At 46.7% G+C, this 72,089-nt stretch overlaps 1 protein-coding gene, 1 long non-coding RNA gene and 1 pseudogene across 2 annotated transcripts; all 3 read right to left on the reverse strand.

The window, feature by feature from the left end:
* Positions 1–13,374: 13,374 nt before the first annotated feature.
* LOC146754622 (olfactory receptor 14C36-like) lies at positions 13,375–14,340 on the reverse strand (annotated as a pseudogene).
* A 6,394-nt stretch (positions 14,341–20,734) lies between these two features.
* LOC146754623 (uncharacterized) lies at positions 20,735–29,085 on the reverse strand. Its single transcript, XR_014938857.1, has 2 exons — positions 28,765–29,085; positions 20,735–23,188 (listed from the first exon to the last, which is right to left on the reverse strand). It is a non-coding gene; the product is annotated as an uncharacterized LOC146754623 (long non-coding RNA).
* LOC146754624 (uncharacterized) lies at positions 24,255–27,859 on the reverse strand. Its single transcript, XM_085527551.1, has one exon. It carries the CDS (start codon positions 27,857–27,859, stop codon positions 26,354–26,356), a length of 1,506 nt encoding a protein of 501 aa, XP_085383677.1. The 3' UTR covers positions 24,255–26,353.
* Positions 29,086–72,089: the final 43,004 nt, after the last annotated feature.

The raw sequence follows: 72,089 nt of genomic DNA on the forward strand, positions 1-72,089 counted from the left end.
CGCAAATGGAAAGCTGCTGTATGGAGCCCCACGCGACAGATTGCAGAGGCCACTGAAGGTAAAGGAGAATCAAGTCAGTTTGCAGAGTTAAATGCTGTCCAGCTGGCCTTAGATGTTGCTGAACGGGAGGGGTGGCCAATGCTGTATCTTTATACTGACTCATGGATGGTGGCAAATGCCTTATGGGGGTGGCTACAGCAGTGGGAACAAAATAACTGGCTACAGAGGAGTAAGCCTGTTTGGGCCGCTGAACTATGGAAGAACATTGCTGCCTGTACAAAGAATATGGTTGTAAAGGTGTGTCACGTAGATGCACATGTACCCAAAAGTCGGGCTACTGAAGAACAGCAAAACAACCATCAGGTAGATAAAGCTGCCAGAATTGAGGTGGCTCAAATCGACTTGGACTGGCAGAATAAGGGCGAATTATTCCTAGCTCGATGGGCTCATGAGACCTCAGGTCATCAAGGAAGAGACGCGACATATAAGTGGGCCAGAGACCGAGGGGTTGTGAAAGACAGACTGTTTTTCTTTTATTGTCTCAAAGTTTGCTTTCTTGAGGCCTTTCTGATTATAAGACTCTGACAGGCAACTGCTAACTATCCAGGAGGGTGAATGGTGGGTGTTATCGTGCCATCCCTGCTTAGGACTGCAAAGATAAGCAGGAACAAGACAAGCAGTCTTTTCCAGGAGTGCTGCCGGGAGGAGCAGACCCCTGCAGAAGGTGGTAAATCTTGTGTCTGGCAACAGAGACCTCCAACCCTTGCTGGCTTATCTGTGGGACAGGAATGTCAGAAAAGTTAGTTTAAAATCTTTTTACAAAGAAGCGTTTGTTAAGAAGAAGAAGAACCCCCACCGAAATGGGGGATAATAGACCCTCGCTAAACTTTGACTTTGGAGACAAACTTCCAAAGACACCTTTGACGGAGAATTCCCTGAGGGGAAAACTTTGTCGGAAGAACCCCGGGACCAGCTTGCTGCAGAGCTCCCTGGCTGTCTCCCATCCTCTGCGGTGATCAGACGAGTTCCTGAGATCAACGGACCTACTGTGTACCTCGCTGGATCCACGGTGGTGACTATATCTCTTTTGCTATCTGCAAAGACTCCTTGCTTATATTTCCTACTTTCCCTATCGCTTACCTTCCCTTCCCCATCTCCCTAAAAACGCCTAGGACTTTAATAAACTGGTTGGACCAACATTTGAACCGTTGCTTCTTAATCTCACGCCGGGTATACACATATCAAAGAACCTTGCCTCCCTCCTACAAATTGGAGCGAGACAGGGGTGGACTTAACCATGGACGCTATTGCGCAGATTATTCATGATTGTGAAACATGCGCCATAATTAAACAAGCCAAAAGGATGAAACCTTTTTGGGGGGAAGTGCGATGGCAAAAGTAAAAATATGGGGAGGCGTAGCAGGTTGATTATATCACCTTGCCACGATCTCGCAGTGGTAAGTGTTATGTACTCACCATGGTAGAGGCAACCACTGGGTGGCTTAAAACATACGCAGTACCCCATGCTACTGCTCGAAACATCATATTGGGTCTTGAGAGACAAGTTCTATGGTGACATGGCACTCCGGAAAGAACTGAATCTGATAATGGGACTCATTTCAAAAATTCTCTTGTAACCACTTGGGCCAAAGATCATGGCATTGAGTGGATTTACCATATTCCTTACCATGCACCAGCTTCTGGTAAAATTGAACGATATAATGGGTTGTTGAAAACTATGTTGAAAGCAATGTGTGGTGGAACATTTAAGCACTGGGAGAAGAATCTGGCAGAAGACACTTGGTTGGTCAATACTAGAGGATCTGTCAATCGTGATGGTCCTAGCCAATCTAGCCCCCTACACACTATAGAACGAGATAAGGTCCCTGTTGTACATGTAAAGAACATGTTGGGAAAAGCTGTTTGGGTCCTTCCAGCTTCTGGAATGGGCAAACCTGTCCGTGGAACTGTCTTTGCCCAGGGAACTGGGTGCACTTGGTGGGTAATGCAGAAGGATGGGGATGTTCAATGTGTACCACAAGGGAATTTGATTCTGGGGGAGTGCAGACAATAATTTTATGTATATATACATATATGTTTGCATGTGTAGTGTATTTTAGTTATTATAGTTATACATTTAGTTATGTTACATGCAATTTAGCTATCAGAGTTTTACATACGTGTATATATATGTATATATATATTAACCATGATGTAATAATGTAGAATAAGGGGTGGAATGTCATGGTTTTGTAATTTTGTAATTTTGCTATCAGCATTCCACATCATAACATCATGTAAAGCATGGATACTTATATTGAATGTGCAGTCCACAGAAGAAGACTACATATCCTAGAGAACAACACGGCCAGTGATAAGTCACGGGACCAGGACGCTATATAATCTTGTTCCCAGGCTGGAGTGTTCTTCTTCTTTTCTCGAACTTCTCGGAGAGTGGGAACCGTTCCAGCCGTGTCGCCTAGAGTTCACAGTAGGCCTCTCAGTTTTCGGGGAATCTCTCTCTCTGTTTCGTTCGATTTGTTAGCCTCAATTATATTATATTGTGTTATCTTGTATTTCGATATCATATTTATTAAAAGAATTTTTTCCTGCTTAGATTGCCGCTGTTTTTATCCCATTCCCCTTTTCCCCCTCCTTTCCGGGCCCCGGGGGGCCCTACGGGGTGGCTTCCCCTGTCACGGGCATAGGTAAATCTAAGTAACCCGTGACAATGCTCGACTCCAAAATCCCAGGGGTCGGCCTCTGATCTCTCCTGAGGCTCTTTGCCACAAACTCTAGGTGTGACCTTTCTCTCCAGCCACAGTGTAGATGATGTTCTTCACATCCTGTCCCGTCCGTACTGGCCCCAAGGCCACGGCACGGTCTATCACTTGTTTTATCTGCTCAAAAGCCTGCTGCTGCTCTGGACCCCATGAGAAATTATTCTTCTTCCGTGTTACCTGATAGAGGGGTCTCACTATGTGGCTGTAGTTTGGGACGTACATTCTCCAAAAGCCCACTACTCCCAGAAAAGATTGGGTCTCTGTCTTGTTGGTGGGCGGAGACATAGCAGTGATTTTGTCAGTCACATCTGCTGGGATGTGACGATGTCCATCTTGCCATTTTATACCTCAGAACTGGATTTCTTGGGCAGGCCCCTTCACCTTGCTGCTCTTAATGGCAAAACTGGCTTGCAAGAGAATTTGGATTATCTGTTTACCTTTCTTGAAAACCTCTGCTGCTGTATGTCCCCACACTACAATATCATCAATATACTGCAAGTGCTCAGGAGCATTGCCCATGGCAAATTGTTGGGCTGTGCTTCCACCCTTGAAGTAAACGGTTCCATGTATACTGAATACCACTCCAGGTAAAAGCAAAATGTGGCCTACATTTTGCAGCCAATGGGATGGAAATGAAGGCATTGGCAATGTCAATGGTGGCATACCACCTAGCTTCTTTTGACTCCAACTCATACTGGAGTTCTAGCATGTCTGGTACAGCAGCACTCAATGGAGGTGTGACTTCATTCAGGCCACGGTAATCCACTGCCAGCCTCCATTCTCCACTGGTGTTACCCACTGGCCATATGGGGATGTTAAAAGGCAAGTGAGTTTTGCTAATCACTCCCTGATTCTCTAATTGGCGAATTAGCTTGTGAATGGGGAGCAATGAGTCCCGTGGATTCATCTACATTAGGCACGTTAGCCAATTTTCAATAATGTCACTTTGTGTTCCCTCCATTTTGTTTAATCTTTGCACTATTTTGACAATGGCTGAAGTATACAGATTAACTTCTGTAGCGCTTATAAATAATTCAAGTTCCTGAAGTCTGCTAATTAGTTCATTCACAAGGGGTTTCCTTTCCCCTTTGCCATATACTAATGCAAGTGCACTGGCATGCTTTTCTGGAGCTGCCTTTGTAAAGTCACGCCACATTTGTCGTGGAACGCGGACTGCTTCAGGATCATGTAATTGGTTTGGATCGTTACGATTGAATTGGGGGCTGTATAGCATTTCCACCAAAGCACTTTCTCTCAAGAATTGGATTCCTTTCTCTATATCAGTCCATTTCTTTTTCTCAGGCTCCAAGTCCCGTTTAAAGGGGAATCTATCTCTTACTGCTATCAACATCCGCTTTCAGAGGGTGTAGGACCGATTTTGGCATGTGCCAATACCTCTGTTCACACGTGAGTCCTTGGAAATGCCCGGCAGCTCTCAGGGAGCAGCTGACGCAGCCGCTGACGCAGCGTGTGGGCGTTCCCTGCCTACGGAGGGAGATTTAAACGGGCACAAGGAGGGCAGTGACTAGTCGCTGCCCACCCCAACAGAAACGGTCAGGAGGAGGCGGGGCTCGTGCACCTCTTGACTTCCTGTTTCAGCTCTGGTAAGTATTCTGCTCCTACATGGGTGCTCCCCGGCGAAAGGCTGCTGCCAGAAATACTGAGGAGGCCAAGACAAGGGTCCCGATCTCACAGAAACAGGAGACAGCAACCAAGAAGACTGCAGAGACCCAGACTGAGGTCCTGTACATGCCTTATAGGAAGGCTGCGGCCAAAATGTCTGAGGAAACTCAGACTGAGCCCCCAACCCAAGATGCTGGTGTGCAGGTCTCTGGCTGTACTGAGTGCCAGAGCATGGCCCTTGCAGTGCTGGGTGAGGGAGGCAGTGATTGTGTTCACTGCGACCAGGTGAACTACTTGCTCAGCCTCGTAGTTGACCTGAAGGAGGAAGTGGAGAGGCTGAGGACTATAAAAGAGTGTGAGAGGGAGATTGACTGGTGGTGTCAGTCCCTCTCAGCCTCAAGTTCTCAGCACACAGTCGAGGCTCCTAATGGAGCATGTCAGCCCCTGCCACCTCACAAACAGGTGGTAAAGGGGAACCAGCCAGCTGGCAACACTGCAGCCGGCCCCCTGTCCTCTCTTCCCCCCAGCAGTAACTTGAGAAGGGAGGAGGAGTGGAAACGGGTACCTGCTCGACGGAAGGGGCATCCTCCATCACGACCATCCCCAGCTCCCCAGGTGCCTCTGCGAAACCGGTTTGAGGCCCTGGAACTTGAGGGGGGGACTAGTGAGAGTATGGAAACAGGTGCACCCATGAGGTTGCCACAGGTGAAGCGGTCACCCCGAAGCCTCAAGACTGCTTCTACACGTAAGGACAGAAGGGTGATTGTTGTAGGTGACTCCCTTCTGCAAGGAACAGAAGGCCCGATATGCCGGCCTGACCCTACCCGCAGAGAAGTGTGCTGCCTTCCTGGGGCACGGGTCAGGGACATTTCAAAGAAAATTTCTAGATTGATTCATCCTTCAGACTACTACCCACTTTTAATAATTCAGGCTGGCAGTGAGGAAGTTGGCAAGGAAAGCCTGAGGTCCATCAAGACTTCAGGGGAATGGGGCGAATACTTGAAGGAGCTGGGGTGCAGGTGATCTTTTCTTCTATGCCCGTGGTGTCAGGAAAAGGTACAGGGAGGATCCAAAAAACCCATCTCTTAAACAGATGGCTTAAGAGCTGGTGCAGACACAAGAATTTCGGCTATTTTGACCATGGGGCAATCTACACTGCACCTGGAATGATGGCTGCTGATGCAAGCAGCCTGTCCCTGAGGGGTAAGAGGGTATTAGCTGAAGAATTAGCGGGACTCATTGATAGGTCTTTAAACTAGGAACGAAGGGGGAAGGGGGCAAAATAAGGGCTACTGGGGTTGAACGGTGCATTCAAGGGATTGTACCAAACTCCGTGGGCAATGATTGCAGAGTGCAAAAGGAGGGAGTAGGGCAGGGGGATGCTGGGGATGCCGCTGTTCTAGTGGATCCTGGATCGCTCATGAAGGTGGTGAGACGGACAGCCCGGCTGAAGTGCCTTTATACTAATGCACGGAGCCTGAGTAACAAGCAGGAGGAACTGGAAACTGTGATGCACTCTGAAAATTATGACATTGTTGCTATCACAGAAACATGGTGGGATGACTCCCACAATTGGGATACTACCATCGATGGCTATAGGCTCTTTAGGAGAGATAGGCGAGGTAGGAAGGATGGGGGAGTTGCTCTTTATGTCAGAGATTGGATAAACTGTGAGGAGCTCCCCATGAGAAACAGTCAAGAACAGGTTGAGAGCCTGTGGGTTAGGATTAGAGATGGGACTAATAAAGGACAGCTGGTATTAGGGGTATACTACAGACCACCTGATCAAGGGGAGGCTGCTGATGAGGCTTTCTTGCTCCAGATGCGTGAGGCATCTAGCTCACAGGCTCTTGTCCTGGTGGGGGACTTCAACCATCCGGACATCTGTTGGGAAAACCACACGGCGAGCTGCAAGAGCTCCAGAAGGCTCTTGGAATCCATTGATGTTAGCTTTCTGGTTCAGGTATTGGACAGACCGACCAGAGGTCAAGCGTTGCTGGACCTGCTGCTCACCAACGCTGAGGAGATCATCAAAGGCGTCAAGGTTGGAGGATGCCTGGGCTCCAGCGACCATGCCCTGGTTGAGTTTGTGATCTCAAGCGATGTGGGCCTGGCAAAGAGCAGGACCAGGATGCTCAACTTTAGAAGAGCTGACTTCAAGCTTCTCAATGGAATGCTGGCCAAGATCCCCTGGCGCGCTGCCCTCAAAGATAAGGACGTTGAGGAGAGCTGGCTACTGTTCAAGGATGCCCTCCTGGCAGCACAAGAGGTCTCCATTCCCCTGATTAAGAAAGTGGGCAGGAGAGGTAGAAAACCGGCATGGCTCAGCAAGGACCTGCTAAGAGAACTGAGGGTGAAGAAAGGGGTGTACAAGCTCTGGAAACAAGGCTGTGTCACCTGGGAAGAATACAGGGATGCCGTCCGAACTTGCAGACGTGGGATCAGGAACGCCAAGGCGCAGGCAGAACTGAACTTGGCGAGGGACGTGAAAAACAATAAGAAAACCTTCTACAGGTACATTGGCCAGAAGAGACAGGCCAAAATGGGCGTACCTACTCTGGTAAATTTAAAAGGAGAAATGGCTTCAACAGATGAAGAGAAAGCTGAGGTGCTGAATGAGTTCTTCACCTCGGTCTTCACTGGTGGCCAGGATTCTAGTCTTTTTCACGTCCCTAAGTCTTGCACCCCCATACCTCTATGTGGGGACCAAGGAGGTAAATCCCTCCCCACTGTAAGGGTAGAGCAAGTCCGAGAGTGCCTCCTTAGACTGAATGAGTATAAGTCTATGGGGCCAGATGGCGTGCATCCCAGGGTCCTGAAGGAGCTGGCTGAGGTGGTTGCTGAGCCGCTCTCCATCATATTTGAGAAGTCATGGCTGTCAGGTGAGGTCCCGGATGATTGGAGGAAGGGTCACGTCACTCCCATTTACAAGAAGGGGAGCAGGGAGGACCCGGGGAACTACAGGCCGGTGAGTCTCACCTCTGTGCCTGGGAAGATTATGGAACAGATCCTCCTGGACAACATGCTTGATCACATAAAGAACGAGCATGTGATCCGAGACAGCCAGCATGGCTTCACCAGGGGAAGGTCATGCTTAACTAATCTTGTGGCCTTCTATGATGGAGTGACGGCGTTGGTGGATGAAGGGAAGGCGACCGATGTCATTTACCTGGACCTGAGCAAGGCCTTTGACATGGTCCCCCACCACATCCTCATCTCCAAATTGGAGGGAAGTGGATTTGATGGGTGGACAACTAGATGGATAAGCAATTGGTTGAAAGACCGCAGACAGAGGGTGGTGGTCAATGGCTCTATGTCCAGGTGGAGGCCGGTAACGAGTGGTGTCCCTCAAGGGTCTGTCTTGGGACCGGTGCTCTTTAACATCTTTATTAATGACATCGATGAGGGAATGGAGAGCACCCTCAGCAAGTTTGCTGATGACACCAAGCTGAGTGGTGCAGTCGATACGGTGGAGGGAACGGATGCCATTCAGAGGGACCTTGACAGGCTGGAAAGCTGGGCTCGGGTGAACCTAATGAGGTTCAACACGGCAAAGTGCAAGGTTTTGCACTTGGGCCGGAAGAACCCCAGGCACCTGTACAGGCTGGGAGGAGTTGTCCTTGAGAGCAGCTCGGCTGAAAAAGACCTAGGGGTCCTGATAGATGAGAAACTTAACATGAGCCAGCAGTGCGCTCTGGCAGCCCGGAAAGCAAATGGGATCCTGGGCTCCATCAGGAGAGGGGTGGTCAGCAGGGATAGGGAGGTGATCGTCCCTCTCTACTCTGCTCTTGTGAGGCCCCATCTGGAGTACTGTGTCCAGGTGTGGAGCCCTCAGTACAAAAAAGATATGGAGATTTTGGAAAGGGTCCAGAGGAGGGCCACAAAGATGATCAGGGGGCTGGAGCACCTCCCCTATGAGGACAGGCTGAGGGAGTTGGGTTTGTTCAGCCTGGAGAAGAGAAGGTTGCGGGGTGACCTCATTGCAGCCTTTCAGTACCTGAAGGGAACTTACTCCCAGGAAGGGAGTAAACTCTTCGAAAGGGCTGATAATAGCAGGACTAGGGTAAATGGTTTTAAGTTGAAGGAGGGAAGATTTAGGTTGGATGTTAGGGGAAAGTTCTTTACTAGAAGAGTGGTCAGGTCCTGGAACAGGCTGCCCAGTGAGGTTGTGGATGCCCCGTCCTTGGAGGTGTTCAAGGCCAGGTTGGACGGGGCCCTGGGCAACCTGATCTAGTAAAGGTGTATGTTTGGTGGCCCTGCTAGGCAGGGGGGTTGGAACTACATGATCCTTGAGGTCCCTTCCAACCCGGGTAATTCTGTGATTCTGTGTGATTCTGTGGAGAGCATTGTGCTCGGAGTGGAGAGCGTTGTGTGCAGACTGGAGGGTGTCGAGTTTGGATTGCATACTCTCATTCTCGGCCCTGAGACTCTCTCTCTCAACCTCTCAGGAATGGTACTGAATAAGGCCTGATAAGCATTAGCTAGGCCCCAAGTCATTTGTGCCTCCTTAGATCTGCCTGAGCCACAACATTCCTGTCTCAAATATGCGGTCAAACTCTCAGGATTCTTGAAGTGTTCAGGAGTAGAGCTCCATGACACTAAAGATGTCTGTCTTCTAAAAGTCTCTCCAAAGTCTCTCCACACTCCCTGCCACTCAGTATTCTCTGGTTCTAGGGAAGACTTCCTCCTGAGGTTATAATTCCAGATACTGAGTGAGATTATTACAATAACCAACAGTAAGTTCAGGGAGATTGATACGATCGACAGTGTGGTCCACTGGGCCAACCGGTCATTCAAAGACTGCTTAAAGGATGCAAAGAAAATAGGAGGAGCACGCTCAAAAACCACCATTCCTGAACTATTAGTTGCATTAGTTGCTCCCTCTGGAGCTGCATGCAGATACCAAGTAAGCGTTGCTAACCATGCTTTCAATCCGTTATACATTCCTATGGCTTCATAGGAAAAAATGGCTAGCTTAAGAATGGTCCAATATGTTTGGAGCATCACAAAAGAGGAACTAATGACATGCAGTCCCTTGTAAAACAAATTTACTAGAGAAAACTTTTTTTTTTTTTTCTTCAATAGAGAGGGAAAAAAAAAGTGAAAAAAGCAAAGCTCAGCAGTGTTTACAAAATATCCCGGATTATTGGCAGTCCGCCTGGACTTTCAAGATCAAGGGCCTCAGTAGCATAAAAGCATTCCCTAATGTAGAGAGCCACACCACCACCTCTCTTTCCTTGCCTATCCCTCCTGAAGTGTTTGTAGCCATCCATTGCAGCGCTCCAGTCATGGGAGCAATCCCACCACATTTCTGTTATGGCAACTAGGTCATAGTTTGCCTGCCGCACAATGGCTTCCAACTCTTCTTGCTTGTTGCCCATGCTGTGTGCATTAGTGTAGACGCACCTCAGCTGAGCCCCTCGCCTCTCTCCTAATACCTAATACTATCTAGTTTAAAACTCTCTCTACAAGTCCTACCAGCTCCTGGGCAAGTATCCATTTCCCTTTTGGAGACAGGCAATTCCCATCAGCCAACCTCAGGCCAGGTACCAAGTAGACTGCCCCATGATCAAAGAATCCAAAATTTTTGCATTTGCACCAGCCTCTCAGCCATGCATTTATAAGATGACTTTTCCTGATCATCTCAGTGTTTGTCCCAGCCACCAAAGGAATACTGGCAAACACTACTTGTATGCCCGCTCCATCAACTAACTTCCCCAGTCTCCTAAAATCATTTTTTATAATCCTCAGGCTCCTGTCAGCAATCCCATTGCTGCCGGCCTGAACTATCAATGAAGGGTAATAATCAGAGTGGCGGATAAGGCTGGGGAGTTTTCTAGAAATATCCCTGACCCAGGGATCAGACTAATCTACAGACTAAGACGGAGAAAAAGAAAAGGATAACAATTTTGCCAAATATATATATACACAGAACAGAACCTTCCACTCTCCTCTCTGAGCCCTTTCCATCAGTTCTCAGCTGGCTTCTCTTCCATCCCCAGGCAGACCTCAGTGCACTCTCACAAAAAGCAGACTTTCCTCATCTTCCTTGCCCATTCGTCATAAAGAGTCCATATCCAGGTTGGTACAGTTCAGAGGTGGGAACCACCCCAACATGTCTCTGTGAGCCAAACGAGACCCTAGGTCTGGAAAGCCACAGAGATTTCGAGCTCACTGAGTGATTGTTTGTGGTCCTCTCATTAATGTAAAGACTCATCAAGAGCATCCCCTTCCAGAAGCATGATTTGATTTAGCCTGGCTGGGCCTTGCATCTACATCGTGGTACTGGTGTTCAGAAAGTGGCACACAGGTACGAGACCCATTGTGGGGCTCACAGTTGTTCATCAAGCACTGAGACTACCAGGGCATGTCTTTCCTGAAGGTCCTCAGCTGCATTTTCCAGCTGGCTGGGAGTGTGCTGGACACCCCAGGGAACTGCCATTCAGATGAGAGCCCAGATCAAATGAAGGTGTCATCAGTGAGAGAATGTAGGTGTGTCACAGTTGTGGAATGCCTTAAGCTCTGGAATTTTCAGTAGATGGGGAACAGAGAAAGATCCGTCTCTTCTCCTGGTGAGCTCATCTATTTGGTCAGCTAAATAACTCTGCGGTCTCAAGTGCCCATTACGCACAGGATCACAGAATCATAAGGGTTGGAAGGGACGTCCATAGATCATGGAGTTCAAGCCCCCTTCCAAATCAGGTTCCCTACACCAGGTAGGTGTCCAGGATGGTCTTGAGTATCTCCAGAGAAGGACACTCCGCAGTACCCTTGGACAGCCTGTTCCAGTGCTCCATCGCCCTCACCGTAAAGAAGTTCTTCCACACATTCGTGCAGAACTTCCTATGCTCCAGCTTAGTCCATTTCCCCTTGCCCTGTCTCCATGTACCACTGTAAAGAGTCTGGCCTTGTCACTATGGCCCCCACACCTCAGATATTTATAAATCTGGATTAGATCCCCTCTCTGTCAGCTTTTCTCAGGGCTAAACAGACCCAGCTTACTTAGTCATTCTTCATAGGGGAGATGCTCCAGGCTCTTCACCATCTTTGTGGCCCTTTGCTGGACTCTTTCCAAGAGATCCCTGTCTTTTTTGTACTGGGGAGCCCAGAACTGGACACAATATTCCAGATGAGGCCTCACCAGGGCAGAGTAGAGGGGGAGGATCACCTCCCTCGACCTGCTGGACACGCTCTTTTTAATGCACCCCAGAATGCCATTGGCCTTTTTAACCACGAGGGCACACTGCTGCCTCAGGGCCAACCTGTCATCCATCAGGTGTCCACCCAGGTCCCTCTCAGCAGAGCTCCTCTCCAGATACTCATCCCCCAGCCTGTCCTGGTGTATGCAATTATTCCTCCCTAGGTGCAAGACTCTACACTTGCTTTTGTTAAACCTCATCTGGTTTCTTTCTGCTCAGCTCTCCAGCCTGTCCAGGTCTTGCTGAATGGCAGCACAGCCTTCAGGCGTGTCATCCAATCCTCCCAACTTTTTTTTATCAGCAGACATGCTGAGGGTGACCAATATCCCCTTGTGAAGGTCACTGATGAAGATGTTGAACAAGACTGGATGCAGCACCAACCCCTGGGGGACACCACTGGTTACAGGTCTCCAGCCAGATTCTGCACCACCACCGATGACCCTGTGCGCTCTGCCAGTCAGCCAATTCTCGACCCACTTCACTGTCCACTAGTCTATTCCACATTTCCTCAGCTTTGTTATAAGGATGTCGTGGGAGACAGTATCAAATGCCTTACTGAAATCAAGGTAGACTACATTCACCACTCTCTCCCCATCCACCCAGGATGTGAAAACATCATAGAAGGCCACAAGGTTGGTCGAGCACGACCTCCCCTTGGTGAACCCATGCTGGGTACTCCTGATAACCTCCTTTTCTCCCAGTTGTCTAGAGATGGCATCCAGCACAAGCTGTTCCATCATCTTTCCAGGGACAGAGGTGAGGCTGACTGGCCTGTAACTACCTGTATTTTCCTTCTTGCCTTTTTGAAGACTGGAGTGACATTGGCTATCCTCCAGTCTTCAGGCACCTCCACCGTTCTCCAAGATGTCTGAAATATGATAGAGAGCGATTCAGCAATCACCTCTGCCAGCTCCCTCACCACCCATGGATGCACCCCATCGGGTACCATGAATTTATGAACATTGGTGTGGCAAAACTCTTTCCTGACTAAAGGGAAGTCCCTCAGTCCCCAGACCCTCTCAGTAAGCTCTAGGTTCTGGGATTCCTGATGGAGAGCTTTTTCACACAAGACAGAAGCAAAGAAGGCCATCAGTATCTCCATCTTCTCAGAATCCCTTGTTACCAGAACACCCCCCTCACTTAGTAGGGGACCCACAGTCTCCCTAGTCTTCCTTTGACTGCTAACGTACTTTAAAAAGCATTTTTCATTATCCTTTTGTCACATTCAATCCCAGGTGGTCTTCAGACTTCCTTGTTCCATCCCTGCAGGCCCTGACTACATGTGGTCAGACACTTTTTCCACATTTCAAGGACCTTCTTCTTCCCTTTCAGTTTCTGCATGAGCTCCTTGCTCATCCACAAACAAACCACAAAAAAACAAAACAAAAAAAAACAAACAAACAAAAAAAAACAACCAAGAAAACAAATGCAGCGACTCGGCACGGACTCAGATGTGAACGATCCAAATCGTTTATTACAAGTTCTCACATCCCTTATATACCTTCACAAGTTGTTATTTTCTAGCTTTCCCATCCGCCCTTACAACTTTCCCAAACACCTTATATGTCAACAAAGCATTCTACAAAACACTTTTCAACTGTCCATGCAGGCACATATCCAATCAGAGCTGTGAGACTCTTCTTCTCCTTGCAGAGGTGTCCTTGGTTCCCATGCTGTTTATCTTGCTCCACAGCTGCTGCTCTGAACAGCTTTTCTTGTATCCCCACGAACAAACAATAAAGGAGAGCTTGATTCAGTAGAAAGCTGCATTACAAGTCATGAATTCCAAAAGATGGGCAGTTCACTGCAGTTGAAACACATCTGGTCATCACTTTCTTTACCACATCCCTGACCTCCCTGTTCCTCATTCTGTAGATGAGGGGGTTAACTGCTGGTGGCACCACTGAGTACAGAACTGCCACCATCAGGTCCATGGATGGGGAGGAGACAGAATAGGGATTCAGATAGGCATAAAAGCCTGTGATGATAAATAGGGAGACCACGGTCAGGTGCGGGAGACACGTGGCGAAGGCTTTGTGCCATCACTGCTCAGAGGGCACCTGCAGCACAGCTATTAAGATCTGCACATAGGACAACACTATGAAAACAAAGCAGCCATAGAATAAACTGGCACTAAAAATGATAAATACAACTTCCCTGAGATTTGATTCTGAGCAGGAGAGCTTGAGGATCTGGGGGATTCCACAGAAAAACTGGTTCACAACATTGCCTTGGCAGAGAGGCAGTGAAAACGTACTGGCAGTGTGCAGAAGAGAGAGGAGAACCCCAGTGCCCCAGGCAGCTGCTGCCATGGTGGCACAAGCTCTGCTGTCCATCAAGGTCCCGTAGTACAAGGGCTTGCAGATGGCAACGTAGCGGTCATAGGACATGATGGTGAGAAGGAAATACTCTGCTGAGGCAAAGAAGATAAAGAAAAAGAGCTGTGCAGCACATCCTGTATAGGAGATGGCCCTGGTGTCCCAGAGGGCATTGGCCATGGCTTTGGGGAGAGTGGTGGAGATGCATCCCAGGTCGAGGAGGGCCAGGTTGAGGAGGAAGAAGTACATGGGGGTGTGCAGGGGCTGGTCGCAGTCTACGGCTGTGCTGATGAGGCTGTTGCCCAAGAGGGCAGCCAGGTAGATGCCCAGAAAGAGCCAGAAGTGCAGGAGCTGCAACTGCCGCGTGTCTGCCAACGGCAGCAGGAGGAACTCACTGATGGAGCTGCTGTTGTGCATCTGCTGTTCCTGGGCTTGGAGTCCTGCTCAGAGTGCAGAAGATAATGACAATTCCAGACCATTCTCAGAGACACTCCTCCTGGTATACTATAAAAGTTTTCCTTTCCCTTTGGAAATCCCATACCCGGCACACAGCCCCTGGGGCACAGCAGGGACCCTGCTCTGCAGGACAGCCCTGGGCACCCGCCTGCAGCCCCGGCTGCACAGCCTGCAGCCGTTCTGGGTCACGCAGCCCTCAGGGCTGTGTTCTGACGCTGCATCACAGAAGCCCTCAGCTGGAGCAGAAGGCTTTTTCCACAGTAAAGAAACATGAAGTGCCTGCAGCCAGATCTGCTATGGGATGTCCCCAGTCTAGTGATCCCTCCTGAAAAAGAAGCTGTGTTGCCTACTGTAAGAGACTTACCATGTCGTGGTCTGTGTGCAATGCTCCTGCAGTGAGCTCACAGCCTGCTCACACCATACACACTTTGTGAGCTCTCTCTCCCTTCTCTTCTATCCTCATGTCACCTGCAGCTCATGCCCCAGCCCTGCTGTGCTGTGCACAAGAGCTTCTCCTTGGCACAGAGTTCTCTCTGCAGCGCTGCCCACTTGTATGATCTCTCTGTGTCCCAGGAGCCTGGCCCAGCTCAGCAGCAGAGGATGTTATTTTTGTCTTTCCCACTCGTCTTCCCTGAGATGTCCCTGGGTCTTCTTGGCCAACAACTCCTGAAAAACAACAGCATCCTGACCGTACTTTGAAATCTGTTGAATTAAACACCGGATTTCAAGTGGTTGGTGATTAATTCCAGACATGTGGTGAGTCCTCCCGTAGAGTGCTGAAACAAATATGGTACACAGACAAGGACAGGGAATCATAGAATCATAGAATGACCAAGGTTGGAAAAGTCCTAAAAGATCATCCAGTCCAGCTGTTCACCTATCACCAACAGCTGCCACTATACCATGTCCCTCAACACAACATCTAGTTGTTCCTTGAACACTTCCAGGAGACTTGCAGAATCGAACTCCATAACCACAAAGTAGTTCTAAAGCAGGTATGTTTAATGAGTGATGAGCATACACCCTGGTGTAAGGGGGATAGCTCCACCTCACTTGCACACCATTATGAGAAAGTGTGCTGCAAATATAGGCTGAACTAATACATCATCAATAGCTGTCAGGAATTGGAATACATATTCATTACATTCCTGAGACCCCATTAGCATGCAGTCCCTCCCCCCTTGTGCGCATGGTGAGTCGTGGGGATGGTGGGGGATGAAGGCTCATCGTCTTCCTCGCTGTAAACTTTCAACTCTGTAGGAGGGGCAGCCCCCAAACTGGTTCCAGTTTGCCCTATGGACATCTAATCACCTCACTGTTCTCAGGCTGTTGCATCCTTATGGCCTTTATCCCCCTTGTTATTGCACTCAGTGTCTGCACTCCCCATTCTTCTAACAGCTTTGACATAAACGATCTTTTCACTCTTCCTGTCCCAGTTTCTGTGACAGTTTCTTTCTCTCCCTTACTGTGGGGCCCTTTTCTCATCCTTCAGTTGGTTTGGTGATTCCCCTGTTTACTGTCATAAAGATACTGGGTTTTTGAAGGCGAGTTTTGCACATGCGCACACAACACACAGAAACCCCCACTTTGTCCATCTTAGCATAGCATCCACGTAATTTCAACACCTGCACAAAAGTAGGACAAAAATATCCTTTTTATGCATGTCTGTGGGTGTATTTGTAATTCTGGCATAAGCAAACAGTTTCACTGATGAAAGTCTTAGACTTAAATCTGGTGTCAAATTTACAAAGTATTAGGTTGTGCATTTCTGAAATGCACTGTTCTGGGGAACAAAATAATAATTAAAAAAAAAAACACAACCGAAAGACAGTCAAAGAGACAATAGATGGCCACACATATTGCCATGCCTAGACAGGATTTCCTGTTCGCTCTAGGTCCAGGGTTCTTGACTGCATGTCTGTCGGTGCTCAGTCGAGTTAGAGAGCTCTCTTAGTTTCTTGTAGCATCAGTGTAGTCTCTATTGTGTTCAGCGTACATCTTATATAGCATTCACTTACAAGCAAGACATTCCTGTTCCTCAAACAGTTCTTCTAATCAGTTAATTGATCCCAGCTTCTCCCAAACAACAGTGATAAAGGATGAAAGGTTTCTTAAGAATAACAGGATTAACAATGCATATCAGTGGAACCTCCTGTCCATCCTTAGAAGCAAACAGACACTGCTTGCTCTTCTCTCACACTCTGGTCTTCGAGGGTTTCACAGTGATAAGGTCTACCAAAGACTCTGATAAGCTCTTTGGTGACTTGCTCGCAGTAAAATCCACCCCCACGCATGTCATTCCAGCCTGTCTCCCCAAATGCACCAAATCATGGCCAAAATCAGTTTCTGGTGTTTGCTAAGGGTGGCATGGTATGTTGATACTGAGGAGGGAGATGATTCTTGCCTGCCAAAGGATGTGTCAATTGCCAGCTCTCTGACATGCCCATGCCTTACACCCACACCACACTCATTGGCCACGGAAATAAATGAGTTGGAAGTAAATTTTCCTTCAGAAGACTTTTCCATCCAAAAATGCTGATTAGACTGAATTGAAATGTTCCACGGAAACGTTTCGATTCCGCCAAAGCTTTCAGTGGAAATAATCAGGCCTTGGCTAGGCTGTCTGACAGGCAAGCTTGCCTTGCCTGCTGCCAGCTCACCCACCTGCCTACGTATCATTGGCCTTAGGCACTCTGGCTGCAAGTTTTCCCAGCCAACAGGCTTCTGTAGGGCAAGGCACCAGCTTGGTGTTGGCTCTTGCCATGCTCCCTGCATGGGGCAGCACCATAACCATGTGCTCCCTCACCTCTGGAGATGGAATTCTGATTCTGAAAGTTTATTTTGATTCCTTACTTGTGATTTATTTATTTATTTTCTTGTATATTTTTATCCCACTGAAAATAGTTGTGTCTTATTTTGCCTTTCAGTTCAGATGTGTTGTCAGGTGTTACGCACCACAAAGTGGTGTCCATTCATTTATGTAGGTAAGATGGTTTCTAGCACCAGGAACAAGTTCTGAAAAGACATTAGTGGGTTTTCTTCCCCATTTTACCCTTCCTGCTCACAATCTTGGCAGTCACACCTGTGACATTACATTAAAGTCCCTCTGCAGTGCTGTGCCTGCTCCTACAGATATTAGGAAGAGCACAAGCATGGTCTGAACGATGGGAGTGTTTGGGAGGAGTCTTGGGTTAGTTTGCCGGAACAACGCATTGTTAATACCTAATGCAGACAACCTGAATTCCTCTTGTATATGAAGAACGTGTTTTTTTCATGTAGTTTTTCAGCTTCCCCCCTTTTTTCTTCACGTGCAGTGGGGTTGATAGTAAAAGACCACAATAACACGTGTCTACTTCTGGTCTGCTGTAAATAGATGTGTGTGATGGCACTCTATGCTGGGGCATCATGGCTTGTTCAGCTTCTCTGTTGGCTGTGTTAGTCACATAGTTGTCATGATGCTGAACAAAACAAAAATGCCTAGATAGCCAAAAGAGATAAAGAGATAGAAAGGGGAGAGGACACTGGTGATCTCAGTGCAATCAATAAATATTCATGGACTGGTGATATGTTGGAATGCAATAGATCTGCACTGGCGGTGTGATAGATTGTTAGATAATGTTGATCAGATGTGAGTACCAATGGTTTATCATGTCCTCTGTTAACACTGTGGCTGCTGAAGGTACATGTTCCACCCCTCCCTTGTAAGATGGATAATGTGAGAATTAGAAAGAGTTTTAAAGAATAATACAAAGTAAAAAAAAAACAACAAGGGGAATAAGGGTAGTTGAGATAAGGAGTGAGGGAATGGTCAGCAAGAGAAGAGAATCTGAGGAAACTGATGGAGAATAGAATCAACCGTAGTGTACTGAACTCACTCTGTGCTAACTTCAACCTGACTTTATCTCATCAGTGACTCAGCCCTTGCTCAAACACTCTGAGATCAGCAGGTTTCAGTATTTGGGGTGTTGGCAGTGGGTGAGGAGAGATGGCAGAGCTGGATGCATCTGCGCTGGGGATGGGGAAGGAGAGAGGCTGTCCTGGTTTGCAGGGCCAGTGCACTGTGGGACCTACATGTGTACTGGTATGTAAACAGAAAGAACATCAAGCCTTTCTTTCTACTTTCTCTGGGAGGAACGTGTGACACAGAAGATAATTTTTGTCCTATCTCTGCAACTCACTGAGCCAACGTGAACATCCACTTTATCTTCTGATGTTGGCAAAGGTAAGTTGCCCTTAGCTCTCGAGTATATGGGACAACCTAACGGGCTTGAGAGAGAAAATACTGTAGTGTATGAGTAGTTCTTGTCACTGGAGGCTGTAGACTAGGAAAAGAGAGAGGAACATTTTGGTTTTCATCAGACTGAGGTTCTGAGGTTGTACCAAGGAGGTAATTCAGGTCTCATACCTGAATGGTTGCATTCAGATCAAATCCACCTCCCCTTCAGGTTTAGATAAGGGCTGTGCCCCCACAGGGCTGTTTGTTTTATCTTGTGGACAAGGTTCGCTGTGTGAGTTACAGTATGGCTTTCAGATACCAGAAGATGCTGAGAGATAAGCATTTCTTTTTGCTGTATCACACAGCTCTGATCTCCTCCTTCCTCTTCTTCCCCTGCCTTCACAACACTGCAGACCACACCTCACCAGCATGGATCATGCACTGAACCCAGGGCAGGGGTAGAACAGTACTAGCCCTGATAGAAAAATAGAAAGATGGACTGAGATATGTATAGATGGAAGTGTTGGATGGATGTGATAGATGGATAGAAGCCGAGCCGCTTTCCACCATCTATCAGCACTGCTTGTTGACTGGTGAGGTCCCATAAGACTGGAGGCTCGCCAGTGTGACTCCCATCTACAAAAAGAGTAGTAAGGAGGACCCAGGGAACTATAGGCCTTTTAGCCTGACCTCAGTGCCACGGAAGGTTATGGAGAAGATTGTCTTGAGGGAGATCACTCTGCACATGCGGGGCAACCAGGGGATCAGGCCTAGCCAGCATGGGTTCACAATGGGCAGGTCCTTCATGACCAACCTGATCTCCTTCTATGATTAAGTGACCCGTCTGGTGGACAAGGGAAAGGATGTTGATGTTCAACAAGACCAAGTGCCAGGTCCTGCAGTTCAGCTAAAACAACCCTGGACGGCGCTACAGGCTTGGGGCAGAGTGGCTGGAGGACTGTATAGAGGAAATGGACCTGGGGGTATTGATTGATGCTCGGCTGAACATGAGCCGACAGTGTGCCCGGGTGGCCAATAAGGCCAAGGGCATCCTGGCTTGCATCAGAAACAGTGTTGCCAGCAGGAACAGAGAGGTGATTGTTCCTCTGTACTCAGCTCTGGTGAGGCCACACCTCGTGTACTGTGTCCAGTTTTGGGCCCCTCACTGCAAGAAAGACATTGAGGCCCTGGAACTTGTTCAGAGGAGGGCAACCAAGCTGGTGAGGGGTCTGGAGCACAGGCCTTATGAGGAGAGGCTGAAGGAGCTGGGAATGTTCAACCTGGAGAAGAGGAGGCTCAGGGGAGACCTCATTGCTCTCTATAACTTCCTGAAGGGAGGATGTAGTGAGCTGGGGGTCGGCCTCGTCTCATGTCATTAGTGATAGGACCAGAAGGAATGGTTTCAAGCTACCGCAGGGGAGATTCAAGCTGGACATTAGGAAATATTACTTCTCAAACAGGGTGGTCAGGCACTGGAATGGACTGCCCAGGAAGGTGGTGGAGTCACTGACCCTGGGGGTGTTCAAGGAATGACTGGATGTTGTGTTGAGGGACATGGTTTAGGGAGAGCTATTGGTAATAGGTGAAATATTGGACTGGATGATCTTTTAGGTCTTTTACAAACTTGGTGATTTTATGATTCTATGACATGGTGTAAGGAACCTTCTTTGGTAGGGGGGTTGGACTTGGTAATCTCTGGAGTGTTGTACAGAGCCAAGGCCATGGTCAGTGGAGGGCTCAAGGTGCTGGGAGGGAACAGAGTGAGGACAGATGCCTTAAAGTGGCCAAAGGGTCGTTCTGTACCATCTGACAGCAAGCAGGAGGAGTACTGGAAGGGGTGGGAGTTCATCTAGCTCTGTTCTGCTGCCTAGGGGCCAGCTGGGCATCAGTGTGGTAGTGCTGTGCAAGGGCTTGTGCGTCAATTGTTACGTACTATTCCATATGAAAAGATATGTAGTGGTAACTATTACACCTCTCCTTTTATCTCTCTTAGTAAATAGCTTCATTTCAGCACACAAGTTGAACTTTTTTTCACTCCAGTTCTGTTCCCCATCTGTCTCGCTCCAATTTAGGAGTGAGGCAAAGGTTCTTTTAATAATGTTATGCCCGGCGTGAGATTAAGAAGAAGAAGCATTCAAATGTTGATCCGACCAGTTTATTGGAAATAATAGACAATTGAGGGGATGGGGAAGGGAGAGCGGCGAATGCCAAAATTAGGGTGATGGGGAAGGGAAAGTAGGCGATAGAAAAAGGTGGAAAAGAGCAAGAATTACGTTAAAGCGGGGAATAGTCACCTCCTGGATGCAGCAGCGTCCCAGAGCACGTTGTTAACGTTGGTCCGGGGCAAAATAAGCGTAGGGGAGAGCAGCAATGGAGTAGCAGGCTGCAAGCAGCAGATCGGTGAATCGCAGAAAAGACGGTCAGAGTACCGTGGTCTCTAGAAGCAGAGTCTCGGGCAGCGAGGTCCCTCGGAGCAGAGTCTCGAGCAGCAATCCCAGAAGAGAGAATAGGCAGCAGTAGGACAACGGTGGAGGGATCTGAGATCGGATACCTAGATGCCAAACTAAACCGTGGTTTGTCCGTGCCCTTTTTATCCTTCTTTCCAGCCTTCCAGAGATTTCGGGACGGCTCGGGTCAGGGTCTTGTGACTTCCTCAGAGCTGTCAATCTTCCTTGAGATGGGCAAACAGGAAAGACCACTTAAGGGCCATTAGTCCTCAGGGATGCCCATCTTCCTTGAGATAGGCCAACACAAAAAGACCACTCAAGGGCCATTGATCAGTATCTTATCTCCCTTTCGTAGCTCCCGGACTTGTTCCATTTCAGCAAACTTTGAGACAGTAATGTAAAAGCATGGCTTCTTACACCACCCCGTGACTCAAAGTTTGCTTAAAAAATAGGCCACTAGTGATCCAGGATGGCGAGAAAAAGATAGCAAGCATGAGGAAAAAAGGAGAGGGATGGGGAATCAATATGTTTCATGCAATCATTACAAAGGATTTTTCCTGCTTGGTTACAAGTGTTGCGCGGATGTGCTGGACTTCCCCATCACTTGATGAGGTTACAAAATACATAGACGATACAACATGTTGGATAAGTTGAATGAAACAAGGTATCATACATGGAAGAAACAGTAGAGTTGCGACAACACATAATAGATAAAATAAGATGCGTTTTACCCAAGGTCCACCTGGAAGCCAGGAGAAAAGGTCAAGGTCCGGGCTTTTCCAAGTTTGGACAGGAACATGTGCTATTTTCCGTATACCTTCAGCAATTTGTTTGACAACTTTACCATTATCATCAATCTTTAGACAACAAGTGGAATCATTTAATTTGCCACAGACACCCCCTTCTTCAGCTAACAAGTAATCTAAAACCATGCGATGTTGGAGTATTGCCGCCCGCATCTGTGAGGCTTGATCTGCAAGGAGATCAAGGGCATAGGCTGTCTCGTTTGTAATGATTTCTAGGACAGCTTGTAATCTGATAATACGGTTTAGGTTGTAGATGGGTTCTCGAGCACCATTAATCCACTCATTGGGGTTCCATGTAGCTGGCCCATAGTGTTTGATTATACGTTGAGGGGGCCACTCATCTTTGCCCCAAGTTTGTTTGCTACCACGTGTTATGGAGGTGTCGATAGACCTCCTGTATCTGTTGAGATCATCATATACTTTGACGCCCAATTCACTACCATCCTTTCCTGGGAGCAAAAAGAACATCGGGCGGATTACTCCAACATAACATACCCCAGTCCAATTAACAGGTAGTCGTTTATATGCATGATGACCACAAATCCAGTAATGTCCTTTTAATGCAACTGAACCATTCTCGAAGGGTCCATTCCATTTGCTAGTTAGTTTATTTACATGTTCTTTAGCCTGAAAGTATGTGGTGTTGAGAGGTCCAAAAGGATGTCCTTCTACATTGCAGTTCCAACTATTACTGGTAACCCTTTCATTTCTGCACCATCTACATCTCCAGGCACCAGCATCAGGGCTCCAGGTACATTCTGTACCCCCAGCTTTATTAAACAAAGTGTTGTTAGTGGAGGACCAAAAATGAGAAAACCCTTGCAACATTCCTGACTGATTGTACCACCCTTAATTTGTGAAGTAACCTTACCATACGTCCAAGTACAATTGCTAGTCCCAACATAGACGCCACCGGGCTGTGTACGATTCAGACAATACATTCCCATAGCAGGATACTGGACTGGCCATGGAGATGTATTCTTATCTTCCCAGTAGATGTTGTGGTTGGTCCCACTATAGTTGCTTACCAGCCATTTAGGGGCAAGAGGAGTTGATACCCAGGGCCAGGTTTCAAGTCCCATGGGTCCTCCACAGACCCAACAATTACTCAAATTATAAACATTTGCTACTTGTTCAGCTAGTTGAAAAAAGGAGTTTTTTATACCATTTCCCTCTTCCCGAAAGTCTATCAGGGGATAGCTAATAGTTACAGAAATTACAGTCCACATGATACATCTAATAAACAAAAATGAAATTCCACCCAAGTGTTGCATATTACCAAAACACCAATTATAGAAGTCAGCAACAGTTGTGTTCAGTCAGGATCCAACGAAGGTCCTCTGCAAAATAAAACAAGACATCGGCTCGCCCCCTTGGGCTTTGTTAGTATGATCAAAATGAGGGAATAATCCATCGAACATTAATCTTATATTCCTTCTCCCGTGCGTCCTTAGCCCTCCAGGTATACATGTTAAGGGATTCAGTTAAGGTCAGTGGTACTGGACCTACATTGGGCAGGTCAACCAACACAGGTTGGCCAGGAAAATAAGAGGGTTTTTCTAATTTATCAGGATTAAGAGTAATTGGCAAAGGTGGTGGGGCCTTAGGACAGAAGGCATTAAATCGGGGACAGCCATTAATTCCCCAGCGATCATTAACTCTTCTGACTGCATCAGAGGTACGGGCAGTCCAATTGTTCTTTTCTGGCTTCAGAAATTTCTTAAGAAGGCCATTGGATCGTTCCACAATACCATTAGCCTGGGGATAATAGGGAGTGTGAAAAATCCAGAGAATACCTTCCTCTCTGGCCCATTCTTGTACAGCTCCTGAAGTAAAATGAGAGCCATTATCTGACTGGATGGAACTGGGTTTTGGGAGAATGCTAAACCACTTCTTTAAAGCCTTTATAGTATTCTCCCCTGTTGCCCGAGGAACGGATTCAGCTTGTAATAAACCAGAGACTACCTCAACACCTACTAGTACATATTGTTTTCCTTCAGATTTACGGAAAGGACCAATGTAATCAATCTGCCATGTTTCCCATAAGTGCTTTCCCTCTCTTAAATGGAGAGGATTATCCTGTAAGGGATGTCGGTCCAGGCGGGAACGGCATAGATCACAGGCAGAAATGCAGGTACGACACTGTTCTCTGGTAACTGGCCAACCACGAGCCTGGGTTTCACGATAGAGATCAAGAGCACCAGTATGCCCCCTTTTCAAATGTAACCATTCCACAAGTCTCTCCCAGTTATCACTGTCTGGTTCTCCTTGTCTTAATGAAGCAATCCTAGCAAGTTCATCAGCTTTGTTGTTCCAATAACTAACAGGGGATCCATCCTCCTGATGGGAAGCCACCCATGCAACTGAAAATTGTCCCCCTTTAGCAATAGACAAAATCTCCTGCCATTTTTCCTTTTGCCATACTGGGATACGGTTAACTTCCCAGCTGTTTCTCTCCCAAAAGGGAAGCCACTCTGTACAACCTTTGAAGACGGCATATGAATCAGTATAAATATGCACACGTGTAGTGGACTGTGATTCATGTTGAAACACACTCCATACTGCTACTAACTCACCAACCTGAGCACTCCCCTCCCCTTCAGTAACAATAGTGACATTAGTCCCTATCTGTAGGGCCACGGCCCGATACTTCCAAATTTTCCCTTCACGCTTTGAAGAAGCATCTGTGAACCAGACATTTTGCAACTGGTCTGAATAGGGAGGAGCAACCTGGATGACGGAGGGGAGATCAGCATCAATAGCAGAAAGAACATCATCCTGTATAGCAAGTGTTTTTGAAGCACCTTCAGTGACCGAAAAGATATTACAGTAGTGTTCAATTTGAGCATACCACTTTCTGACAGAAGCTCGTTGTGCCACCCCATCAGGGGGGGCGGTGCCAGACATAACAGACTTGATAACCTTGAATGGACCTCTTAATATTATAGGCTGCTGTCGTATGGTTCTTTCAGCTTCCCGCAAGGCCAGACTAACAACAAACAACCCCTTCTCCATTTGAGAGTATCGTTTCTCTGCATCTTTGAAACTACGGGAATAGAACCCAATAGGTCTGGTGGGGCCTTCTGGACCCTTTTGCCAGAGATGTATAGATAACCCTGATTGAGCAAATCCCCATTCTATCTGTACAGGGTCAGAAGGATGGATAGGACCTAAGGACTGATGTGTGATAGCTTCGAAAATTAGGAGCTGCAGAGCTTCTTCATGGACTGGGGTCCATTCCCATGATACCTTCTTTCGCAACAAGTCATGCAGTGGACGGGCAATAATAGAGAAATCAGGAATGTGTTTTCTCCAAAAGACTAAGAGTCCAAGGGCATGCTGTAATTCCTTTTTATTCTCTGGCATTTTGAGTTGGTCTAGAGCTAGGAGGGTATCCTGTGGGATACAGGCCATACCACCTTTCCACCAGATACCCAAAAATTTCACCTCAGCAGCTGGAGGCTGGATTTTGTCTGAAGGAATTGTTAACCCCAGCTCTTCTAATCGCTTGATTATTCTGTCATGCATTATTTTCACTGGTGCCAATTGTTCACCTCCTATAAGGATATCATCAATGTATTGATAGAGCTTAACCCCTTCTTCCAAGGGAATCTGTTCAAGTTCTTTTGCCAGAGCATGATGAGCCAAAGTTGGGGAGTGTTTGAACCCCTGAGGGAGGCGGGTGAAAGTATATTGCTGACCCTCCCATGTAAAAGCAAAACGGGGTTGATCATCAGGGTGTAGGGGAACCATAAAGAACATATCTTTGACATCAATGGTAGCCATAATAGGGTGAGCCTGCTCCTGGATAGCTGCTATTAATTCTGAAATATTAGGCACTGCAGCAGTCAGTGGTCCAGTATTGGCATTTAGCCTACGATAATCAATAGTCAATCGCCATTTGCCATTTGGTTTCCTGACAGGCCATACTGGAGAGTTAAAAGGTGAATGGGTAGGTACCACAATTCCTTGTTCTTTTAGTTCGGCCAGCACTGGGCTAATACCAGTGCGTGCTCCCAGAGGTAAAGGGTAAGGTTTAACTGAAGTCAGATGGGAAGGAGGGAGTGGTGGTGCTGTCTGTAATAAACGAATATTTAGGGAGGGGATACCAAACATCCACTCTCTCCCTTCATCATCTGTCCAACTTCTACCCTTCAATACGTCTAGTCCTAATAAGTTAAGCGGGAGAGTTCCCACAACCATAGGGACTTCCCAGGACTGCTCTTCTCCAGGTAGCCTTAGCTTCACTGTGGCCATGGTCTGTGAATGTACACCACCCATGGCATCTGCCACAAATATCTTTTTGCGTGATAAAATTACACCAGCACGATCAGCATCCTCCTTCTTAATAGCTGAGATTTGAGCTCCTGTGTCTACCAGAAACGTTACTGGAACTAATCTAGGTTCAACAACACATGTAATTAACAAATCATTCCCTTTAGTCGTGAGCCTCCTAACAAACATCCATCCTTCACCCCCCCGCTCACTTGAAGAGGGTGAAGGAATCAGTTTCCCGACTGCTCGGGTAATTCTTTTGTTACTGCAGGGGGAGCACTAGGAACCAGATTTTCAGGTTTAGCTGGCCAACCAGTCACCAGCCTCTCAAGCCTGTCTGTTGCAAGTCCATTCATTATTTCTCGAGGAATACCCTTTTTCCAGCCCAAAGTCCATAGTCCATGACGTTTATGATCAATGTTTCGCCTACCAGTTCTTTCTGAGGCTAGAGCCTTTTCTATTCTATTAAATTTTGGGCTAGGTGGCCTGAGAGCAAGGGTGGTTGCTGCGAGCCTTACTCCCCTTGGCTCAATTCTGCTGGTGGATGAAGCCACCGGTCCATACTTCCTACCATAATTAATCAATTCTTGGGCAACCTCTCCCCATGTCCATACCTTATAACCTGATTGTAAAGAGCCTGAAGAACCAACTCCCTCTAAAACAGCTCGAGCTCTCTCTCCCTGGGACATGGCCTGTATTTTACTTTGAAGTTGTATACCTATGGGTTTCAGCGATTCTGGAAGTCCCCTGATTAATGGAGTCATCCGTTCAGGGTCAACAGGAATCATCATAGGTGATTCGTGCCGTGGCTGCAATTTCCTGTCATACATCATTTGCAGGCAAGCGGCCTTTTGGACACTTTCAACCAATTGGTCAACTGTCCCATTAATGGCAAGAGGGTCTCCCCTTTCTAAAGGGTTGAGACCTCCAGCCCAGTAAGCAGCCCTCTGTGTTAGGGACCAGGGAGCACGGTTATTACCAGTAGTCAAAAATACTCCTGGCCCCCAATAACCCTCAGCCTCCTTCTCGGTTAACATTATTTGGTCTCCACCAGTTAAGCTGACTCTCCAAACATACTCTGTTTCTGATTCCTTTGGAGAGCGGCTAAAATCTTTTTTCAGTTTTGCTAATTCAGTGGCAGAAAAGGGAATTTCTTTAACATTCATTTGAGGATCCAGGTCCTCTCCGTTATCAAAGGTATATTCTGTTTTTATTAGAGGGCGCAGAGGGGCTATTGGGGTTTCAAACTTATCAAAATTTTCTTTTGCTTCTTTTAGTTCTTCCTGAGGATACAGTTTTTCTTGTGGTGCACCATGAATATCAGTGTCACCAGTATCTTTATATGTTAAAATTTCCTTAAAAGCCATCTGTAACAAGGCCGAATTATGTCTCTCTCTTTCCAATTGTACTTCTAGATTTCCAATTTGGTTTTGCAAAGCTTTCACGAGTTCCTGGGTTGCTTTAACTGTTTCTTGTAACGACTGTATAGTCTGGTTTTCCGCCTCAAACTGCTGGTCTCGGAACTCCACGGCTGCTTTTAAAGCAGCACCGAGTACTGCACAAATAAATGATTTGCCTTTCCCGGCTCGGATACGAGCCCCATGTTGTAAAACGCAAATGCGGTCAGAAACAGCCTGCAAATTATACCAATTTTCACGTGCCCAGTCCATCCCTGATGACGATGGCCGAGACCCGTGCTTTTCAAGGATATCAAACAACATATTTTCACCTTCCATATCAGATGTAATTTTACTCACAACCAAAAAAAAATCTACAGGCAACGAAATCTACGCTGAGGGAGGAGGCGATTCCTTATCTCCTCAGAGAGGCAAACACTTAACAAAACGAACAACTGCTCAAAACACTCCTTTACACAAAAGACCAAATGACTCAATCAACACTTCCAAAGAAAGTGTAAACACCTCAATCGGTCCTGGCTATTCTGGCAAGCCACAACGAAAAACTTCAACCTCCAAGCAAAAGAGAAAAAAAAAAAAAAAAAAAAAAAGTTAGAAATAACTTCTAAGTTTCTAAAAAGTAATAAACTTCTTGGAGAAGCACACACCACTTCCACAAGAGGCTCACACACAAAACTTTTAAAACCAAAGGTACGTCACAAGATACTTAAAACCACCACAATGCAAAATAGTCTTCCCAGGGAGGCACACACGTGTAAAACAAAAGCAAACAGTCAAAATTAATTCACTCGTCCCCGAGAGGTAGACACGTAAGAAAGAAAGTTTCAGAATGTGGAGCGATCTTCCTGGAGAGGTGCACACGTCAAATTAAGTTATCACAATCGCTCCTTGCAACTCCAGGAGAAACAGACAGAAAAGTTTTAGAGAAACTGGAAGGATAACACTCTCACGACGGGTATCCTGCCGACTACGCCAATAAAAAATGTCTCGCTCCAATTTAGGAGTGAGGCAAAGGTTCTTTTAATAATGTTATGCCCGGCGTGAGATTAAGAAGAAGAAGCATTCAAATGTTGATCCGACCAGTTTATTGGAAATAATAGACAATTGAGGGGATGGGGAAGGGAGAGTGACAAAAGCCAAAATTAGGGTGATGGGGAAGGGAAAGTAGGCGATAGAAAAAGGTGGAAAAGAGCAAGAATTACGTTAAAGCGGGGAATAGTCACCTCCTGGATGCAGCAGCGTCCCGTAGCACGTTGTTAACGTTGGTCCAGGGCAGGGGGGAGCAGCAACGGAGTAGCAGGCTGCAAGCAGCAGATCGGTGAATCGCAGAAAAGACGGTCAGAGTACCGTGGTCTCTAGAAGCAGAGTCTCGGGCAGCGAGGTCCCTCGGAGCAGAGTCTCGAGCAGCAATCCCAGAAGAGAGAATAGGCAGCAGTAGGACAACGGTGGAGGGATCTGAGATCGGATACCTAGATGCCAAACTAAACCGTGGTTTGTCCGTGCCCTTTTTATCCTTCTTTCCAGCCTTCCAGAGATTTCGGGACGGCTCGGGTCAGGGTCTTGTGACTTCCTCAGAGCTGTCAATCTTCCTTGAGATGGGCAAACAGGAAAGACCACTTAAGGGCCATTAGTCCTCAGGGATGCCCATCTTCCTTGAGATAGGCCAACACAAAAAGACCACTCAAGGGCCATTGATCAGTATCTTATCTCCCTTTCGTAGCTCCCGGACTTGTTCCATTTCAGCAAACTTTGAGACAGTAATGTAAAAGCATGGCTTCTTACACCATCCCACTGGGAATGGGCAGTGCACAATCACTGTGTGATGCTGAGCCACATGTTGGGTTTAACAACCACGATCATTTTGGTGCCCGATGTGAGGCTCCAAGGGTTGAGATAACAGCACATTTGTCCAGAGCGAGATAACTCAGGGCTCCGTGGGAGCTGGAGAATTGCTGGCCATGATGCTGATTGTTTCCCTCTTTGTGGAGCTCATTGAACCTTCTCAGGAAGTTTCACTGCACATCTCCTTGCTTGGTGTTTGTTTTCCCTGCTGCATTTTTTGTCAGATCTGGATGCTGGATTAGGTTATTTATTTTGCTATGCTGTTTGACTTTGGTTATGTCATGACAAAACTTGCAGCTGACAAAATGAAGTTTTGTGCAAATTCATCTCAGTTGTCATCTTTGGGTTTTGGAATCTATATTGTGTGGGAATACAAGAAAAGCTGTACAGAACAGCAGCTGTGGAGCAAGATAAACAGCATGAGAACCAAGGACACCTCTGCAAGGAGAAGAAGTCTCACAGCTCTGATTGGATATGTGCCTGCATGGACAGTTGAAAAGTATTTTGTAGAATGCTTTGTTGACATGTAAAGGTGTTTGGGAAAGTTGTAAGGGCGGATGGGAAAGTTAGAAAATAACAACTTGTGAAGGTATATAAGGGATGTGAGAACTTGTAATAAATGATTTGGATCATTCACATCTGAGTCCGTGCCTCAAACGCTGCAATACTGTATAGCTTCTGTATTTCTTCATTGATGATCTTGATGAGGGCATTGAGTGCACACTCAGTAAATTTGCAGACAACACCAAGTTGGTAGGGAGTGTTCATATGCCTGAGGGGAGAAGGGAACTACAGAAGGACCTGGATAGCTTGTTGAGTCTTCTCATGAAGCTGCATTGCACAGCTCCTTGCTTGCTGCTTCTTTTCCTTGCTGCATTTGTCAACTCTGAGGGCTGGATTAGGGTATTTATTTTGGTATGCTGTTTGAACTTAGTTTGTATCATGATAAAATTGGCAGCTGACAAAGTGAAATTTTGTGCACATTGAGCTCTGTGGTCCTCTTTGGGTTTTAGAAGTAATATTGTCGATATGATTAGGAATTACACATTTTACATAGTCTCCTCTGGGAGCCCAGGGGTGTTCAAGGAACGACTGGATGTTGTGTTGAGGGACATGGTTTAGTGGGAGCTATTGGTAATAGGTGAAGGGTTGGACTAGATGATCTTTTAGGTCTTTTCCAACCTTGGTGTTTCTATGATTCTATGACTGAGGTTAAACAATTATTCAGGAATATCAGTGAGATATCTGCCACAAGGTGAGAAGGCTCTACATGGCAGGGGGTGTGGGACGGTCTGGGCAGCTGCCTGGAGCGGTGAGCACCCCCAGGTCTTTGGAACTTCATCTCTGAGCAACTGAAGGATCCTGAGAAACTGGTAGAATATTGGGGGCAGGTCTGCAGTGGCCCTGGTAATCCCAAACATGCACAAATGACTGCAGTGTGCCAGATCTAGAGAGTTGGATCTGCTGACAGTGCTGCAGCCTCTGCAACTCCTGGTACAGATTCTGCAGCAGCTCCAAGGTTTTGCTTCATGCCCTGTGGTTGCTCCAAGCTCTGGGACAGATCCCGCTGTCACTCCACCCCTCATAATGAGCTCTGCAGTCACTCCTGCTACAGGTCCTGTAGCTATTCCAAGTATTGCGATAAGAAAATGCAACAAATGCCACCCAAGGGAGGTGCACTGTGCCAGGAGGTACAGCTCTGTGGTCTCTCCAACCCCTCCAACGAGCCCAGTGGCTGCTCCAACATAATCACATGTCCTTATGGTGGTTCCAGCTCTGGCAATGAACTCTGAGGTCCTTCAACTCCTGCAACAGCCTGACTTCTTCACTGACACTTCAGCTCCTACAGTGAACCCTGTGGCTGTTAAAAGCCCTGCAACTAGTCCTGGACTTGCAAACAGGTAAGAATAGGGATTAGTTCATATATGCTTGCAACAGCAAATGTTTTATATGTGTGAAAATATACTAAATATATTATATATTTATAAATACATTTGTCATAATTATTATCCTTTTCTTTTTATCTCAACCCATAAACCTTAAACCACAGCACTGTCCTGAGTCGCTTACTGATCTCCATGGGACTATTCCATCTGATCTGGTCACACACTGAAGAGCACCAAAAGATCTCGAGGGCTTCTCAGGGAGCAGTTCCTGAGGTATATTCCTTACACCAGCTTTGGAAGAGGCCTCCAGTTCTCTGGTGCTGCTCTGAAGTGACCCTCTTGTTATGGCAGTGCCAGCAAGGAGACCAGCTCTGACACAGCCATTCATATTGCTGCCTAATGACTGCAGCCCTGGAGTGCTGTTGTAGAGACCACAGGACAGTTGTGAGACACACATGACCTTCAGGCCTGCACAAATGAGAGGACTTCAGAGCACTGCAGCACTGGAAAGAGAGCAGGAATGAAAAGAGCCTGTTGTGCTGCTGTCCGTGGCTGTACCTCCCCCAGGCCATGACAAAGTAGGAAGAGAGAAAAGGTAAGGAAAAGTCTACTTTGAAAGCATTTTAGGTATCCCTTAACCTATTCAGGGAATGTGGTTCCGGGTTTACATGAGCTATTGGAGCGAGAAAACGGAAATTAGTGAAGTGAAATAAATTTTTATTTAAAAGTTCAATAACATTTTTTTTGTGGATTGCTATATGACACACAATCAGACAATCAAAGATGCATAACACATGAAGAAGCATCACTGGAAATCATGTGAGGAAGACGTGCACTTTATTGAAGATGGAATAGTGTGTATTGCAACACCTTCCTGAGAGCGTGCTTGATCTCCCTGTTCCTCATGCTGTAGATAAAAGGGTTCAGTGTTGCAGGAACCACTGAGTACAGAAGTGCCACTGTCAGATCCAGGGGTGGGGAGGAAATGGACGAGGGCTTCTGGTAGGCAAAAGAAGCAGTGCTGAGAAACAGGGAGACCACGACCAGGTGAGGGAGGCACGTGGAGAAGGCTTTGTTCCATCCCTGCTCAGAGGGCATCCTCAGAACAGCCTTAAAGATCTGCACATAGGACACCACTATGAAAACAAAATAGCCAAACCCTAAAAAGGAACTAAAAATGTTAAGCACAACCTCCCTGAGGTGGCGGCTGAGCAGGAGAGCTTGAGGATCTGGGGGATTTCACAGAAAAACTGGTTCACAACATTCCCTTGGCAGAGAGGCAGTGAAAACATACTGGCAGTGTGCAGAAGAGAGAGGAGAACCCCAGTGCCCCAGGCAGCTGCTGCCATGGTGGCACAAGCTCTGCTGTCCATCAAGGTCCCGTAGTGCAGGGGCTTGCAGATGGCAACGTAGCGGTCATAGGACATGATGGTGAGAAGGAAATACTCTGCTGAGGCAAAGAAGATAAAGAAAAAGAGCTGTGCAGCACATCCTGTGTAGGAGATGGCCCTGGTGTCCCAGAGGGCATTGGCCATGGCTTTGGGGAGAGTGGTGGAGATGCTTCCCAGGTCGAGGAGGGCCAGGTTGAGGAGGAAGAAGTACATGGGGGTGTGCAGGCGCTGGTCGCAGGCTATGGCTGTGCTGATGAGGCCGTTGCCCAGGAGGGCAGCCAGGTAGATGCCCAGGAAGAGCCAGAAGTGCAGGAGCTGCAGTTGTCGCGTGTCTCCCAGCGGCAGCAGGAGGAACTTGCTGATGGAGCTGCTGTTGGACATCTGCTGTTCCTGGTCTTGGAGTCCTGTTCAGAGTGCAGAAGATAATGACAAGTCCAGACCTTTCTCAGTGACACTCCTCCTGCTGTACTATAAATTTTTCCTTTCCCATGGGAAAATGATCATTCAGCTCCACAACTTGTATTTATTTTCATGACCTTCAGCATCTCTTAAGGAGTAGAAGATTAGGGAGCTCTTTCTTTCTTCTCATTTCATAATTGTATTCCAGCCTCCTGGATATTTTCCTCTTTACTGCAGCTGCTCTTCGAGACCCCAGCCCCAGCCTCTGTACACTTTAAATTGTCTCAGAGATATCAGCCTGTTAACAGGACAAGTGAACTATTAATGTCTGCAGAAAACAACTGTAACTGAAACAGACTGCATCCTTTTAGGAAGGAGAGGCTGAAAGAACAACCTGTGAACAACTGTTCACAAAACTCTGGATGGACTGAAGAAATATTTGGGAGTCTCAGAGCTGTGTTCAAAGTTGACAACCCATTTAGATATCTACCACCAATCCTCTTTCCTTCCCTAAGAACAGGAAATGGAAAATCCCTGCCTTGGCTCTCCTGTTGCAAAGGGCCCTAGGAAACATACAGTTTTGCAGTGGAACTGTGATCCCTTTGCCCCAGGTAGCAGCTGTGGCAGCAGAAGCCCTGCCGGGGGGCTTCTTCCCCCCACATGTCTCCCCGCAGCACCCTGGGCAGCTCAACAAGCAGGCTGCCTTCAGAGCTGTGCTCTGACACTGCATCACTAAAGCCCTCAGCTGGAGCAGAAGGCTTTTAACAAAGTAAACAAACATGCAGTGCCTGCAGCCAGATCTGCTACGTGATGTACTAGATTAAGTTACCCCTCTATGAAAAGCAGCTAAATGGTCTGCAGTGAGACTTACCTTGTCATTGTCTGTGAGTGAGCTCACAGCCCGCTCACACCGTACATATCCTGCAATCTCTCTCCCCTTTCTCTACTCTCCTTCAGTCACTTTCTCATGGTTTAATAATTTTGTAATTTTGCTATCAGTATTCCACATCATAACATCATATAAAGCATGAATAATTTTACTGAATCTGCAACTTACAGAAGAAGAATACATCTCCCAGAGAACAACACGATAGGTCACGGGACCTGGACTCTATATTAACTTGGTCGTAGAACAGACTGACGTCTTTCGAGTACTGGCATTCAGGGGAGTGTGTGGGAGCCTTCAGCCGTTTCGCCTAGATTTCACAGTAGGCCTCTTGGTTACGGGACTCATTCTCTCTCCTATTTTGCTTGATTCGTTAGCTCAATTTTCAATTATATTGTATTATATTGTGTTATCCTGTATTTCGATATAGTTTTTAGTAAATAAGTGTGCCTCCTTAGATCGTTGCCGCTGTTTTCTTTTTCCTAATTAACTTTTTTTCCTTTTGGCCTAGGGCCCCTGCGGGGCCCACGGCCCCTGCCACGGACGCAGGTGGATTTTTCGTTCAAACCATGACAGATTTTGGTGGAGAATGCGGGCAATTTGAGTTGCTGTTTTTCTGTGTTTTCTTCTGTTGCTCTTTTAGTTGTTAACAGAGCTACAAGTTTTTTTCCTTGTTAAGGAGCTATCTTAGGTTTGCGATTCTGCACCTGTGAGCTTGACCTTGAAAGGCCAGGCGGACTGCCAATACCCCGGTTTATTTTATAAACACTGCTGAGCTTTGCTTTTTTACTTTCTTTCCCTCTCTATTGAAAAATAAATAAATAAATAAATAAAAAAAATGCTCCCTCTACTAAGTTTGCTTTATAAGGTACTGCATTTCATTAGTTCCTCTTTTATAATGCTCCAAAAATATTGGACTATGTTTAAGCTAGCCTTTTTTTCCTATGAATTTATAGGAATGTATAATAGATTGAAAGCATGGTTAGCAACGCTTACTTGGTATTTGCATGCAGCTCCAGAGGGAGCAACTAATGTAACTAATGCAACCAGTAGTACGGAAATGGTGGTTTTTGAGCGTGCTCTTCCTTTTTTCTTTGCATCCTTTAAGCAGTCTTCGAATGAACAGTTGTCCCAGTGGACCACACTGTCAGTTGTGTCAATCTCCCTGAACTTAATGTTGACTTTTTTACTTATTGCTTCTTGGATTTATTACATTTGTTACATCAGGAGGAAGTCTTCCCTAGAATCAGAGAATACTGAGTGGCAGGGAGTGTGGAGAGACTTTGGAGAGACTTTTAGAGGGCAGACATCTCTAGTGTCATGGAGCTTTACTCCTGAACACTTAAAGAATCCTGAGTGTTTGACCGCATATTTGAGACAGGAATGTTGTGGCTCAGGCAGATCTAAGGAGGCACAAATGACTTGAGGCCTAGCTAATGCTTATCGGGCCTTATTCAATACCATTCCCGAGAGGGAAGATTTTGAGGTTGAGAGAGAGAGTCTCAGGGCCGAGAATGAGAGTATGCAATCCAAACTCGACACCCTCCGGTCCGAGCATAACGTCCTCCAGTCCGGGTACAACGCTCTGCAGTCCGAGCACAACGCCCTTCGGTCAGAGCACAGTGCCCTTCGGTCTGAGTGTAACATCCTCCGGTCAGAGCACAACGCCCTCCGGTCCGGGTACAACACTCTCCAGTCTAAGTACGACGCCCTCCAGTCTGAGCGCAGCACCCTCCAGCCCAAGCATGATGCCTTCCAACCCAATTGCGACACCTTCCAGTCTGAGCACAACACTCTCCAGACCGAGCACAATGCCCTCCGGACCAAGCACAACACTCTCCAGACTGAGCACAATGCCCTCTGGTCCGGGTACAACACTCTCCAGTCCAAGTATGACACCCTCCAGTCTGAGCGCGGCACCCTCCAGCCCGAGCACAATACTCTTCAGTCCGAGCATAACGCCCTCCGGTCCGAGCGCAACACCCTCCAGTCCGAGCACAACACTCTTTAGTCCGTGCATAACGCCCTCCGGTCCGAGCACAACACTCTCCAGACTGAGCACAATGCCCTCCGGACCGAGCACAACACTCTTCAGACTGAGCACAATGCCCTCCGAACCAAGCACAACACTCTCCAGACTGAGCACAATGCCCTCTGGTTCGGGTACAACACTCTCCAGTCCAAGTATGACGCCCTCCAGTCTGAGCGCGGCACCCTCCAGCCCGAGCACAATACTCTTCAGTCCGAGCATAACGCCCTCCGGTCCGAGCGCAACACCCTCCACATATAAAAATTGGGAGAACCATTTAGCAGAAGCCACCTGGTTAGTCAACACTCGAGGATCTAGTAATCGTAATGGTCCTAACCAATCCAGCTCCCTACGTACCGTGGAGGGAGATAAGGTTCCTGTAGTACACATAAAGAGTGTGTTGGGAAAAACGGTTTGGGTCCTTCCAGCGTCTGGAAAGGGCAAACCTCTCCGGGGTACTGTCTTTGACCAGGGACCTGGATGCACGTGGTGGGTGATGGACAAAAACGGGAATGTTCAATGTGTACCACAAGGGAATTTGATGTTGGGGGAGTGCAGCCAATGATTTCTTGTAGATATATCGGTAGAGTCTCAGAAAATATTTGACGAATGTTCAATTAGGTACAGGACTTAAGATAGAGCGGATGAATGTTAAGGAAACACTTTTTCCTATATACCTTAATTAGGCATTCTGTAAGCAAGTTTTCCATCTGGACTGTATATCGTGCTCTGGCCATGCATGTGTAGAGCACACATGGAAAGAAGTATAAGTCAAAAGGAAATCTGCTGTGGTGGCTGGGAAGGGATGAGTGCACCTTGATGTGGGGGACGCCCTACTAGCGCTGCCTTTCTCTACCACCACTGACATGTTTTCCTTTTTCTGGCAGTTTTGCCATTTTCTCAAAATTAATAAATAGTAGGTTAAGTTATAGAGTTTTGTTCTCAACTTAGGGATTTGTATGGAATAAATATAAATTGTTGAGAAAATAAGGTTGCTGATTGTTCACAACTATACGTATGAGTGTGTATGTATGTATAAACATAATGTAATGATGTAGAATAAGGGGTGGAATGTCATGGTTTAATAATTTTGTAATTTTGCTATCAGTATTCCACATCATAACATCATATAAAGCATGAATAATTTTACTGAATCTGCAACTTATAGAAGAAGACTACATCTCCCAGAGAACAAGACTATAAGTCACGGGACCTGGACTCTATATTAACTTGGTCGCAGAACAGACTGATGTCTTTCAAGTTCTGGAGTTCAGGGGAGTGTGTGGGAGCCTTCACCGTCTCGCCTCGATTTCACAGTAGGCCTCTCGGTTACGGGACTCATTCTCTCTCCTATTTTGCTTGATTCGTTAGCTCAATTTTCAATTATATTGTATTATATTGTGTTATCCTGTATTTCGATATAGTATTTAGTAAATAAGTGTTCCTCCTTAGATCGTTGCCGCTGTTTTCTTTTTCCTAATTAACTTTTTTTCCTTTTGGCCTAGGGCCCCTCCGGGGCCCACGGCCCCTGTCACAGACGTAGGTGGATTTTTTGTTTAAACCGTGACACGCTTGCAGGCTGTGCTGTGCACAAGAGCTGCTCCTGGGCACAGCTGTCTCTCTGCAGTGCTGCCCACTTCTTATGAGCTCACAGTGTCCCAGGAGCTCGGCCCAGCTCAGCAGCAGAGGATGTCATTTTTATCCTTCTCATTCATCTCCCCTGACATGTCCCTGGGTCCTCATGGCCAACAGCTCCTGAAAGACAACAGCATCATGACTGTGCTTTGAAATCTGCTCAATTAACCACCACATGTCCAGTTGTCAGTGACTGATTGGAGACATATGGGGAGTACTACCAGAGATCGTTTGATGAAACAGTAAGGGCACCCAGACAAGGACAGGGAGGTTTGGACTTTCCCTGTGCAGGACAGTGATCCAGCTGAGTTAGTTCAGGAGTCTCAACCCTTGACAGAAATCCTGAAGCTGAAAATGGGATTCAGCTCCCTACACACCCACAGGAGTTGGGATTCCTCTGGTTCAGTTCAGAAGTGCACGAGGAGTCGCCTGCATGTGAGCTCCTGCTCTGAGTCCTCTGTCCTTCAGCTGGGAGGCAGTTGCTCACACACAGACACTGGGTGATGCCCAAGGTGCCTGGGCTGCTCCTGATGTGTGCCTGTGCTTGTAAACCGTGTGGGAAATCACTGAGATAGACACCTCCTTCCTGGGCATCAGCTGAGGGCCAGAGAGGGGGTAGTACCGGCTGTCTGGTGAATTCACATGCAGCTTCAAAAGCAGCACAGGGCCTTCAGCAAAGCCATGCCCATGGTGTGTCCGTGTGTCACCTCCAAGACCCATGATCGGTCTAATGTCTGTGTGCCACCTTCTGCGCACTAATACCATAGATGAGCTATCCAGTCAGGCTATGTCCAGTGATGCTTTCCAATTAGGATGTTTACTTCTGTGGATTTGCACTAATGCAAATACCAACACACAATAAGCTAGAAATCTTGGTAGAGCTGCAGGCCTGAGCTCCTGTTTGGATCATGGGGACACAGTTTAATGTTTTCCACAACTGCACTGTAGCGAAAGGGGAATACAGAGTCTTTAGGATGAATGGGCGAGGAGACAAGGAAGGGCGACTGCCCTCTGTGAGAGTGCATTGAGCTCTGCCTGGGGATGGAAGAGCAGCCAAGTCAGAGCTAATGGAAATAGCCAACGGAGGAGAGAACAGTGTCTGTTCCTGTCTTCCTGATCATGGAGAGTAAATGGAAGGTGCCTTATGCAGACTGTTGGGAATCTGATGTTTTCAGGCCCTTGTCACCTTTGGGGGCCTTTTGCACTCCAGTGTCTTCTGCAGGGACTGAACAGCAGGGCATGTGCCATCCAGCAGATCCGTGGAGAGCACAGATGGGAGATTCTTGACCAAGCCATGGAGGAACAAAAGAGGAGAGGTTCTCTGCTGGATCTCATGCTCTCCGGCATGGAAGATCTGGTGGGAATTGTGAAGGTCAAAGGGGCATCAGGCCATGTGCAAGATGCAAATGGATCTATTAATTAATTAATTAATTAATTAATTAATTTATTTATTTATTTTGAGGTTGTAAGCTTAAATGCTGTTCCTTAATGTCAGTGGAAATGAAACAAAGAATTGAAGACAAAGATCGAAATCAATGAAAATGTGTTAACCCATCTCAAATGAGAAATTCTCATGAGTCCTGTTCCATTTTAAGTTAGAAATATGAGTATTTGAGAGGATTTGGTGTCTTCAGATGCCTTCAGGTTCAGGGACACAGACAGCGGTGCCAGAGCCAATGCCCTGTAACTAAATGGCCGTGGTTAAGGGCATGTTTTCAGCATACCATTTGGGCACACGCTCCTCCCACTGCCTGCCATATTTCCCCATCTTTGTTCAGTCAGATACCTCCCAATTATCTGTCTGATTTCTGGCTTTCAAGGAGATTACTTGAATTTGCTCCATCTCTCCAAAGTCTGATTGACTGCATTGTCAAATCCTTCACCATGATTCCATCTATCGCTTTCTATCTTCTTTTTCCTTTTCTTTTTCTTTCTTTTTCTTTTTCTTTTTCTTTTTCTTTTTCTTTTTCTTTTTCTTTTTCTTTTTCTTTTTCTTTTTCTTTTTCTTTTTCTTTTTCTTTTTCTTTTTCTTTTTCTTTTTCTTTTCTTTTTCTTTTTCTTTTTCTTTTTCTTTTTCTTTTTCTTTTTCTTTTTCTTTCTTTTTCTTTTTCTTTTTCTTTTTCTTTTTCTTTTTCTTTTTCTTTTTCTTTTTCTTTTTCTTTTTCTTTTTCTTACTCTTTTTCTTTTCTTTTTCTTTTCTTTTTCTTTTTTTTTTCCTTCTTCTTTTTCTTATTGTTTTTCTCTTACTTTTTTTATAAAGCACAATGCCTAAAAGATGTTCATTAATGCCAATAAAGGTGAAAAAAAGAGTTGAAGACAAAGATAGAAATCAATGAGAATGTGTTAACCCATCTCAATGTGTGAAGAACTCATGAGTCCTGTTCAGTTTTAAGTTGATACCTCCCAACTACCTGACAGATCTATCCCAGGGAGATTACTGGAATTTGCTCCCTTCCTCAAAAGTCTGATGGATTCTGTTGTCAGCTCTTTCACCATGATTCTATCTATCCCATCCTATCTGTGTCTATCTCATTTCCTGTACAAATATTCCCTGTGAAAGACAAACCTCAATAGACGCAGCTTGTACATGGCATGAAGTTGATCACTGTGTTTTAGTGTTGATTCAGTTGCATCACATTTCCTTCCGTTTGATGGCCAAAAAAAGAGAAGTCATTCCTTTTCCATGTGCATCCGGTTCTCTGTGGAAAGCCAGTGGGAGTTGGTGCAAAGGAGGTTTAACACTGAGCGGGTGACAGAGGAGAAGAGTGATGTGAGAAAAAATGATGCAAATCCCATGGGGACAGGTGAGTAGAAATGGGGTGGGGATGTTGAGGAGCTTTGTCAACACAGTAAGAGAATAGAAATCATTGGGACATCCTGATCACTATCAGTTACACAGTGCTGTTTTAATGTCTTGTTTTAACACAACTATAAATAAATAGACTATAAATGTCTGCTGTATTCTTCCTCTTTAAGCTCTCTCCAGATATCTCTCCATTTTGCTGAACAAGTTCTGAAAACCTGAAGAAGATAATGGGAAGGCACAAGGCACAGGAGGCTCTAAACGCTATAATGGGCCCCAGGGCGCATTTGCTGCTGAGTCCATCAACTTCCAGTGCAGAGAGAAATTTGCACAGAGTGCTCAACAAGACAAAGTCAGAAGTAACAGTCAAGTTTCTTGGAGTATGAATGGGGCCACTGAGGAACATTACCAAGCAAGCTTCCCAAGGGACTTGTTAGAGAAGATAATTGGAAGCCATGACTCCAGTCAGGCAAAGGCACTGGCATGGTGGCTCTGATGCTGAGAAATCCCTCCTTTGCCTTATGAAGCAGAAAGGCCAAGCCCTGATCCCCAGACCCTTGGCAGGCAGGACCTCATGCTGACTAAGGATTCTTCCTGGGGCAGTGAGTTGGAAGTCTGTATTATGTTAAATGAAAGACATGGGGACAGAAGATCCCAGGCTCTGCATGGGGTGCAAGGACGCTCTGAGGTTCATGTCCCATATGCACCCTGTGTTTCATTGCAGGATGTGGGATGTGAGAAGGGCCAAGTCTGAACAAGCAGTCAATCCCAATGCAACTCTGAACATCAGATCTCTCAGTTCCAGTGCCCTCCTGTACACACTCACCCATAGTTTGATGTCCTTTATGTGCCCAGAAGTGCACCCAGTGCTCCTGGTGAGGCTGCGGCAGTGCAGAGAAGACAGGGACGATCCTTTCCCTCACCCAGCTGGCAATAAATTGCCTGATGCGCTCCAGGGGACCGTTAGCTTTTCTGGCTGCCTGGGCACACTGCTGACTCACATTCAATTTGATGTTGACCAGGACCCCCAGTCCTTTTCAGTCAGACCTCTCTCCAGTGTCCTGTATACATTCTGTGTTTATGTCCAGGGTTGCCCCTACCCAGGTGCACAATCAGGCACTTGTTATATTTTATGCACTTGGTGCTTAGTACCAACTGGTACCCAGTTCTCTGACTTGTCCACATCTCTCTGCAAGTCCTGTCCACCCTCAGTCGAGGCAACAGCACCTCCTCATCTGGTCTCATCAGCAAACTTGCTCAGAACATCTTCTAGTCTTGCATGCAAGTCATCCGCAAAAACATGAAAAAGAAGTGGCCCTAAAATGGAGCCCTGGGGACTCCTGATAGGGACCATCTACCAGCCTCATTGAGCCCAATGACTTTAGTCCTTTGGTCTTGACCAATTGGCCAACTGTTCACCCACCACGTTCTGGAGTGCACGTGGCTGGGCCGCCACACAGCATTGATAGAGAGGGGAGGTACTTTGTTCCTTCTCTCCCCAGGTTTGTTCCTGCTTTCACAGAGTGAGCTCTAGAGAGAACTCCGTGACAAAACACAACAATCATGTCTCAGCTTCAACTATAGCACTTATGACTCTTGGTTTGCAAGTAGCACGTATTGCGTGGCCATCATCTGTTTCCTGATGAGGCCTTGGACGAGCCGGACATTGGTTGGTGCAAAGCATAAGATCACAGAGCCAATTCCCAGCCACGTGAGCACAGTGCAGAGAACACGACTGAACCACAACCAATTCCAGAAGTCAGAGATACCCAGCTTGCTGCCACACCAGTCGCGATTTATGTACCCTTTCTTTTCTAAGAGCCTCTGCTCAGCATCCTTCACTTGCTGCAGGGAGGTAGTGGTGTATCATCATCATCACAGTATCATAGTCTCATGCGGGTTGGAAGGGACCTTAGAGATCATCGAGTCCAGCCCCCGGGATTCGAGCCTCTGTGTAGCAGAGCGGCACTTCTACCACTTGCGCCACAGGGGGGATTCGAACTCTGGGCCCCAGTGTTGCAAGGCGGCGTCCTTAACCACTGCGCCACTGGGGCACACGTGTACTTTTCCCCATCGGAGGTTCTATTCCTTTTGAGCGTGTTAAGAACCTCAGTCATTACCGCGATCCCGGTGACATTGGTTAGTGGCCAATGGAGGGTTCAACTCCTCTGAAGCTCCTCCTTTTCCTCATCCTCATCATCTGCCAGTATTCGAAACACCCCTGGAATGTTGCACGACATGGCCTCTGAGGAGGTGCAAATGAGGGCTCGCGCTCACGATGTGTCATGGCATGTCAGGTAGTCAGTTGTGTTTACCAACGCACTGAAGGTCATAACTGAGGTATTAAGTCTTGCACTGTAGTTCCCTGGCTTCAAGAAATACCCAGGGAGGGGAACCCCAAATGAGCTGAGCGATAAAGTGTCTCCTACAGATGATAAGGCCAGGCATATCATGCCATTCTCCTGGTGAGAAGTCAGAGTGGCCAACTCTTTCCAGAAATTAGATGCCACATGGTAGAGCAGAAGTGAAAGAAGAAAGGATGGGCACTGTAGAGGTCTTACCCTAGAGTTCCTGGAAGAGCGTATTTCAGGATTTAACAAATCTAGTCTTGAACTGAAACATCTTTGTCTGGAGTATAGGACTCCCTGGCTGTCCAATCTGGTCTGATTCTGCAAACACAATGACAATGCAAAGTGCCAGGGAGTCACTGCTATCCACAAGGGATTTAGGATACATTAAGGCTGAGGTTACAGCAACCACCATGGTTCTTCTTGAATTGTTCTCGCCCGACTTCTTTGACTTCTCCCACCCCTGTTGATGGTTCCTGATCTAAAGTCTCTTCGGCATCAGTATTTGGTATTTCACCAGCCGCAGGCTCCATCTGATTCCCCTTGTCTAGTGCCACATCTGAGGGTGTGGCAAGGTTGTCAGACTTGGACGCAGGACAAACCTTATTAGACAAGCAGTAATGCGCTGCTTGCCATAGCTGTTGTGATTCCTTCGTCCAGGAAAAAAGACGTAATGACCCAAAGGCTGGAAGCAGATTTGCTGCTTCCTTACTACCAGCGCAAGAATAATTCTGGAATAGTTATCCTCCCACCTTCTCTAAATTACTTTTACTAATGCATTCCCCAGGGGTTGAGCCAAACCCCTTCTTCATCATCCAATGTATTAGCGGCTTCAATTCCTTTTCATGGACTGGATCTTTCACATTCTGCCCTGTCCCTTTTAGCATACTCACTACTCACTTCAATGAAGCCATAATGAGCAGCCTTCTCTCACCATGAGAGTGCACCCACTTGAATCACGTAAGGGTCACCAAATGTTGCCATGATGCTAAGGACCTACGTTGATTGAATGGCAAACCAGCTAGGCTATCCCCCTACGTTCTGGACATCCACAGCCCAGGGCACACAGAACAGACACATGCACCGAGTACACTTGACCCATATGTCCTGCACATGTGTCCGCCCCCTGGTACAAGCAGGCAAAATGTAAATGAGTTTCAGGAAAATAATGAATATGAAGATGAGTTCCAGGAAAATTGTTGGATATGAATAAGCTTGGCTTTCAAATATGTAATAATTCTGCTTGCAGGTATGCAAGATAGGAGTGATCCCCTTACACCAGGTGCCTAATAAATGTATTCCTACTATATATCCTTACTCGGGGTTATCGAGTTTGATTCCACAACTCAAAGCCATGCTTCTGGAATCAGTCTTTCCACTGGTGAATAACTGATCTGACATCCAAGTGCATTTAGCAGAGATGAGCCTGCTGTCTATCATCAGCTTTCAGCCCTGGAGCCCCAGGGAAATCTCCCGGGGAAGCAGTGAGGTAGAGAAACTCAAATCCTTGGGTGTGCCAAGCTGGGCCGGGCTCCTGGGACACAGGGAGCTCATACAAGTGGACAGCGCTGCAGAGAGACAGCTGTGCCCAGGAGCAGCTCTTGTGCACAGCACAGCCTGCAGCTGACAGAAAGAGAGGAGAGAAAGGGGAGAGAGTTTCCAGGATGTGTACGGTGTGATCAGGCTGTGAGCACACAGCAGGAGCATTACTCACAGAACATGGCAAGGTAAGTTTCACTGCAGACCATGCAGATGCTTTTCAAAGAGGGTTGTACAAAATGAGGTACATCATTTCAAAGAGGTACAAAATGCGGGACATCCCGTAGCAGAATTGATTGCAGGTACTCCACATACATTTACTGTGTTAAAAGCCTTCTGCTCCAGCTGAGGGCTTCTGTGCTGCAACTCAGCCCTGAGGGCTGCGTGTCCCAGCACGGCTGCAGGCTGTGCAGCCGGGGCTGCAGGCAGGTGCCCAGGGCTGTCCTGCAGAGCAGGGTCCCTGCTGTGTCCCAGGGGCTGTGTGCCGGGTATGGGACTCTGCCGCCTGCCAGGCTCAGCACTCAGCCTGCCCAGGGAGCTGCCCAGGGCACTGCGGGGAGACGTGTGGGGGGAAGGAGCCCCCCGGCAGGGCTTGTGCTGCCACAGCTGCTGCCTGGGGCAGGGGATCACAGCTCCACTGCAAAACTGAATGTTTCTGATGGTTCTTTTTAAAAAGGAGAGCCAAGGCAGGGAATTTATATTTCTTGTTTGGAAGGAAGGGGAAAGAATTGGAAGCAGAAATCTAAAAGGGTCTGTCTCCTCCTAAGAGGAGGCTCAGGGGAGACCTTATAGCTCTCTATAACTTCCTGAAGGGGGGTTGTAGTGAGCTGGGGGTTGGCCTCATCTCTTGTGTAATCAGTGATAGAACTAGAGGGAATGGTTTTAAGCTGCGTCAGGGGAGATTCAGGCTGAACATTAAGAAGTATTACTTTTCGGAAAGAGTAGTCAGGCATTGGAATGCACTGCCCAGGGAAGTGGTGGAGTCACCGACCATGGGAGTGTTCAAGAAACTCTTGGATGTGGTGCTGAGGAATATGATTTAGCCTGGAAGTATTGGTAATGGTTGGACTAGATGATCTTCTATGTCTTTTCCAACCTTGATAATTCTGTGATTCTGTGATTCTGTGATTCTGTCAAATATAAACACAGCTCTAAGACTCCCAATTCTTCTTCAGTCAATTGCTAGTTTTGTTAACTGTCATATGTGAAATGATTTCAGCCTCTCCTTTCATGGAAAGGAGCCATTCCATGGATGGAACTAGTTGAAATTATCAATTTTTGTTGACAAGAATAAGGAAGTAATATTGCAGATACGAATTGTTGCAGAACGGTGGGAGAAAAGCAGACGACCACACCTGTCATTGACATATGATCAGCTATTCTCCTTTATTCCTTGGCTGCGTGTACCTTTATAATACGGATAAGTAGCTCATACATATTGCAAAAGTAGAGCTCATCATTGGTTCCCAATTACATACCATCCCCGAGTATCTTAACAGCTTGTTGTTATCAACTGAAAGCTACTCCCTTGCTGAGTTCCCAGAACCATGGCTAGTTTCTCACCATCCCAGGGCATCCTGTTGTTCTTGCTGTCCTTACAGGTGTTATGGCTGCTTGCTTAGATGCACCGTGTTTACGACCCTTCTCAGCTAACTAGCTGTAAAAAACACTCTCTACATTTCCCCCGTTTTCTTTTAGGATGAAAAAGGGTTTGATTTAACGACCGATTAATCATATTTAACAAGCAGTTCAGTTCATTTGTTCAATCAGTTCTCATGTAGTTTTATACTGCTTCGTAGCTGCTGTTCTGTGAACTTCTCATCTGGATCCATGACTGACGCTCCGTAGAATCCTTCTTACAATACTGCCTATAGAATAGCAACACTACAATTAATAACATAACTATTATAACTCAATCAAGGCCTCGACTGACAATACTCTAAAAGTGAAAAAAGAGACAAGTCAAATACAACTTAACAACATTACTGTTAAACCTACTAAAAAGAACAAACATGTTTGTACTGCAACCTAAGTTTCTGCAACCTAAAAATAAATCCGTGAAGGTCCCATTGTGTTAATCTGTAACTGATCAGGAAAAGTCTTCAATTTTCATATACTCTGATATATTGATTTTAATGACCACTAAAATTTGTGCAATAAATGATTTTAGGATGCTCATAACCATGCTCTACCAACTGAGTTATCCGGGCTAATAATTGATTAATTAATGATCGCACAGTTTAATGGAATAGCATGTCAAATAGAACCAATTTTAGAGGACAAATGTACTAAAGTATCACTAGGGGCATTATTACTTATTGACCCTTGAGAAACAGCAAGCCATGTTGGTGGTGGATGCGGCAGGTAGTGCCAGCAGGGCGTCCCCTGCTTCAAGGTGCACATTTCCTCTCTCACCCATCACAGATTCTCTCCTGCATTCAGGGTCTGAAGGATTTCTTCCAGTTGTACACCATATCTGCATGGTCAGTGCATGATATAGAGCCCAAGTGGAACACCTGCTTGGAAAACAGAATAAACTATCAAATTTAGTTCTATTAGCATGCACTTTTGTCTAAAATGATGCATGGTTTTATTTTCAGATCCCAATTAATTGGATGTAAAAGAGGTATCCGTTCTATGATACAGGGTCATCTCTTTGCCTGGGATTCCTTTCCAGGTTTTGTCTTTGCAAATTAAGAAAAGCTAATTAATAGGCTAATAACATCATAACCAAACAGTACTAAAACATTAAAAGAGCTATTCCTGTAGATTCTAGCATTGATTAGATTAAATCCTGTTTAATACACATCTGATCTATTACTAAAATAGAAGAAGCACACAACATCCTAGCTAATGCTTTAAACTCTAAATCTTGAGACTGCATTGGTAAAACAGAAAATCACAGAATCACAGAATCACAGAATTATCAAGTTTGGAAAAGACCTAGAAGATCATCTAGTCCAACCATTACCAATACTTCCTGGCTAAATCATATTCCTCAGTGCCACATCCAAGCGTTTCTTGAACACTCCCATGGTCGGTGACTCCACTACCTCCCTGGGCAGTGCATTCCAATGCCTGACTACTCTTTCCGAAAAGTAATACTTCCTAATGTCCAGCCTGAATCTCCCCTGATGCAGCTTAAAACCATTCCCTCTGGTTCTATCACTATCACACACTATGTCAAACTATTACTAATATTATCTATAACACAGCAAGTTACAAAGCAATACCACTAAGGAAGAAACACACAATTACAATTACTATAAAGGCTGGATGCTATTTTCTGCCTTCAGATGAGGCCGAAGATATCATGCTGAAACCCACATAGGGCCAGTCCCTGTGGAAATACGAGCATATTCATGACCCCAAGTTGTCAGTGGTAGGGAACAGTCCCAAAGTCCTGTGGCCATATTCCAAACATTAACCATAGGCTGTTCCTTTAGCATTGGGGAAGCCTCAAAATGACGATCCACATAAGCTGTATCTGTATGAACACGATTCAAAAACTTCAGCACAAGCAAAACAAGCAAAACCTTACATAATATTTTTAAAAAATTCAGCACAAGCAAAACCTTGCATAATATTTCTTGTAGTGTGTCTCCCATATTCCCCCTTTTTTGTTTAATAATAAGAATGGATTTCAGTGTTTGATAAATGTGATCAGTGATAGCTTGTTCAGTGGGAGAATGAGCAATGGCTGTAGTATGTTTAACACACCCTTCTTGGAGGAAAGTTTGAGTGGCCTTAGAGGTATATGCAGGCCCATTATCTGTTTTTGTAGTATGTGGGATTCCCATAGCAGCATAAGCAGATAACCAGTGTTTACGGGTGTCATGACTGTGTTCACCTGTATGTGCTGTGGCAAATACATAAGAAGAATGAGTATCTATCGTTATATGTGCATATTTTAGACAGTCAAATTCAGGAACGTGAGTGACATTTGTCTGACACAGTTGAAGAGGTGCTGTGCCACATGGATTTGTCCCAGTTTGAGGCAAAGAGGTATCAGTCAAATTATGTAGCTGGTATTCAGTCACAAACACGGTGTATTGCGTAGGAGAGAGGATCATTCTTAACACAGTTTTCCAATCGTGAGGGGTCATAGAGTAACTGTCACTGTTTGCAACCAAAAGATTGTATGTAAAGGCTGACTGAACTCCGAATGTTCTCACTGACTCCCTTAGCTCCTTCACTGCCTCACAAGGCAGGGATTCCAAATGGGGGACCTGATTAGGAAAGGTTTGCAACGTGTCAGCATCACCCCTTAATATTGTTTCTTTTCTGCATTGCTCTAAGACATCACAGTACGCTGTAGGGAAATTTGTCATTCCTGCTCCAAACAAAGTATCATCAGGAGGAAATGCGTCCGATTCGCTTTCTGGATCTACAGGACCGGGGTCACAACGATCCTCTGGTTTCGGTCCATCCGCATCTTTAACCACGTTATACACGGGCTGCACAGACGCAGCCGCGCACGACGAGGGGGGGGGGCGGCATGGCAAGGCGCAGAGAACGACGTGGGCGAAGCAGAGGGCGGGGGCGCCGTAGAGGCCGACAACGCGGCGAGGGACGTGTGCGGAGGGGCAGGCGGCCGCTGGCTGGGAACGGCAGCTTGTATCGGAGCGCGGCCGCTGTTCTTTCTTGCGCTGGGCTGGAGGTTTCTTGACAGGCGACGGCAGGTGACGGTGTTGTGGTTGTCCGAGCGGCAGATCTGGCACCACACACCGACAGCTTGGCAATTCCGTTGCAAATGTCCCTTAACGCCGCACCGGAAACATTTAAAAGAGGTGCTTGGGCCTGCACTGGTTACCGCAGACGCTTGTAAGGGTGCAAGAGCTGCTAACACTTGATTCTGGGAAGCCTCAACCTGTGCCTTTAATCCTGCCCCTAGCTCTTTAATAGCCTCAACTATGAAAGCCTGAGCCCCCGTGGGCACACTCGATAATCTGTCTAACGCCTCCTCTATTGTCCAGTTACTCCTCAAAGTACTTAGAATGCCACGAGCTGTAGCATTACAATTCTGAAGTGCACAATGTTTTAGCATTATTTCCCTCATGTACTCTGGTACTCCAGCCTTCTCTATGGCTCTGGCTACCTTATCTAGAAACGATCCAAAATCCTCATTTCTTCCCTGCTGGATTCCCATATAAGACGGCAGCCCACCTGGTGCCTTGATCTTATCCATAGCCTGCCTGGCCAGATACATTGACTCCCTACATTTAGCTGGTCCTAATAAAGCCTGGGCCTCCGTCCGGATGAAAGGACCCACCCCTAAAAGTTCTTCAACGGTTACATTATACAAGGGATCTCCGGGCTGCCTAACTATCGCAACTCTCTGTTGTCACATCTCTTCCCAATAAGCATTAAATAGCAATTGTTCGTGCTGCGAAAAAATCAACCTAGCTATAACCCGACAATCAGATGGCAACAAAACCTGAGTACTCCAGATATAATCCAGTATCTGTCTCGCTGGATCACTTTTTACTCCAAACTGACTGACCGTAGACCGCAATAGTGACAACAACTTCCAATCTAAAGCACTGATAGCAGCCTGTGTCCCGCCTGCAGCATTAGGTGAATACCCCCCCCCCGGCAGCACCATTTGTTGCACCACTTCCAACGCCTCACCGTCTCCTGCCTCTAAACAAGCCCGCGCCAGCGACGCCCAAGCTCCCCCCCGCTCCCGCGCGACGGCCTCCGCCAGGTCACTCTGTGCCCCAGGGAGTGGCTCATTGCAAAGGGGTGTCGAGGGGGCTGGCTGCAGCGCCATGGTCGATGCAGGCGGCTTGTCTGATACAGACGTGCTGGGAGACGGAGACGGGGCACTCGGCTCCGGAGCCACCGGCAATGCAGGCTCGGCGGCCGGCGGCAACTTTACGGTGGACAAAGCAGGGGGCACCGGGCAATCTGACCATTCATTATAATTCTTATTCCTCCCCTGCACAGCACTAGCTTGTTCTGCCGCTTCCTTTTCTGCCTGATGTAGCAACAAATCATTATAAACCACACGCCACCACTTCCCGCATTTTTTAGCTGTTTTATCCCCATCTAATATTCCCTGAAAAATTGCATTTCCAAATTTACGCCACTCAGCAAGATCGTACACTAAATGCGGATTCTGAAATAACCCTTTAGCATACCCATACGCTAATGACTCGGGGAGTTCCTTTTGCAAGTCTGTCCCCTTAACCTGACTCTTTTTTTTCAAAAAGCAAGAAAATACCTGACACTTTTTTTTAAAAAAGCAAGAAAATAATTCATAAACCGCTTGCCTTGGCATACCTATTTGTCAGCGCGCTGTTGCAGCCTTAAAGGATGTCGGCGGCCCGTATCGGCTAGGGCCTTCTATAAGGTCACGTAGAGCACCTGCACCTTCTTTTCCTGGCGCATGCTATCCCTGCTGCTTAAGGATCCGAACACCTTCGCCGCTGCGATCCTTCCTGGTAGGCCATGTCGGGGTCACCAATTGTTGCAGAACGGCAGGAGAAAAGCAGACGACCACACCTGTCATTGACATATGATCATCTATTCTCCTTTATTCCTTGGCTGTGTGTACCTTTATAATACGGATAATTAGCTCATACATATTGCAAAAGTGGAGCTCATCATTAGTTCCCAATTACATACCTTCCCCGAGTATCTTAACAGCTTGTTGTTAACAACTGAAAGCTACTCCCTTGCTGAGTTCCCAGAACCATGGCTAGTTTCTCACCATCCCAGGGTATCCTGTTGTTCTTGCTGTCCTTGCAGGTGTTATGGCTGCTTGCTTAGCTGCACCGTGTTTACGACCCTTCTCAGCTAACTAGCTGTAAAAAACACTCTCTACAACGAATGATTCTTGAACAGAAATTGAAGGGCACAAAGGTTGGGACTGAGGGCGTTAAGAGCAGTGAGGGTAAAGTTATGAGACACAAAACAGATGAAATCACAGAATCACAGAATTGTAGGGGTTGGAAGGGACCTCTAGAGAACATCGAGTCCAACCCCCCTGCCAAAGCAGGCTCCCTACACCATGTGTAAAATCCAGGGAGATGGGATAAGATAAGAAGATGAAAGGAAGGTTAAAGCTCCATATGCTTATTCTGCTTATAGAATGCTGAACTTCATGAAATGAAATTCTATTTGTGGTGCTAAATGAACATTGTCATAGGAGAATGAAAACACTGTAGAAAGAGTGTCTCTGAGAATCGTCTGGACTTGTCATTATTTTTTGCACTCTGAACAGGACTCCAAGCCCAGGAACAGCAGATGCCCAACAGCAGCTCCATCAGCGAGTTCCTCCTGCTGCCGTAGTAAGAGAGGCAGTGAGAACGTACTGGCAGTGTGCAGCAGGGAATTGAGAACCCCAGTGCCCCAGGCAGCTGCTGCCATGGTGCCACAAGCTCTGCTGTCCATCAAGGTCCCGTAGTGCAGGGGCTTGCAGATGGCAATGTAGCGGTCATAGGACATGATGGTGAGAAGAGAATACTCCGCTGATGCAAAGAAGAGAAAGAAAAAGAGCTGTGGAGCACATCCTGTGTAGGAGATGGCCCTGTTGTCCCAGAGGGTGTTGGCCATGGCTTTGGGAAGAGTGGTGGAGATGCAGCCCAGGTTGAGGAGGGCCAGGTTGAGGGGGTGTGCAGGCGGCGGTCGCAGGCTACGGCTGAGCTGATGAGGCCGTTGCTCAGGAGGGCAGCCAGGTAGATGCCCAGGAAGAGCCAGAAGTGCAGGAGCTGCAGCTGCCGCGTGTCTGCCAACGGCAGCAGGAGGAACTCGCTGATGGAGCTGCTGTTGGGCATCTGCTGTTGTTGGGCTTGGAGTCCTGTTCAGAGTGCAGAAGATAATGACAGGTCAAGACCATTCTCAGAGACTCTCCTCCTTGTATACTATAATTTTTTCCTTTCCCATGGGAAAATAATCATTTAACTCCAGAACTTGAACTGACTTTCATGAGCTGCACCATCCCTTAATGAGTAGAAGATTAGGGAGCTCTTACTTTCTTCTCATTTCCTAATCATATCCCAGCCTCCTGGATATTATCCTCCCTACTCCAACTGGTCTTTGAGCCCCCAGCCCCAGCCTCAGTACACTTCACTTTGTGTTCGAGAAATCAGCCTGTCTGCAGGATTAGTGAACTCATAATTTCTGCAGAAAACCAATAGAATTGAAACTGATTTTATCCTTTTAGGAAGGAGAGGATGAAACTACATTCTATGTGACCGATCAGAAAGCAACTGAAGGACTCAAGAAATATTTGGGAGTCTCAGAGCTGTTTTCAAATTTGACAAGTCCTTTTAGATTTCTTCCTCCAGTCCTCTTTCCTTCCCTCAGAACAGGAAATGGAAAATCCCTGCTTGGCTCTCCTCTCGCAAAGGGCCCTCAGAAACATTCAGTTGTGCAGTGGAGCTGTGATCCCCTGCCCCAGGCAGCAGCTGTGGCAGCACAAGCCCTGCCGGGGGGCTGCTTCCCCCCACACCACACGTCTCCCCGCAGCGCTCTGGGCAGCTCCCCGGGCAGGCTGAATACTGAGCCTGGCAGGCGGCAGAGTCCCATACCCGGCACACAGCCCCTGGGGCACAGCAGGGACCCTGCTCTGCAGGACAGCCCTGGGCACCCACCTGCAGCCCCAGCAGCACAGCCTGCAGCTGTGCTGGGACATGCAGCCCTCAAGGCTGTGCTCTGACGCTGCAGCACAGAAGCCCTCAGCTGGAGCAGAAGGCTTTTAACACAGTAAAAGTATATGCAGTGCCTGCAGCCAGATCTGCTACGAGATGTCCCAGATTAAGTTAACCCTCTATGAAAAGCAGCTGCATGGCCTGAAGTAAGACTTACTGTGTCATGGTCTGTGAGCAATGCTCCTGCAGTGAACTAACAGCCTGATCACACTGTACACATCCTGGAAACTCTCTCCCCTTTTTCTTCTCTCCTTCTCTCAGCTGCAGTCTGTTCTGTGCACAATACCTTCTCCTGGGCACAGCTGTCTCTCTGCAGCGCTGTCCACTTGTATGAGCTCCCTGTGTCCCAGGAGCCTGACCCAGTTCAGCACACCCGAGGATTTGAGGTTCTCTTCCTCACTGCTTCCTCTGGAGATTTCACTGGGGATCCAGAGCTGAAAGCTCAAGACAGACAGCAGGGTCATCTCTGAAAAAGGCACTTGAGGTCAGATGAATTTTTCAACAGTGGACATACTGATTCCAGATTCTTTTGAGTTGCAGAATTACTCTATAACCCGGAGTTAGGTTATAAAGCAGGAATGAATGTATTTGGCACTGGGTGCACAACGGGTCACTCCTATCTTGCGCACCAGCAAGCAGAAGTGTTATATATTTAAAAGCCAAGCCCATACATATTCAACAAATTTCCTGGAACTCATCTACATATTCATTATTTTCTAGGAACTCATTTACATTCTGCCCCTCTGTTGCAGAATGGCTGCACGAAAATGGTAGCCACAAAGATGTGTATGAGCATAGCCGGTATCGCAATACAGACTGCGTACCCATGGAAAAGTACTAGGCAGTAAGCAATGGACACAATGCCCTTGAAGCAAGCTATAAACAACTAAAAATGGAATTTGTGTCCACTAATCTAAAGAAGCTGTCAAGTGTCCTAACTGCAGTAGCCCACACATGGGTCTTGCTTGATAACTGCTTCATACGGCTTTTTCGTCTAGCTTCTTATGGCTATTCTGTCTGGCAACTATAAGCTACTCACCAGTGAACAAATGACACATGTATTAGGAGCAGTATATAAGCTGTGTAAGAGTCACAATAAAGTTGAAGCTTGATCACTCATATTGAGTTCGTATTGCTTCCCCATTCGATGACAATCACACAGTGAACCCTATCAGCAGCACCCTTCCCTCTGGCACATGTGCTGTTTGTAACTGGGTTCTTCCTGCAGTGGTTGTGGGGATGAAATCAGACATCTTCCTTGCAAAGGCTAAAAGTCTTCTTCACTCCATCCTTTTTATTCTGTAATGTTTGATGGAAGTAGTCTGGTTCTGGCCGGCTTCTTCCATTTAGTGTGCAGGATGCTCTTCCCTTATCGTAATCGCACATCCTACTTGGTTATGGGCTCACATTCATAACTTCTAACTTTGAGATGAACTCTTTTACTATATCAAGTTGTCCTAACAGATTGTGTTTGCCTAGCAGACATGTGAATGCCTCATCTGGAAAGATCACTGTGTGGAACGCTGCGGGGCACCGGGATGCAGCGCAGGTCCAGTCCCAGTGGGTTGCAGCGTTGCGGACGGTGCCTGCATGCAACAGCGAGTGGACACAGGTGGGATGTAGTGGTGGTCGGTGCCTGCATGCAGCAGTGGGCGGACACATGTGCGGGACATATGGGTCACGAGTACTTGGTGCGTGTGTCTGTTCTGTGTGCCCTGGGCTGTGGATGTCCAGAACATAGGAGGTTTGCCTAGCTGGTTTGCCTTTTAATCAATGCAGGTCCTTAGCGTCACGGCAACATTTGGTGACACCAATGTGATATAAGTAGGTGCACACTTGTGGTGTATGAAGGCTGCTCGTTATGGCTTCATTGAAGTGAGTGGTGAGTATGATAAAAGGGACAGGGCAGAATGTGAAAGATTTTTGATCACCCTTTTGATCGCCGAAGTCGCCTGACTCGGAGCCATTCCGGACCGATCAGCAGCAACTGACCGCATGGTTCAAGGGGGATCTTGGGCGGTTCCTTCAAGCAGGGAACCCCTGGCCAGAGGAGAAGCCCGGCAGCTCTCACGGGAGCAGCTGACGCAGCCGCTGACGCAGAGTGTGGACGTCCCCGGCTACGGAGGGAGATTTAAACGGGCACAAGGAGACGGACAGGAGGAGGCAAAGCTCATGCACCTCGTGACTTCCTGTTTCAGTTCTGGTAAGTATTCTGATCGACATGGTTGCTCCCCGGCGAAAGGCTGCTGCCAGAAATACTGAGGAGGCCCAGACAAGGGTCCCGATCTCTCAGAAACGGGAGGCAGCAACCAAGAAGACTGCAGAGACCCAGACTGAGGTCCTGCACACGCCTTATAGGAAGGCTGCTGCCAAAATGTCTGAGGAGACTCAGACTGAGCCCCCAACCCATGATGCTGGTGTGCAGGTCTCTGGCTGCACTGAGTGCCAGAGCCTGGCCCTTGCAGTGCTGGGTGAGGGAGGCAGTGATTGTATTCGCTGCAACCAGGTTAACTACTTGCTCAGCCTCGTAGTTGACCTGAAAAAGGAAGTGGAGAGGCTGAGGACTATAAAAGAGTGTGAGAGGGAGATTGACTGGTGGTGTCAGTCCCTCTCAGCGTCAAGTTCTCAGCATACAGCCGAGGCTCCTAATGGAGCATGTCAGCCCCTGCCACCTCAAAACAGGAGGTAAAGGGGAACCAGCCAAATGACATCACTGCAGCGAGCCCCCTGTTCTCTCTTCCCCCCAGCAGCAATTTGAGAAGGGAGGAGGAGTGGAAACGGGTGCCTGCTCGGCAGAAGGGGCATCCCCTATCCCGACCATCCCCAGCTCCCCAGATGCCTCTGTGAAACAGGTTTGAGGCCCTGGAACTTGAGGGGGGGACTAGTGAGAGGGTGGAGACAGGTTCACCCTTGAGGTTGCCTCAGGTGAAGCGGTCGCCCCCAAGCCTCAAGACTGCTTCTACCCGTAAGGACAGAAGGGTGATTGTCATAGGTGACTCCCTTCTGCAAGGAACAGAAGGCCCTAAATGCCGGCCCGACCCTACCTGCAGAGAAGTGTGCTGCCTTCCTGGGGCACGGGTCAGGGACATTTCAAAGATAATTCCTGGGTTGATACGGCCTTCAGATTACTACCCACTTTTAATAATTCAGGCTGGCAGCGAGGAAGTTGACAAGGAAAGCCTGAGGTCCATCAAGAAAGACTTCAGGGGAATGGGGCGAATACTTGAAGGAGCCGGGGGGCAGGTGATCTTTTCTTCTACGCCCGTGGTGTCAGGAAAACGTACAGGGAGGATCCAAAAAGCCCAACTCTTAAATAGTTGGCTTAAGAGCTGGTGCAGACAAAAGAATTTTGGCTTTTTTGACCATGGGGCAATGTACACTGCACCTGGCATGATGGCTGCTGATGAAAGCAGCCTGTCCCTGAGGGGTAAGAGGGTATTATCTGAAGAATTATTGACTCATTGACAGGTCTTTAAACTAGGAACGAAAGGGGAAAGGGGTAAAATAAGGGCTACTGGGGTTGAACGGGTCATTCGAGGGATTGTACCAAACTCCGTGGGCAATGATGGAAGAGTGCAAAGGGAGGGAGTAGGGCAGGGGGATGCTGGGGATGCTGCTGTTCTTCTGGATCCTGGATCCCTTATGAAGGTGGTGAAACGGACAGCCCGGCTGAAGTGCCTTTATACTAATGCACAGAGCCTGAGTAGGAACTGGAAACTGTGATGCACTCGGAAAGTTATGACCTTGTTGCTATCACAGAAACATGGTGGGATGACTCCCACAATTGGGATACTGCCATCGATGGCTATAGACTATTTAGGAGAGACAGGAAAGGTAGGAAGGGTGGGGGAGTCGCTCTCTATGTCAGAGATTGGATAAACTGTGAGGAGCTCCGTATGAGAAACTGTCAGGAACAGGTTGAGAGCCTGTGGCTTAGGATTAGAGATGGGACTAATAAAGGTCAGCTGGTATATGGGGTATACTACAGGCCACCTGATCAAGGGGAGGCTTCTGATGACGCTTTCTTGCTTCAGATGCGTGAGGTGTCTGGCTCACGGGCTCTTGTCCTGGTGGGGGACTTTAACCATCCGGACATTTGTTGGAAAAACCACAAGGCGAGCTGCAAGAGCTCCAGAAGTCTCTTGGAATCCATTTATGATAGCTTTCTGGTTCAGGTATTGGACAAACTGACCAGAGGTCAAGCGTTGCTGGACCTGCTGCTCACCAACGCTGAGGAGATCATCAAAGGCGTCAAGGTTGGAGGTTGCCTGGGCTCCAGCGACCATGCCCTGGTTGAGTTTTTGATCTCAAGCGATGTGGGCCTGGCAAAGAGCAGGACCAGGATGCTGAACTTTAGAAGAGCAGACTTCAAGCTACTCAATGGAATGCTGGCCAAGATCCCCTGGCGCACTGCCCTCAAAGACAAGGACGTTGAGGAGAGCTGGCTGTTCTTCAAGGATGCCCTACTGGCATCTCTTTATTTATGGACAACAAACAGAAGGAAAGGTGGTGCAATTGAATGAACAGTAAAACACAGTGATCAACTGCATGCCATGACCAAGCTGCTTCTACTGAGGTTTATCTTTTAAAAGGAATATTTGCACAAGAAATGAGTTAGACACAGATAGGATGGGATAGATAGAATCACAGTGAAGGATTTGACAACAGACATTGGAGAATGGAGCAAATTCCAGTAATCTCCCTGGGATAGATCAGCCAGGGAGTTGGGAGGAATCAACTTAACACTGAACAGGACTCGTTAGTATTTCACACATTGAGAATGGTTAACACATTCTCATTGATTTCTATCTTTGTCTTCAACTCTTTTTTTCACTTTTACTGACATTAATGAACATCTTTCAGAATTCATGCTTTTTAAGGCATGAAAAATTAAAAAGAGAGAAAGAGAAAGAGAAAGAGAAAGAGAAAGAGAAAGAGAAAGAGAAAGAGAAAGAGAAAGAGAAAGAGAAAGAGAAAGAGAAAGAGAAAGAGAAAGAGAAAGAGAAAGAGAAAGAGAAAGAGAAAGGAAAAGAGGAAAAAAAAGGAAGATAAAGAGAAAAAGGAAAAGGAAAATGAAAAGGAAAAGAAGAAGAAAACGGCATAGCAAAAGAAAAAGAAAGAGAAAATGAAAAGATAGGAAGGGATAGAATCACGGTGAAGGAGTTGACAACACAGTCCATCAGACTTCGGCGAGATGGAGCAAATTTGAGTTATCCCCCTAAAAGTCAGAAATCAGTCTGGAGAGTGTTGTGCTCGGTCCAGAGAGCATTGTGCTCAGTCTGCAGATTGTTGTGCTTGGTCCGGAGGGCATTGTGCTCAGTCTGGAGAGCGTTGTGCTCGGTCCGGAGGGCATTGTGCTCAGTCTGGAGAGTGTTATCATCAGACCGGAGGGCGTTATGCTTGGACTGAAGAGTACTGTGCTCGGGCTGGAGGGTGCCGCGCTCAGACTGGAGGGTGTCATACTTGGACTGGAGAGTGTTGTACCCGGACCAGAGGGCATTGTGCTCAGTCTGGAGAGTGTTGTGCTCGGTCCGGAGAGCATTGTGCTCAGTCTGCAGATTATTGTGCTCGGTCCGGAGGGCATTGTGCTCAGTCTGGAGAGAGTTGTGCTCGGTCCGGAGGGCATTGTGCTCAATCTGGAGAGTGTTATCATCAGACCAGAGGGCGTTATGCTCGGACTGAAGAGTACTGTGCTCGGGCTGGAGGGTGCCGCACTCAGACTGGAGGGTGTCATACTTGGACTGGAGAGTGTTGTACTCGGACTGGAGAGTGTTGTGCTCAGACCGGAGGGTGTTGTGCTCGAACCGGAGGGCATTATGCTCAAACTGAAGAGTATTGTGCTCGGGCTGGAGGGTGCCGCGCTCAGACTGGAGGGTGTCATACTTGGACTGGAGAGTGTTGTACCCGGACCGGAGGGCGTTGTGCTCTGACTGGAGGATGTTACACTCAGACCGAAGGGCACTGTGCTCTGACCGAAGGGCGTTGTGCTCGGACTGGAGAGCGTTGTACCCGGACTGGAGGACGTTATGCTCGGACCGGAGGGTGTCGAGTTTGGATTGCATACTCTCATTCTCGGCCCTGAGACTCTCTCTCTCAACCTCAAAATCTTCCCTCTCGGGAATGGTATTGAATAAGGCCCGATAAGCATTAGCTAGGCCTCAAGTCATTTGTGCCTCCTTAGATCTGCCTGAGCCACAACATTCCTGTCTCAAATATGCGGTCAAACACTCAGGATTCTTTAAGTGTTCAGGAGTAAAGCTCCATGTGTCACGGTTTGAACTAAAAATCCACCTGCGCCCGTGACAGGGGCTGTGGGCCCCGGAGGGGCCCTAGGCCGAAAGGAAAAAAATTAATTAGGAAAAGAAAACAGCGGCAACGATCTAAGGAGGCACACTTATTTACTAAATACTATATCGAAATACAGGATAACACAATATAATACAATATAATTGAAAATTGAGCTAACGAATCAAGCAAAATAGGAGAGAGAATGAGTCCCGTAACCGAGAGGCCTACTGTAAATCTAGGCGAACGGCTGAAGGCTCCCACACACTCCCCTGAACGCCAGAACTCGAAAGACGTCAGTCTGTTCTGCGACAGAGTTAATATAGAGTCCAGGTCCCGTGACCTATCGTGTTGTTCCCTGGGAGATGTAGTCTTCTTCTGTAAGTTGCAGATTCAGTAAAATTATTCATGCTTAATATGATGTTATGATGTGGAATACTGATAGCAAAAATTACAAAATTATTAAACCATGACATTCCACACCTTATTCTACATCATTACATTATGTTTATACATACATACACACTCATATGTATAATTGTGAATAATCAGCAACCTTATTTTTCTCAACAATTTATATTTATTCCATACAAATCCCTAAGTTGAGAACAAAACTCTATAACCTAACCTACTATTTATTAATTTTGAGAAAATGGCAAAACTGCCAGAAAAAGGAAAACATGTCAGCGGTAGAGGGGAAAGGCAGCGCTAGTAGGGCGTCCCCCACATCAAGGTGCACTCATCCTTTCCCAGCCACCACAGCAGATTTCCTTTTGACTTATACTTCTTTCCATGTGTGCTCTACACATGCATGGCCAGTGCAGGATATAGAGTCCAGATGGAAAACTTGCTTACAGAATGCCTAATTAAGGTATATAGAGAAAAAGTGTTTCCTTAACATTAATCCACTCTATCTTAAGTCCTATACCTAATTGAACTATTCTGTACCTAATTGAAATATTTTCTGAGACTCTACCTATATATTTACAGGAAAATCATTGGCTGCACTCCCCCAACATCAAATTCCCTTGTGGTACACATTGAACATTCCCATTTTTGTCCATCACCCACCACGTGCACCCAGGTCCCTGGGCAAAGACAGTACCCCGGAGAGGTTTGCCCTTTCCAGACGCTGGAAGGACCCAAACCGTCTTTCCCAACACGCTCTTTATGTGTACTACAGGAACCTTATCTCCCTCCACGGTACGTAGGGAGCTGGATTGGTTAGGACCATTGCGATTACTAGATCCTCGAGTGTTGACCAACCAGGTGGCTTCTGCTAAATGGTTCTCCCAATTTTTATACGTTCCGCCACCCATTGCTTTCAACATAGTTTTCAACAACCCATTGAATCGTTCAATCTTACCAGAAGCTGGTGCATGATAGGGAATATGGTAAATCCACTCGATGCCATGATTTTTGGCCCAAGTGGTTACAAGGGAATTTTTAAAATGGGTCCCATTATCTGATTCAATTCTTTCTGGAGTGCCATGCCGCCACAGGATTTGCTTTTCCAACCCTAATATGGTGTTTCGGGCGGTAGCATGGGGTACTGCGTATGTTTCGAGCCACCCAGTGGTTGCCTCCACCATGGTGAGTACATAACGCTTACCATTGCGAGATCGTGGCAAGGTGATATAATCAACCTGCCATGCCTCTCCATATTTATACTTTTGCCATCGCCCTTCCCCCCAAAGAGGTTTCATCCTCTTGGCTTGTTTAATTATGGCGCATGTTTCACAATCATGAATAACTTGAGCAATAGCGTCCATAGTTAAGTCCACCCCTCGGTCTCTGGCCCACTTATATGTTGCATCCCTTCCTTGATGACCTGAAGTCTCATGGGCCCACCGAGCTAGGAATAATTCACCCTTGTTCTGCCAGTCCAAGTCTATTTGAGCCACCTCAATTTTGGCAGCTCGATCAACCTGATGGTTATTTTTATGTTCTTCAGTAGCCTTACTTTTAGGCACATGAGTATCTATATGGCGCACCTTTACAACAATGTTCCTTATTCGGGCAGCAATGTCTTTCCACAGTTCAGCAGCCCAAACAGGTTTACCCTTTCGTTGCCAATTATCATCCTCCCACTGTTGCAACCACCCCCATAAGGCATTTGCCACCATCCATGAATCAGTATAAAGATGAAGCATTGGCCACCTCTCCCGTTCAGCCACATCTAAAGCCAGCTGAACAGCCTTTACCTCTGCGAATTGACTTGATTCTCCTTTACCTTCAGTGGCCTCTGCAACTTGTCGTGTGGGGCTCCATACAGCAGCTTTCCATCTGCGATGCTTCCCTACAATACGACATGATCCGTCTGTGAATAGGGAAAATTTCTTTTCGTTTTCTGGTAGCTCATTGTATGGTGGTGCCTCTTTAGCACGTGATACCTCTTCTGTAGGTGGTATTTCAATTTTTTTACTCTCAGGCCAGTCCATGATCACTTCTAGAATTCCAGGACGGCTGAGTTTTCCCATTCGAGCTCGTTGAGTAATTAATGAAATCCACTTACTCCAAGTGGCATCAGTAGCATGATGGGTGGAGGGAACCTGTCCTTTAAACATCCAGTTTATTACTGGCAAGCGAGGTGCTAGAAGAAGCTGAACCTCTGTCCCAACTACTTCAGAAGCAGCCCGAACCCCCTCATACACGGCTAAGATCTCCTTCTCAGTTGGAGTGTAGCGCTCCTCAGACCCTTCATACGCTCGACTCCAAAATCCTAGGGGTCGGCCTCGGGTCTCTCCTGAGGCTCTTTGCCACAAACTCCAGGTGGGACCTTTCTCTCCAGCAGCAGTGTAGAGGATGTTCTTCACATCCTGTCCCGTCCGTACTGGCCCCAAGGCCACGGCACGGGCTATTTCTTGTTTTATCTGCTCAAAAGCCTGCTGCTGCTCAGGACCCCATGAGAAATTATTCTTCTTCCGTGTTACCTGATAGAGAGGGCTCACTATGTGGCTGTAGTTTGGGACATGCATTCTCCAAAAGCCCACTACTCCCAGAAAAGATTGGGTCTCTGTTTTATTTTTGGGTGGAGACATAGCAGTGATTTTGTCAATCACATCTGCTGGGATGTGACGACGTCCATCTTGCCATTTTATACCTAAGAACTGGATTTCCTGGGCAGGCCCCTTCACCTTGCTGCGCTTAATGGCAAAACCAGCTTTCAAAAGAATTTGGATTATCTGTTTCCCTTTCTTGGAAACCTCTGCTGCTGTATGACCCCACACCACAATGTCATCAATATACTGCAAGTGCTCAGGAGCATTACCCTGTTCCAAAACAGCTTGGATCAATCCATGGCAAATTGTTGGGCTGTGCTTCCACCCCTGGGGTAAACGGTTCCAGGTGTACTGAATACCTCTCCAGGTAAAAGCAAACTGTGGCCTACATTTTGCAGCCAATGGGATGGAAAAGAAGGCATTAGCAATATCAATGGTGGCATACCACCTAGCTTCTTTTGACTCCAATTCATACTGGAGTTCTAGCATGTCTGGTACAGCAGCACTTAATGGAGGTGTGACTTCATTCAGGCCACGGTAATCTACCGTCAGCCTCCATTCCCCACTGGTTTTACGCACTGGCCATATGGGGCTGTTAAAAGGCGAGTGCGTTTTGCTAATCACTCCCTGATTTTCTAATTGGCGAATTAGCTTTTGAATGGGGAGCAATGAGTCCCTATTGGTGCGGTACTGCCGTCTGTGAACCACTTTGGTGGCAATTGGTACCTCTTGGTCTTTTACCTGGAGCAACCCCACAGCAGAAGGATCATCTGACAGACCAGGTAAAGTTGACAGCTGCTTAACACCATTTGTGTTTACAGCAGCTATCCCAAAGGCCCATCGATACCCCTTGGGATCCTTGAAATATCCCATCCTAAGGTAATCGATTCCCAGTATACATGGAGCCTCTGGACCAGTCACAATAGGGTGCCTTCGCCAGTTTTTACCAGTGAGGCTTATTTCGGCCTCCAACATAGTCAATTCTTGGGAACCCCCAGTCACTCCATGGATATATATTGGTTGTGTCCCTTGGTGACTTGAGGGCATTAGGGTGCATTGTGCACCAGTGTCCACCAAGGCTTTATATTTCTGTGGTTGAGATGTGCCAGGCCACTTAATCCACACAGTCCAGTATACTCTGTTGTCCCTTTCCCCCCCCTGGCTGGGGGCAGGGCCCCTCTATTGTTTACCTCGTTGACTTGCAGCAACTGGAACTCTCCCCTTCTTGGAAGAGTTCACCTTGGTAGTTGTTTCACCTTGTAATTCTTTCACTCGTGCCTGAAGTGCAGAAGTGGATGAATTACACCATTTCTTCATGTCCTCCCCATGACTACAGAGGAAAAGCAACAAGGCAAGACGTGTAGTCTCATTGTTGATTCGAGGTGACTTATCATCGTCATTTGCTTGAATACGAGGACGTCTCTTTTTAATGGTTGAGATTTTCGATGATACAGGTCGAGAGGAACTCATGTTGTTTAGCTTCCTCAATAGGCGATTGTGGAAATCCTGGTTTCCATCATCTTGTACCACCGTGGATTCATCTACATCAGGCACATTAGCCAATTTGTCAATAATATCATTTTGTGTTCCCTCCACTTCGTTTAACCTTTCCACAATTTTGACAATGGCTGAAGTATACAGATTAACTTCTGTGGCGCTTATAAATAATTCAAGTTCCTGAAGTCTGCCAATTAGTTCATTCACAAAGGGTTTCCTGTCCCCTTTGCCATATACTAATGCAAGTGCACTGGCATGCTTTTCTGGAGCTGCTTTTGTAAAGTCACGCCACATTTGTCGTGGAACGCGGACTGCTTCGGGATCATGTAATTGGTCTGGATCATTACGATTGAACTCGCGGCTGTATAGCATTTCCACCAGAGCATTTTCTCTCAAAAACTGAATACCTTTCTCAATATCAGTCCATTTCTTTCTCTCAGGCTCCAAGTCCCGTTTAAAGGGGAATCTATCTCTTACTGCTATCAACATCCGCTTCCAGAGGGTGTAGGACCGATTTTGGCATGTGCCAATACCTCTGTCCACACGTGGGTCCCTGGAAATGCTACCCAGTTGGCGAGCTTCACTGCCATCGAGCCATGCACTGTTGGCACCATTGTCCCAGCAGCGAAGTAACCAAGTGACCATATTTTCTTTTGGCTGACGTGTGTAATCCTTTCTTAGATCTCGAATTTCACTCAGTTTAAAAGATCGATCAATAATGGTCGTAATACTTTGCTCACCTTTTGCTCTATCAAGAGTCCCAGGTGTTGATGGTGGCAACTGTGTTGATGAGGCTGCCCCATCTACAAGTTTGGACTTGAGAAATTCTCGTAAAGAAAAAGTAGCTTTTGGCTCCTCTTCTGACTCTGACCCTGACCCTGATGCTTGTGTTATTTCCTCCAGGTAACCCTCCTTCTTTTTCCTCTCTCCTAACTTTCTCTGCTCCTCTAACTTCTTCTGCTCCTCTATCATCTTCTGCTCCTCTAACCTCTGCTCCTCTATCATCTTCTTATACCCCTCTAACATCCTCTGCTCCTCCAACTTCTTCTGGTCTTCTGACTCCCCCTGCTCCCCTGAGTCTCCTGAGTCCTGCTCTCCTAACTCCCTCCGCTCTTCTAACTCCTTCTGCATTTTCTCTAACTGAGTTGAAACTTGTTTTGTCTTTCGCCCTCTTACAGGGGCAACCAACATTGTATCTGGTGTCCCAGATGGTTGGTCCAATTGGACTACCTGTGCCCCCGGTGGCTGGTCAGATTGGACTACATGTGCCCCCAATGGCTGGCCAAATTGGACTACATGTGCCCCTGGTAGTTGGTTAAATACATTCAACTCACCCTGGAGGGCACATAGCTGGTCTCGGAGAGCGTTCCGCTCAAACTGGACAGCACCAAGCTCAGTCTGGAGGCTGTTGTAGTTGGACTGGAGAGTGTTGTACCCGAACCGGAGGACGTTATGCTCGGCCTGGAGGGCAGTGTGCTCAGTCTGGAGAGTGTTGAGCTTGGTCTGGAGGGCATTGTGCTCGGTCTGAAGAGCGTTATGCTCGGACTGGAGGGCATTATGCTCGGACTGAAGAGTGTTGTGCTCGGTCCGGAGGGCATTGTGCTCAGTCTGAAGAGCGTTATGCTCGGACCGGAGGGCATTATGCACAGACTGAAGAGTGTTGTGCTCGGACTGGAGGGTGTCGCAGTTGGATTGGAAGGCATCATGCTTGGCCTGGAGGGTGCCGCACTCAGACTGGACAGCGTCGTACTTGGACTGGAGAGTGTTGTGCTCGGTCTGGAGGGCATTGTGCTCGGTCCGGAGGGCATCGCGCTCAGTCTGTAGAGTGTTGTACTCGGACCGGAGGGCGCTGTGCTCGGACTGGAGAGTGTCGTGCTCGGACCGGAGGGCGCTGTGCTCGGACTGGAGAGTGTCGTGCTCGGACCGGAGGGCGCCGTGCTCGGACTGGAGAGTGGCGTGCTCGGACCGGAGGGCGCCGTGCTCGGACTGGAGAGTGTCGTGTTCGGACCGGAGGGCGCTGTGCTCGGACTGGAGAGTGTTGAGTTGGGATTGCAGGGAGCTTTTCTCATCCCAAAGTTTTTCTGCGTCAGCTCTAAGATTCTCTTTCTCGTACCAGATTGAGTCCCGTTGGTACAGGAGATCTTTTCTCTCAGCTTCAAAAACTTTTTCTCTCTCTACCTTCTCATCCCAAAGTTTTTCTGCGTCAGCTCTAAGACTCTCTTTCTCGTACCAGATTGAGTCTCGTTGGTACAGGAGATCTTTTCTCTCAGCTTCAAAAGCTTTTTCTCTCTCTACCTTCTCAGTCCAAAGTTTTTCTGCCTCAGCTCTAAGACTCTCCTTCTCGGCCCTGAGGCTCTCTCTCTCAGCTTCAAAAACTTCCCTCTCAGGAATGGTATTGACTAAGGCCCGATAAGCATTAGCTAGGCCCAAAATCATTTGTGCCTCCTGAGATCTGCCTGAGCCACAACATTCCTGCCTCAAATATGCAATCAAACTCTCAGGATTCTTCAAGTGTTCAGGAGTGAAGCTCCATAACACTGAAGATGTCTTTCCTTTGAGAATCTCTTCAAAGCCTCTCCACACTCCCTGCCACTCAGTATTCTCTGGTTCTAGGGAAGACTTCCTCCGGATGTTATAAATCCAGATACTGAGTGAGATTATTACAATAATCAACAGTAAGATCAGGGAGATTAAGAGTGTGGCCCACTGATCATTCAAAAACTGCATAAAGGATTCATAGAAAGAAAGAGGAACACGCTTAAAAATCACCATTTCTGTATAATTAGTTGCATTAGTTGCTCCCTCTGAAGCTGTATACAGATACGAAGTGAGCATTGCTAACCATGCTTTCAATCCATTATACAATTGTATAGCTCCATAAGAAAAAGTGGCTAGCTTAAACATGGCCCAATATGTTCGGAGCGTCTCAAAAAAGGAACCAATGGCACACAGTCCCTGGTAAAACAAATTTAGTAGAGAAAACATTTTTTTCCTCCAATAGAGAGAAAAAAGTAAAAGAAAACAAAGCTCAGCAGTGTTTATAAAATATACCGGAGTATTAGCAGTCCGCCTGGACTTTCAAGGTCAAGCTCGCAGGTGCAGAATCGCAAACACGAGATAGCTCCTTAACAGGGAAAAAAACTCGTAGCTCTGTTAAAAGCTAAAAGAGCAACAGAAGAAAACACAGAAAAACAGCAACTCAGTGTGCCCGCATTCTCCACCAAAATCTGTCACGGTTTGAACTAAAAATCCACCTGCGCCCGTGACAGGGGCTGTGGGCCCCGGAGGGGCCCTAGGCCGAAAGGAAAAAAATTAATTAGGAAAAGAAAACAGCGGCAACGATCTAAGGAGGCACACTTATTTACTAAATACTATATCGAAATACAGGATAACACAATATAATATAATATAATTGAAAATTGAGCTAACGAATCAAGCAAAATAGGAGAGAGAATGAGTCCCGTAACCGAGAGGCCTACTGTAAATCTAGGCGAACGGCTGAAGGCTCCCACACACTCCCCTGAACGCCAGAACTCGAAAGACGTCAGTCTGTTCTGCGACAGAGTTAATATAGAGTCCAGGTCCCGTGACCTATCGTGTTGTTCCCTGGGAGATGTAGTCTTCTTCTGTAAGTTGCAGATTCAGTAAAATTATTCATGCTTAATATGATGTTATGATGTGGAATACTGATAGCAAAAATTACAAAAATTATTAAACCATGACACCATGACACTAGAGATGTCTGCCCTCTAAAAGTCTCTCCAAAGTCTCTCCACACTCCCTGCCACTCAGTATTCTCTGATTCTAGGGAAGACTTCCTCCTAATGTTATAAATCCAGATACTGAGTGAGATCACTACAATAATCAACAGTAAATTCAGGGGGATTAATACGATTGACAGTGTGGTCCACTGGGACAACTGGTCATTCAAAAACTGCTTAAAGGATGCAAAGAAAAAAGGAAGAGCACGCTCAAAAACCACCATTTCCGTACTATTGGTTGCATTAGTTGCATTAGTTGCTCCCTCTGGAGCTGCATGCAAATACCAAGTAAGCGTTGCTAACCATGCTTTCAATCTAATATACATTCCTATAACTTCATAGGAAAAAAAGGCTATCTTAAACATGGTCCAATATTTTTGGAGCATTATAAAAAAGGAACTAATGAAATGCAGTACCTTATAAAGCAAACTTAGTAGAGGGAGCATTTTTTTTTTTTTTTTTTTTTTTTTTTCAATAGAGAGGGAAAGAAAGTAAAAAAGCAAAGCTCAGCAGTGTTTATAAAATATACCGGAGTATTGGCAGTCCTCCTGGACTTTCAAGGTCAAGCTCGCAGGTGCAGAATCACAAACCTAAGATAGCTCCTTAACAGGGAAAAAACTTGTAGCTCTGTTAAAAACTAAAAGAGCAACAGAAGAAAACACAGAAAAACAGCAACTCAATTTGCCCGCATTCTCCACCAAAATCTGTCACGGTTTAACGAAAAATCCACTTGCGTCCATGACAGGGGCCTTGGGCCTCGGAGGGGCCCTAGGCTGAAAGGAAAAAGTTAATTAGGAAAAGAAAACAGCGGCAACAATCTAAGGAGGCACACTTATTTACTAAATACTATATCGAAATACAGGATAACACAATATAATACAATATAATTGAAAATTGAGCTAACGAATCAAGCAAAATAGGAGAGAGAATGAGTCCCGTAACCGAGAGGCCTACTGTAAAATCTAGGCAAGACGGCTGAAGGCTCCCACACACTCCCCTGAACTCCAGAACTCGAAAGACGTCAGTCTGTTCTGCGACCGAGTTAATATAGAGTCCAGGTCCCGTGACTTATCGTGTTCTCTGGGAGATGTAGTCTTCTTCTATAAGTTGCAGATTCAGTAAAATTATTCATGCTTTATGTGATGTTATGATGTGGAATACTGATAGCAAAATTACAAAATTATTAAACCATGACACCCTGGGATGCACGCCATCTGGCCCCATAGACTTATACTCATTCACTCTAAGGAGGCACTCTCGGACTTGCTCTAACCTTACAGTGGGGAGGGAATTTACCTCCTTGGTCCCCACACAGAGGTATGGGGGTGCAAGACTTAGGGACATGAAAAAGACTAGAATCCTGGCCACCAGTGAAGACCGAGGTGAAGAACTCATTCAGCACCTCAGCTTTCTCTTCATCTGTTGAAGCCATTTCTCCTTTTAAATTTACCAAAGTAGGTACGCCCGTTTTGGCCTGTCTCTTCTGGCCAATGTACCTGTAGAAGGTTTTCTTATTGTTTTTCACGTCCCTCGCCAAGTTCAGTTCTGCCTGCGCCTTGGCTTTCCTGATCCCACGTCTGCAATTCTTCCAATTATCTGCTCTAAATAGTGCCTTGGGAAGCTTGCTTGCTAATGGCCCTCAGTGGGCCCATTAATACTCCAAGAATCTTCACTGTTACTTCTGCCTTTATCTTGCTGAGTTCTTTGTGCAAACTTCTCTCTGCACTGGAGGTTGATGGACTCAGCACCAAATGTGCCCTGGGGCCCGTTATAAACTAAAGAACCTCTTGTGGCTTGTGCCATCCTGTTCTCTTCTTCAGGTTTTCAGAACGTGTTCAGCAAAATGGAGAGAGCTTAAAGAGCAAGAATCCAAAATGCATTTATTGTCTATTTATTTATAGTTTGTTTTATACAAAAAGTTAAAGAAGCACTTTGCAACTGATGTCAATCCAGGATGTCCCCTATGAGTTCTATTCTGTTTCTGCGTGGACAAAGTTCCTCCTCAACCTCCCCACCCCTCTTCTACTCTCAATGGCCCCATGGGACTTGCACCACTTTTCCTCACATCACTCTTCTCTGTTCTCACCCGCTCAGTGTTAAACTTCCTTTGTACCAACTCCCACTGGCTTTCCACAGAGAACCAGCTGCACACAGAAAAAGAAAGAATTCCCTTTATTTATGGCCAACAAACAGTAGGAAAGGTGATGCAATTGAATGAACAGAAAAACACAGTGATCAATTGCATACCACGTCCAAGCTGCATTTATTGAGGTTTATCTTTCATAGGGAATATTTGCACAAGAAATGAGTTAGACACAGATAGGATGGGATAGATAGAATCACGGTGAAGGATTTGACAACAGATTTTTGAGGAATGGAGCAAATTCTAGTAATCTCCCTGGGATAGATAAGCCAGGGAGTTGGGAGGTATCAAAATAAAATTGAACAGGACTCGTGATTATTTCACACACTGAGCATGAAAAATTAAAAAGAGAGAAAGAGAAAGAGAAAAAGAAAAAAAAAAGAAAGATAAAGAGAAAAAGGAAAAGGAAAATGAAAAGGAAAAGAAGAAGAAAACGGCATAGCAAAAGAAAAAGAAAGAGAAAATGAAAAGATAGGAAGGGATAGAATCACTGTGAAGGAGTTGACAACACAGTCCATCAGACTTTGGCGAGATGGAGCAAATTTGAGTCATCCCCCTAAAAGTCAGAAATCAGACAGATAATTGGGAGGTATCTGACTGAACAAAGAGCAAGGGATGGGGAAATCTGGAAGGCTGTGGCAGGAGCGTGTGTCTAAATGGCCTGCTGAAAACATGCCCTTAACCACGGCCATTTATTTAGGAGAGCTGGAGACACCTGGAGGATGAGGGACATCAAATAGGCAGTAGGGAAGAGCAGCGGTGGGCGCCAAGATTTAGTCACAGGGCATTGGCACTGGCACCGCTGTCTGTGTCCCTGAACCTGAAGGCATTTGTGTCCAGCAAACACAGTTCTGGAAAACATCATAGTTTCAGAAAAAGAAAAAGAAAAAAAAAGAAAAAAAAGGCATCAAATCACCTCAAAGATTCATATTTACAACTTAAAATGGAACAAGACTCATGAGAATTTCTCATGTTGAGAAGGGTTAACACGTTCTCATTGATTTCAATTTTTGTCTTCAATACTTTGTCTCAATTTTATTGACATTTATGAACATCTTCTAAGCTTACACCCTCAAAATAAATAAATAAATAAATAAATAAATAAATAAATGAATGAATGAATGAATAAATAAAAAGAGATCCATTTGCGTCTTGTACTTGGCCTGATGCCTCTTTGACTTTCACAATTCCCACCAGACCTTCATTGCCAGAGAGTATGAGATCCAGCAGAGAACCTCTCCTCTTTGGTTCCTCCATGGCTTGGTCAAGAATCTCCCATCTGTGCTCTCCACGGATCTGCTGGATGGCACATGCCATGCTGTGCTGTCCCTGCAGCAGATACTGGAGTGAAAAAGGCTCCCAAAGGGGACAATGCCCTGACAACATCAGGCTCTAATGTGTCTGCAGAGGGCACCTTCCAATTGCTCTCCCTGATCAGGAAGCCAGGAACAGACACTGATGGTCTCCTCTGTTGGCCATTTCCATTAGCCGTGACCTGGCTACTCTGCAGTCCTCAGGCACAGCTCAGTGCACTCTCACAGAGGACAGTTGCCCTTCCTTGTCTCCTCGCCAATCCGTCATAAAGAATCTGTATACTCCTTGTGCTACAGTGCAGTTGTAGAAGCCATTCAACTGTGCCACTGTGGTCCAAACAGGAGCTCAGGCATGTAACTCTACAAAGATTTCTAGCTCTTTAAGTTTTATTTTTCTCATTAGTGCAAAAATACAGAAGCAAACATCCTCATTGGAAAGCATCACTGGACAGAGTCTGACTGGAGAGCTCATCTATGGCATTACTGTGCAGAAGGTGGCACACAGGCATTAGATCCATTGTGGGTCTTGGAGTTGACATAGCAGCACAGACACACCTCAAGCATGGCTTCCCTGAAGGCCCTGTGCTGCATTTACAGTTGCATGTGAGTGTGTGGGAGAGCCCAGAGACACTAGGCTGCTTCTGAAGCCATTCACTTGAGAGCCCACCGAAAACTGAGGTTATGTCTGTTGAAGAATAAAGACATATGTTATCTTTGTATTGCCTTGAGCTCCAGAATATGCCTCCGATGGAGAACAGAGAAAGATCTGGCTCTTCTTTTGTGAGCTCATTTATTTAGTCAGCTGTGTAACTCTGCATTCTCAGTGGAGTTGGAGACAAAGGCACCATAAAGTGCCCAAAGCGCTGGGGTCTGTTGTCATTTAGGATGGTCAAGAATACATCTGTTCCTTCTCTATCCCGCAGCTGATGTTCAGGAAAGAGGTGTCTGTCCCAGAGATTTCCCACACAGTTTATAAGCACTGGCACACATCGGGAGCAGCCCAGGCACCTTGGGCATCACCCAGTGTCTATGTGCGAGCAACTGCCTCCTCGCTGAAGGACTGAGGACTCAGAGCAGGAGCTCACATGCAGGCAACTCCTTGTGCACTTCTGAGCTGAACCAGAGGAATCCC

The sequence above is a fragment of the Coturnix japonica genome, chromosome W (assembly GCF_054131305.1).
Source record: "Coturnix japonica strain WE chromosome W, WE-NBRP24, whole genome shotgun sequence".
Classification (NCBI taxonomy): domain Eukaryota; kingdom Metazoa; phylum Chordata; class Aves; order Galliformes; family Phasianidae; genus Coturnix; species Coturnix japonica.

Excerpts from the sequence above, each read along its gene's own strand:
- LOC146754624 (XM_085527551.1), bottom strand. The coding sequence starts at position 27,859 with ATGGAAGGTGAAAATATGTTGTTTGATATCCTTGAAAAGCACGGGTCT.